Source organism: Schistocerca nitens, chromosome 1 (assembly GCF_023898315.1).
Source record: "Schistocerca nitens isolate TAMUIC-IGC-003100 chromosome 1, iqSchNite1.1, whole genome shotgun sequence".
NCBI classification, from domain to species: Eukaryota; Metazoa; Arthropoda; class Insecta; order Orthoptera; family Acrididae; genus Schistocerca; species Schistocerca nitens.
The window spans coordinates 103,076,353-103,148,441 of record NC_064614.1 but is presented as its reverse complement, the minus strand read 5'-3'; positions in this window follow the sequence as shown (position 1 = coordinate 103,148,441).

Genomic DNA, 72,089 nt, shown 5'->3' with positions numbered 1-72,089 from the left:
GTTATATGTGGTGACTTCAATATTAATTTTGTACAGGAAATCATATAAATTTCTTAGCAAATGCCTTTCCGAGATTGACGTCTGAAACACTCCTCTGTGATACAGACAATAGGGAGATTGAGTCAATAATTAAATCACCGAAGACTAAGGACTCTCATGGTTATGATGGAGTGTCTAGTAGAATATTAAAGTACTGTGCTGCACATGTTAGCCCTGTATTTAGCCATATTTGTAATTTTTCCTTTAGGAATGGTCAGTTTCCTGAGCGATTAAAGTACTCAGTAGTAAAGCCGCTTTATAAAAAGGGAGAAAGGGATAACATAGATAATTTGAGACCTATTTCTATGCCATCAGTGTTTGCAAAAGTTGTCGAAAAGGCTGTGTATGTAAGGTTAATTGATCATTTTATATCACACGATTTGCTATCAAATGTACAGTTCGGCTTTAGAAGTAGTTTGACAACTAAAAATGCTATATTCTCTTTTCTCTGTGAGGTACTGGATGGGTTAAACAAAAAGTTTCGAACGCTTGGAGTATTTTTTGATTTAACAAAGGCATTTGACTGTGTTGATCTCACAATATTGCTCCAGAAGTTGGATCATTGCGGAATAAGGGGAGTAGCTCACAATTGGTTCACCTCTTACTTTAGCAACAGGCAGCAAAAGGTCATTACTCACAATGTTGATAACGGCTGTCATGTGGGATCTGAGTGGGGTAATGTCAAGTGGGGGTTGCCCCAGGGATCAGTGTTGGGGCCGCTACTGTTCCTTATCTACACTCCTGGAAATGGAAAAAAGAACACATTGACACCGGTGTGTCAGACCCACCATACTTGCTCCGGACACTGCGAGAGGGCTGTACAAGCAATGATCACACGCACGGCACAGCGGACACACCAGGAACCGCGGTGTTGGCCGTCGAATGGCGCTAGCTGCGCAGCATTTGTGCACCGCCGCCGTCAGTGTCAGCCAGTTTGCCGTGGCATACGGAGCTCCATCGCAGTCTTTAACACTGGTAGCATGCCGCGACAGCGTGGACGTGAACCGTATGTGCAGTTGACGGACTTTGAGCGAGGGCGTATAGTGGGCATGCGGGAGGCCGGGTGGACGTACCGCCGAATTGCTCAACACGTGGGGCGTGAGGTCTCCACAGTACATCGATGTTGTCGCCAGTGGTCGGCGGAAGGTGCACGTGCCCGTCGACCTGGAACCGGACCGCAGCGACGCACGGATGCACGCCAAGACCGTAGGATCCTACGCAGTGCCGTAGGGGACCGCACCGCCACTTCCCAGCAAATTAGGGACACTGTTGCTCCTGGTGTATCGGCGAGGACCATTCGCAACCGTCTCCATGAAGCTGGGCTACGGTCCCGCACACCGTTAGGCCGTCTTCCGCTCACGCCCCAACATCGTGCAGCCCACCTCCAGTGGTGTCGCGACAGGCGTGAATGGAGGGACGAATGGAGACGTGTCGTCTTCAGCGATGAGAGTCGCTTCTGCCTTGGTGCCAATGATGGTCGTATGCGTGTTTGGCGCCGTGCAGGTGAGCGCCCCAATCAGGACTGCATACGACCGAGGCACACAGGGCCAACACCCGGCATCATGGTGTGGGGAGCGATCTCCTACACTGGCCGTACACCACTGGTGATCGTCGAGGGGACACTGAATAGTGCACGGTACATCCAAACCGTCATCGAACCCGTCATTCTACCATTCCTAGACCGGCAAGGGAACTTGCTGTTCCAACAGGACAATGCACGTCCGCATGTATCCCGTGCCACCCAACGTGCTCTAGAAGGTGTAAGTCAACTACCCTGGCCAGCAAGATCTCCGGATCTGTCCCCCATTGAGCATGTTTGGGACTGGATGAAGCGTCGTCTCACGCGGTCTGCACGTCCAGCACGAACGCTGGTCCAACTGAGGCGCCAGGTGGAAATGGCATGGCAAGCCGTTCCACAGGACTACATCCAGCATCTCTACGATCGTCTCCATGGGAGAATAGCAGCCTGCATTGCTGCGAAAGGTGGATATACACTGTACTAGTGCCGACATTGTGCATGCTCTGTTGCCTGTGTCTATGTGCCTGTGGTTCTGTCAGTGTGATCATGTGATGTATCTGGCCCCAGGAATGTGTCAATAAAGTTTCCCCTTCCTGGGACAATGAATTCACGGTGTTCTTATTTCAATTTCCAGGAGTGTATATAAATGATATGCCCTCTAGTATTATGGGTAACTCTAAAATATTTCTGTTTGCTGATGACACTAGCTTGGTAGTAAAGGATGTTGTGTGCAACATTGACTCGGTTTCAAGTAGTGCAGTACATGACCTCAGTTCATGGCTTGTAGAAAATAAACTGACGTTAAATCACAGTAAGACTCAGTTTTTACAGTTTCTAATACACAATTCAACAAAACCTGACGTTTTAATCTCACAGAACGGGTATATGATTAGTGAAACTGAACAGCTCAAATTCCAAGGTGTTCAGATAGATAGTAAGCTGTCGTGGAAAGCCCACGTTCAGTATATTGTTCAAAGACTTAATAATGCCATTTTCACTATTCGAACGGTATCGAAAGTGAGTGATACTTCGACACGTAAATTAGTCTACTTTGCTTATTTTCATTCACTTATGTCGTATGGTATTATGTTTTGGGGTAACTCTTCCCATTCTAGAAGGATATTTTTGGCTCATAAACGGGAGGTTCGGGCAATAAGTGGTGTGAGTTCACGAACCTCTTGTCGACCTCTGTTCACGAGTCTGGGTTCAAAGGGTTCAAATGGCTCTGAGCACTATGCGACTTAACTTCTGAGGTCATCAGTCGCCTAGAACGAATTAAACCTAACTAACCTAAGGACATCACACACATCCATGCCCGAGGCAGGATTCGAACCTGCGACCGTAGCGGTCGCTCGGTTACAGACTGTAGCGCCGAGTCTGGGTATTTTGACATTGGCCTCTCAATATGTATATTCCTTATTGTCGTTTCTTGTTGCCAATATTAGTTTATTTCCAACAATAAGCAGCTTTCACTCGGTTAATACTCGGCAGAAATCAAACCTCCATTTGGATCGGACTTCCTTAACTCTTGTGCAAAAAGGTGTGCAGTATACTGCTGCATCCATTTTCAATAAGCTGCCACTCAAATTCAAAAATCTTAGCAGTAATCTACGCGCTTTCAAATCGAAACTGAGGAGTTTCCTCATGGGTCACTCCTTCTATTCTGTCGAGGAGTTTCTTGAAAAATTAAGCTGATTCTCATTGTATTCCTGATAGCGTTTGCTTAAACTTATGGACTGATTTTCTTTCAGGTTCATGAATATTTATTTTTATCTGTTATTACTTTTATGTTGTAAGTTCATGTACTGACATGTTCCATGACCTTGGAGATTTGCTCCTCAATTTGGTCCTATGGAACTTGACATGTAAATAAAAAAAAAAAAAAATTGAATAACCAACGAAGGGATGTGATGTATCGAGGTTGTCTGGTGGATATTTTTAAATTTTGTTAGAGAGTTTTATGGTGAGTACAATTCTGTATATTTTTAAAATTTCTTACGTAACGTGAGGACTGTTAAGCCAAACTTAATCAGTCGTGCATTAACTTGTACCTTGGAACGAAAGGTCTTCTACAATGGAACGCGTGAAATTTCCGAATGAACTGAGTTTCTTTAATATATTAATAATGTTTCTTTGTCTTGAAAACGGAAATGTGTCTTATTTGCCGAGAGAACGTGTCTCTAAATTAACTTGTAACTTCTTTTTAATAATCCTTTTCCTTTATTTGATTTGACATGCACATTATTGGTGCGTAGCAGACTAATATTGTAACACACAGACTATGAAAAAGAGTACTGACAAGATTTTCTCAGTTGCAACATTTACAAATTCGAACGAAATATTTGTTTCTAGATACATGCCTCCGTTGCACCTTCGAACAGTTTTTCAATTTCGAAAAGTCTTATCTGTCCAGAGTAATTGGTTCAGTTTCAAGAAAGATTGAACAAGAGATAAAAGGAAAGCTGCCGTTTCAAAATGAAATAAGAAAATATATTAAATTTCTATTACAGTACTGGCCATAGGCGAAAGTGTGAAATACGCTACACTACTATCACCTTGTATTATGAATACCCTCAACTTTAATTTTAGTGACAATCGGTATTGCATTGTGCAGATCAACGAAATTAGAAGCAACTTTCAATTTATGATACGGTTCTATTTCAATTACAGAAAATATTTTAGTGCTGATTATCACTCCGGCCCAGTCTTTACTTTTACACAAGCCCCACCAATAATATTAAACGGGACAACTTTGGCGTCTCTTCTTTGCTCCGCAACACCAGTGACACAGAAAATGTCCCCTCCACTGTCTACGGTTTACCTATATAAATACTTTACAGTACTCCGTGCCCTATGCCCTCATTTGTAAGGAAATGCCGTTTTAAGTTGACAGCCAGTTTAGAATTAATGGCACGATCTGAACCGGCGAACTTTTCATAACGACACAGGTTCACTGCGAATCGTCGTGCTTAAATATGGCAACCCTTCAACACATGGTGGACGTTTCCCCAGAGCAAGTGAAAAATATTCTCCTACAAAAAAATTTCTCACTTTTACAAGCTTTTTCTTAGTGAGCTCTAATGATGGTTAGGCCGCCATCCGCTTGGGAGGAATAACCGCAACTTCCTTTGAAAAGAGCTATTCTTGCGGGAACAGTGTTGTCCCATATACGAGGGCAAACGTCATGTAAAAATACTTCTGTAACTAACGAATAATTTTATCTGATTTTCTTCACTCTTTTCACTCGCAATACACAAGAAACCACTGCGGTAACATTTAAACACAATAATTAATCTTACTTGCTAAATAAAATATCATATTTTAATTTAATTAGGTGTCCTGGAATTTTTATCATATAATTATATTCAATTCCTCATACCATTAGACGACACAATACATCTTCATTACTGCCCCTCCTGCCGGAGGTTCGAATCCTCCCTCGGGCATGGGTGTGTGTGTTGTTCTTAGCATAAGTTAGTTTAAGTAGTATATAAGTCTGTGGACCGATGACCTTAGCCGTCTGGTCCCTTAAAAATTCACACACACACATCTTCATTACGGTTTGGGGGATCCCGTTTACAGGTTGCAGTGTAGGAGAATCATTCTATCCGAAATGGGTCTTTGTGTAATTAAGCTATTTTGTGCTCTACCTTCTGTCACTAGACAGAAATGCCGTTTTCGCCAGACGCTGTCTCTAATAGTGTCTTCAACTTACAATCGACTGGTTAGTTAAGCAAAAGATTCAGAACTATAGGACGTTGGGGTCATAAGTGGCTAGACAAGGCAGTTTCTGTCACGTTCAGCTTGGAGACAGTTGATTTATTTCCTTATTTGAACATTTTACTATAGAAGAGGACCACTCATCCTCTTGAAGCCTGTTGAGGAGCTACTTGGCCGTGCAGCAGCAGCTCCAAGTCAAGAACACTGACAGTAGGATGGAGAGCAATGTGCTGACGTCATACCCCTCTGTACTGCACCCAGTGTTGCCTTTGGCAGACGACGACATGGCGGTCGGTCGGTGCCGATTGGTGCGTTAGTGCCAGTGGATGAAGTTTACGTTGCTACAGAAGAGTTGCGCCCGTTTGTGGTGAGCGCAGGTGTGGGCGCTGAACTGACAGTCATCAGTTCACGATGAATAGTTGTGTAGATGCCTGCAGACGCTATACAGAACACGGCACAGTGGTGTGACGACCTTGTAGTGCAACCATTCCTGTGCGGTGATGTGGGCTTGAGTCTAATGCTGGCATAGCAGTTTGGCCGAGTCAGGCAATTAGCAAGACGGGTTGGAGGTCTGCCACGGCGTACATTGGCAGTAGAGAAAGCCGGGAATGAACGCCAGCCTCACATTTGGCTGACGGCGTGTAGTGTGGGCAGTCTTCAATGGATCAGCAGCTAGGACCTCAGTTCGACCCTCCCTCTGTTGGTGCTGCATTTCCCAGCAGGCAGTCCTATAGGATGGTGAATGGAGTTGGCTGCTGCAGCAGATGGCAGGTGAGCGACGACGGCCCCAAGCCGGTAACCTGTTCTATATGTCACCAATTGGACGCTACAGGCCAGCTGGGCAGCCAGTATTTATATACCTTAGGATAGGGTTGTAGGTGAAGAGAAACTCCAGGTGTGACCTGTTCCGACTGCCGCAACGCCGCGAAAGCGTCCCGAGTTTCAGTGATACTGTTGGTCATTGCTGATTACGACAAGAAGCATGATAATGGCCATGAATACTTAGACAGGATTCTCTCACTATTGAATATCCACTACCAGCAATATCGACAGTGATGATTCTGTTGGTAACGTTTGCTCTATGCTTTGGATAACGGATCGCTTTCTTTGGGTACATAAGTTATGACACATTATAATCTCCGGTGAATATAGACGATTTTCGCGTTCTCATAAGTAGGAATCTTTTCCGGGACACAGTAGTAAGCAGACGTGTATATCATGGTTAACGTGTCGCAGCCACGAACCATGTTAGCGCAGTATCTTGAAAATCGTTCAACAGCCAAGATAACACAAAATATTTTTTTAAAATTTAAGACAACAGGTTTCAACAAGCTATGCAGTTATCTCCAGGTCTTAAAATCTTTTATTGTAGAACATGTTCATTTTACGCTGACTTCTCGCACAAGACGTCAAGTGGACAAAAATAGGACATCCTGTGAGTGACGTCAGCTCAAAATGAACGTGTTTTACAATAAAAAATTTTAAGACCTGGATGACAGCATAGTCTGTTCAAATCTGTTGTCTTAAAGAATATATATATATATATATATATATATATATATATATATATATATATATATATATATAGGGTGATTCAAAAAGAATACCACAACTTTAGGAATTTAAAACTCTGCAACGACAAAAGGCAGAGCTAAGCACTATCTGTCGGCGAATTAAGGGAGCTATAAAGTTTCATTTAGTTGTACATTTGTTCGCTTGAGGCGCTGTTGACTAGGCGTCAGCGTCAGTTGATGCTAAGATGGCGACCGATCAACAGAAAGCTTTTTGTGTTATTGAGTACGGCAGAAGTGAATCGACGACAGTTGTTCAGCGTGCATTTCGAACGAAGTATGGTGTTAAACCTCCTGATAGGTGGTGTATTAAACGTTGGTATAAACAGTTTACAGAGAATCGGTGTTTGTGCAAAGGGAAAAGTTCTGGCGGCCGAGAACGAGTGATGAAAATGTAGCACGCATCCAACAAGCATTTGTTCGCAGCCCAGGAAAATCGACTCGCAGAACTAGCAGAGAGCTGCAAATTCCACAATCAACTGTATGGAGAGTCCTACGAAAAAGGTTAGTTATGAAACCTTATCGTCTGAAATTGGTTCAAGCACTGTCTGCAGCTGATAAGATTAAAAGAATCGATTTCTGTGATTTTATCCTTGCTCAAATGGAAACAGATGAATCTTTCGTTTCAAAGATTGTGTTTAGTGGTGAAGCAACTTTCCACACTAACGGGAAAGTCAACCGTCACAATGTCTGTATATGGGGCACTGAGAATCCGCTGGAAACAACTCAGTATGAACGTGACTCGCCTAAGGTGAACGTTTTCTGTGCCATTTCAGCCAATAAAGTTTTTGGTCCCTTTTTCTTCGAAGGTGCTACTGTAACTGGACTACAGTATCTGGAGATGTTAGAGAATTGGCTGTTCCCTCAGCTCGAACAAGAAGCACAACAATTCATATTTCAGCAGGATGGAGCGCCACCACATTGGCACTTATCTGTCCGTAACTACCTGAACGTCAACTACCCGAGGCGATGGATCGGCCGCCAGGCAGCCCGTGACAGAGCACTTCATCACTGGCCTCCAAGAAGCCCTGATCTTACCTCTTGCGATTTTTTCTTATGGGGGTATGTTAAGGATATGGTGTTTCGGCCACCTCTCCCAGCCACCATTGATGATTTGAAACGAGAAATAACAGCAGCTATCCAAACTGTTACGCCTGATATGCTACAGAGAGTGTGGAACGAGTTGGAGTATCGGGTTGATATTGCTCGAGTGTCTGGAGGGGGCCATATTGAACATCTCTGAACTTGTTTTTGAGTGAAAAAAAAACCTTTTTAAATACTCTTTGTAATGATGTATAACAGAAAGTTATATTATGTTTCTTTCATTAAATACACATTTTTAAAGTTGTGGTATTCTTTTTGAATCACCCTATATATATATATATATATATATATATATATATATATATATATATATATATATATATATATATATAATGAGATTTTGGCTGTTGAATGGTTTTTGACAATTAAACAGATGGATCTTCAGTTCTCTCAAAATGTGAAAATAAAAAGCTCATTATCTGTCTTCATCCGTGCAATATTCGTGGTTGGTGACTGAGTAGTTAGATGCTTAATATGCACACACGAGGGTAGCTCAGAAACTTATGCACCGCATTTTTTTTCTTCAGCTATTCTTTATTGAACATAATGAGATTACACACAACAAAGAATCATGTTTTATCTACACACATGGCCTTCCTCCAGCCCGAAACACGGGCGTGTATGTGTTGTCGGTACCAATCCTTGTCCTGGTGGCGGAGCCAGTGTTCCACTGTGTGAATCGTTTCCTCGTCGCCCTCAAAATGGCTTCCACGAATGGCATCTTTTAATGGTCCAAACAAGTAGAAGTACGAGAGGGCTACGTTAGGGCTGTAGGGCGGATGGGGTAATACTGTGCAACCCCGTTTTGCGACGTGTTCAGCAGTCCTCAGACTTGTGTGGGACCGAGCGTTATCGTGTTACAGCAAAACATCACCTAGGTTGCTGTGGCGCCAAAGTCGGCTGAAGCGCGTCTTGAGTTTTGTTGATGTGTTGACATATGCTTCTGAATTAATGGCATCACATCAATCAGAATCACAACTTCACAGTCCCAGAACACGGTGATCATGATCTTACCGGCGGAAGCTGTTTCTTTGAATTTTTTCTTCTGTGGGGAGTGGTAATGGGGCGGTTCCATCGACTGTCGTTTCGTTTCGGGCTCAAAATGGTGAACGCAGGTTTCATCAAAATGTTCAAATGTATGTGAATTCCTAAGGGAACAAACTGCTGCTGAGGTCATCGGTCCCCAGACTTACACGCTACTTAAACTAACTTATGTTACGAACAACACACACACCCATGCTCGAGGGAGGACGCGAACCTCCAGTGGAAGTGGCCATGCAATGCGTGACATGGCGCGTCAAACCGCGCGGCCACTCCACTCGGCGCAGGTTTCGTCACCTGTCACAATTCTGGACAAGTAAGCCTCCCCCCTCCCCCCGCCCCCCAAGCTTCAAAACGTCGCAACAAATCAAGATAAAAGTTTTCCCTGTGCGATCGGTGATGCACCAATAGACACCACGAGATTCATCTTGCACACACCTTTGAATACCCATGAGTGTGGGTAATTGCATCCACACTCTCTTTGCTGATTGACAGATGCAGCACCAACTGCCGAGTCGCAATGCGTCTGTCCTCGCGAATGACATCAGCTCGCTGCAACATGTCAGGTATGACAGCCGTGGATGGTCTTCCCGACTTCTGTAAATCTTGAAGCCCAGTCTCCGTCTGATGACCTCACCCTCCAGTGCCCAGAGACTAGCTGTATTTCTGTCGACAGCAGATGCTCCATAGACTTTGCACAAGCGTTTGTGAATAAGCGCCACAGTTTCTTTCTCTGCAGTGAGACGTTCAAAGACGGCACGTTACTTGTAACGTAAAACACCTGCAGATGCCATTTTGAATCAGTTCTGCAGCTACCCTATCCGTCGGAAGTGACGGAAACTTGGCGTGCTCACTCAGTAGACGTCAAATAATAGATACGTAACGTTTCGCTTTCGTAGAATTGTTTTCGGATGTGAAAAAAAGTGCAAATTCATTTTACTTGGTGGTTACATGTTTATCAGAAGCCACAAGTGAGAGCATAGCGTCCTATAATCTGGTATAATTTGTCGTGTTTCCCGTCACTCATCCCCTCCTCCGTATCTCTCTCTCTGTTGAAATCTTTTATGCCCCTCAGTTCAATATGGAGCTGAGATGTGGCTTCGATCAAGAGAATTTAAGGAGAAAATTAGAACAGCGGAAGTGGACTACATGAGAACATGTCTGCAGTGGGCGATGCGGGATAGGATACGAAGTGAGAAGGTATGGAGACAAATGAAGAAAACGTGCTCCATAACAAAAATTAGTGAACAGAAGAAACAGAGAATGCCTGGCAACAGGTGGCCAAACATGATTTTAGACTGGGATCCTCCCAGAAGAAGGAGTTGAAAAGGAAATGGTTGATGGGAAAAATACGTGCAAGAAGCCATGGAAAATGGGAATATAGGGCAAGATGACTGGTAAGAAAGTGATCTGTGGAGGAGGAATATGGCTAACCTCTAGGAGAAAACGCCGAAAAAAAAAGAAAAATATGCCTCCAAAGTGCATTGTGGCATGGCTATGGCGATAGGATCAGGTGTGATTGTACGTCACACATTTGGATGTCCTCTCACAGGTGGAAATGTCCTGGTTACTGCGCCAGAATATATTTAAATGTATCTCTCAAAAGTTCGTGGCTTAGATTATTAGTTAGAGTAAGTCTTCAGATCCTTGTTGTTACTCTCAGACCCTTTATGCCAGTATCTGTGCTCAGGTATTTGGGGCCAAAGAGGCTCGTAATGTACAGTGCTCTTATGAAAATAATAGAAAAAACCACTCTAAATTCAGGCTATCATAGTTCCCTAGTTACTGATTCAGAAGAGTGTCTATGATCTCCATGTCCCTCCCCTCTGACTTACAGCTGTTATTACTCTCAGACCCTTTACGCCAGTATGTGTGCTCAGGTATTTGGGGCCAAAGAGGCTCTTATGAAAATAATAGAAAAAACCAATGTAAATTCAGGGTACCATAGTTCCGTAGTTACTGATTCAGAAGAGTGTCTATGATCTCCATGTCTCTCCCCTCTGACTTACAGCTTCATTGTTTCCCTCAGGTCGTACACAGTGTCATTAAATACAGGTAGGATATTTGACAGTATAGCAGTGTCACATGGACATATGAGCAGTAAAGAAAGTAATTTCTAAAGTGACTTTACCTGCTGAGCTGAGCTGGCTTATAATAGCTTATAACTACACGTCTCCCTTTCTGTGAGTATGTTAACGTACGAGATGAAGAAAAGTGACGTATTGTTTCCACATAATGTAACGGGGGTAGCTAGACAGTGATGTTGAGAAACAGCTGAAAAATTAAAATCGAACAAAGCTCCAGGCCCTGATGGAATCTCTATGAGTTCCCATACTGAAGCTGCGACTGGGTTAGCCCCTGTTCTCACTATACTCTACAGTAGATCCCTCAAACAAACAACCGTGCCCAGTTGTTGGAAAAAGACAGAGGTCACACCCGACTACAAGAACGGTAGTAGAAGTGATCCACAAAACTACCATCCAATATCCTTGACACCTTAGAACATATTCTGACCACAAGCATAATGAGGTATCTTGAACAGAATGGCCTCCTCTGTACCAGCCAGTATGGTTTTCATAATATCAATCATGTGAAACCCAACTCGCACTTTTCTCGCATGAGACGCAGAAAGCTTTGGATCAAGGCAACCAGGTAGATGCAGTGTTTCCTGATTACCGAAAAGCATTTCACTCAAAACTGCACCTGCACTTATTGTCAAAAGCACAGTAATGTGGAGTATCAAGTGAAATTTATGACTCTATTGAATACTTTTTTTAGGGAGGACACATCATGTTATCTTGGATAGAGAGTCATTGTCATATGTAGAAGCAACTCCGGGTGTGCCCCAGGGAAGTGTGTTGGGACCCTTTCTGTTCATGTAGTATATTAATCACCTTGCAGACAGTATTAACAATAAATCAGGCTTTTTGCAGACTTTGCAGTTATCTATAACAAAGTACTATCTGAGAGAACCTGCATAAACATTCAGTCAGATCTTGATAAGAATTCAACATGCCACAGAGACTGGCAACTAGCTCTAAATGTTCAGAAAGGTAAAATTTTGCACTACACAAAACAAAACAAAAACAGAGTACCCTATGATTATAATATCAATGAGTCATTATTGGAATCGGTCAGCTAATACAAATACCTGCGTGTAACACTTTGTAGCGATATGAAATGGAATGATGGCATAGGTTCAGTAGTGGGTAAAGCAGGTGGTAGACTTCGGCTTGTTGGTAGAGTACTGGTGAAGTGCAATCAGTCTACAAAAGAGATTGCTTACACATCACTCGTATGACAAGGTCCAGAATATTGCTCAAGTAAGTGGTACCCATACCAGGTGGGACTAACAGGGGATACTGAACGTATACAGAGAAGGGCAGCACGAATGGTTCAAAAATGGCTCTGAGCACTATGGGACTCAACTGCTGAGGTCATAAGTCCTCTAGAACTTAGAACTACTTAAACCTAACTAACCTAAGGACAACACACACATCCATGCCCGAGGCAGGATTCGAACCTGCGACCGTAGCGGTCGCGCGGTTCCAGACTGTAGCGCCAGAACCGCTCGGCCACCAGCCGCCAGCCAGCACGAATGGTCACAGGTTTGTTTAATCCGTGCGAGAGTGTCACAGAGATACTGAAGGAACTGAAAGGGCAGACTATTAAAAAGAGACGTAAACTATCCTGAGAAAATCTATTAACAAAAGTTCAAGAACCGGCACTAAGCGACTACTCTAGGAATATACCACAAGCCTCTACGACCCACCAGAGCAGCCGAGAGCGCTAACGCGCTGCTTCCTGGACTGTGGTAGGTGCGCCGACCTCAGATCGATTCCGCCCGGCGGCTTAACGACGAGGGCCGATGTGCCGGCCAGCCTGGATGTGGTTTTTAGGCGGTTTTCCACATCCTGCTAGGTGAATACCGGGCTGGTTCCCATGTTCCGCCTCAGTTACCCGGCTCACAGACATCTGAACACTTTCGCACTATTCCATGGATTACAGTCGACGCAGACAGTTGGGGTACACTGATTCCGTCCCAGGGGGTACGGGGTGGCGCCAGGAAGGGCATCCGGCCACCACTTAACCATTAACATGCCAAATCCGATTAACGATGGCTGACTCTACGTATCTGCGGGACAAGGCTCAAGCGATAGAAGACTACAAGCCTCTACGTAACGCTCACACGTAGATCGTGAGGATAAGATTAGGATAATTACTGCATGCACAGAGGCATTCAAACAATCACCCTTCCCACGTTCCAAACCTGAGTGGAACAGGAAGAAACCCTAATAACTCGGACGTACCCTCAGACATGCATCTCACGGTGGTTTGCAGAGTATAGATGTAGATGTAGAAAGGGAACGGACGTGCTGTCGTTTTACTTCTGTGTAAAAGACTCTTGCAACGATGTTCAAACATACGATGAAGCAAGAAGGGACACGGAAATCCAGAAAGTTTTGCGGTGTTTTCTACAGATGTGTTTGTCTTTCCGCAAGTGACTTTGTAGGTCCCCTGAATGTTTGAGTCCAGTAGGGTCTGCCTTCCTTAGTTCCCAACCACACATCGGTTACAACTTATATCCGAGAGTTCTTCTTGCGGTAGGAGATGCGTGACCGCCGGTGGATGTGGTGTTGTTATCTGGAGGAGGTGCAGCGGAGCGAACTGCCGACGGCACCGCATTGTGTGTGTGTGTGTGTGTGTGTGTGTGTGTGCAGAGGCAGCAGGGCCGGCTAACTGTGTTAAGGGCCGGAGGTTTGTTCTCGTCGCGGCGGAGCTGCCGTCCTTCTGCCTCCCCCCCCCCTCTCCCCTTGGGGCCTTTCCTTTCCCCCCCCCCCCACTCCTACCAGCCGGTTGCTTTCGTCGCATCGAAATACGAGAACTGCGGGGCCGCGCATCTCCGTCGCAGCGTGGCCGTACACTGGTTTCTTGGAGTCCAAAAGCGAGTGCTGAACAGGGAGACCCACTCAGAGGTGTCTGAGAGAGCGGAGCTTGAAACTGCGGAGTTTTCTCCCGAGATCTACAACGTGTGGCGTTACTATGTATTTAAGGAAACTGTGACTGGAAAAATTACCTGACTGCTGATTGGCCCAACATCCTATAAACAATGATATAATTCTTACTTAGGTGAAACGCACATCAGTAGGGACCGAAAACATAAAATTCTAGAAGATGCTCAAAGGGTAATTGACCTCGTTTGTGGTCCTACATGTGCACTTAAGGACGAAAGTAACTTCCCCATAATGTGCCACACCTTCAGCTTCCATCATTATCGTAGATAAAGATGGGACTTAAATGTCTCGCGGATAATTTAATTATAAGATCTATAAGATCTTCTGAAGTACAGGACTTCCCCATTACGTCCAACGCTAGGGTGCTATTCCAGTGCCGGAGAACCCTGGCAAAAGTGACAGTTTAGAGGGAAAATAAGCTGAAGATATGAGCTGAAGTTTGTGTTGGGGAGGGCACTAGACTTAATTAGTCCGTACAGCAATATTGACCATAGTAGTATGGTGGTGTAATGCTGAGCATTTCTGCCTAGTCAGCAAAGTGACTCGGGTTCGAGTCTCGGCTGCAGTACGAGTTTTAATTCACCATTTTCGTAGATAAAGATGAGATTTAAATGTCTCGCGGAAAATTAAAACTGTTATATAATATTGTAAAGAACGCAACTGAAAGAAATACGCAGTGAGAAAAGAAATGGCAATGAAATGGGTTAGCTAGAGGAGCTGGGGGCCGTAAGATGCTGGGAAGTAAAACTTGATATTTGCGTTGAAAAAGACATTTATTTGAAAACATCAGTGAAAATTAATTATCATAAATAATCAGCTATTCCAATTTGCCTTTTATTACAAATAGTTTGCTTAAGGCAGGAGGACGAATGACTCTTACAAATCAAGGAATTTTGAAAAAATTGAAAGATTGATAATGCTACTTAGAGAGTAATAATAACTTTGCAAAGCGACTTCCCTATTAAAACAATATTTGAGCAAATTAGCAACAATTTAAAACATTGAGATATCAGTACTACACTGCTAGCCACCGTAAATGCAACACCCTGAAGGAAGCATCCGAATCAAGTGAAATTTACACCATGGGTTTGCAGCGATGAGATATGCAACTCATTAGAATTTCAGCGCAGACGCACATCACGCGCGCCTGTGGCGCCACCTAATAGCGCCATTTAAGGCTTGGCGATTTCGACGAGTGTACGTTCGGCACGTGTGTTTACCTTGTGGTTGTTTCACAAGGCGATCAGTTATGTCTCGTAGACAACAGCGAACATCGTTTGATCAAGTATCCGAGTTCGACAGAGGAAGGATAGTGGCTTACCGAGATTGTGGATTATCATACAGAGAAATCGCTAGTCGTGTTGGACGAAACCAAACAACTGTAATGCGGAAGTGTGACCGTTGGATGCAGGAGGGTACGACGGACCGGCGTGGTCGATCGCATTCACCTCGGTGCACCACTGCACGTGCTGATAGGCAAATTGTGCGCATGGCAGTGACGGATCGCTCAGTGACATCCCGAACCATAGCACGCATCATCCAGTGTCTGCGCGTACCATTCGACGCCGTTTACAGCAGAGTGGTCTGTCCGCAAGGCGTCCATTGCTTCGTCTACCATTGACGCAGAACCACAGACGTCTCCGTCGCCAATGGTGTGATGACATACGGATGTGGACGGCAGAATGGAATGACGTTGTCTTTACTGACGAGGCACGCTTCTGTCTGCAGCACCACGATGGTCGGATTCGAGTGTGGAGACACCGTGGAGAGAGGATGCCGGACAGCTGCATTATGCACCGCCACACTAGTCTTGCACCGGGTATTATGGTATGGGCCGGTATTGGATATTACTCTCGCACGCCTCTAGCACGCATTGCCGGTACTTTAAATAGCCGGCGCTACATATCCGAGATGCTGGAGCCAGTTGTCCTTCCTTACCTTCAGGGCTCGGCCACAGCCATATTTCAACAGGATAATGCGCGACCGCACGTGGCACGCATTGTCCAAAGGTTCTTCGTCAATAACCAGATTGAATTGCTTCCCTGGCCGGCTCGCTCTCCGGATCTTTCGCCGATAGAAAACATGTGGTCCATGGTTGCTCAACGAGTGACCCAGATTACATCCCCAGCTGCCACACCAGATGATCTTTGGCAACGTGTGGAAGCTGCTTGGGCTGCTGTACCTCAGGAACACATCCAACGTCTCTTTGACTCAATGCCGAGACGTGTGGCAGCGGTGATCTCCAACAATGGCGGCTACTCTGGCTACTGATTCTGTCAGGAACCACATGTCACAGACGTCTGTAAACGTAATCATTTGATACTTGGTCAACATGTTATCTACAAAATAAATTTTGTTGTGCTACCTCTTGTCTTTCTTGGTGTTGCATTTACGGTGGCCAGCAGTGTATAATTAGAGGAGGTAAGTAAATGTGAAATTTAACATCAGACAAACAGTTCTAAAACAGTGAAAAAAATTACATTAGCCATGTTGATGAGAAGTATTCAAGAACGTTTAAGAATCAGCTCAGATCCACCAGTGAGCCGTCATAACCAAAGACTATACGAAAAAGTGGGCGCAGTACAGCTTACAAGTGTCTTTAAGTAACGGGACCCCAACTTCTGCACGAACAGGTATGATCAAAATACTGAACTTCAAACAAAGCTCCTACTCCACATTCAATCTTTCCTACAATGATAAACTTCAAGCAAATGCTCACGTTACAACTAAAAGGTAATAATTGAGCAAATAACATTTACACACATGATTTTTAAATTTCTCCACTTGTTAAACAAATGGACAACATATTTAAAAAAAAAGGCTGCCAATGACTTTGAACCTGAGGGACTCAACTGGCTCCTCCTTAATAAAACCATCTCATGCTGCACACAGCACACATAATAGGGCCGCTACCTGTACACCTCCCTTGGAAGTAGTAGACGCAACCAATGAGCACAAGAAAGACGCCAAACGAATTCATATACGCTCGCCGCTGCGCTCTGCCCAAGGACCAAGCAGCAAAGGCACACCAAGGCCGTGCTGGGATTCGAACCTCACGTTCGAGAGAAGTGAGCTTAGCAATCCAAGATCCACTCACAAGACAGCGTAACGCAGAGAAATTCTCGTCTGTTTTCAGCACCACGTAACGACCACTTGTGGCTGCCCATGAACTTCCCTCTCCAGCTATCGAAAAAACGGAATTTATCAAAAGCCAAAGCAGCTACGTGTGACGACACTGCCGCCAGTTGCGTGTGCCTCCTCTCACGAGACATCAGGTAGGATGTACGAGGGCACTTCAATAAGTAATGCAACACATTTTTTTTCTCGGCCAATTTTGGTTGAAAAACCGGAAATTTCTTGTGGAATATTTTCAAACATTCCCGCTTCGTCTCGTATAGTTTCATTGACTTCCGACAGGTGGCAGCGCTGTACAGAGCTGTTAAAATGGCGTCTGTAACGGATGTGCGTTGCAAACAACGGGCAGTGATCGAGTTTCTTTTGGCGGGAAACCAGGGCATCTCAGATATTCATAGGCGCTTGCAGAATGTCTACGGTGATCTGGCAGTGGACAAAAGCACGGTGAGTCGTTGGGCAAAGCGTGTGTCATCATCGCCGCAAGGTCAAGCAAGACTGTCTGATCTCCCGAGTGCGGGCCGGCCGTGCACAGCTGTGACTCCTGCAATGGCGGAGCGTGCGAACACACTCTTTCGATATGATCGACGGATCACCATCAAACAACTCAGTGCTCAACTTGACATCTCTGTTGGTAGTGCTGTCACAATTGTTCACCAGTTGGGATATTCAAACGTTTGTTCCCGCTGGGTCCCTCGTTGTCTAACCGAACACCATAAAGAGCAAAGGAGAACCATCTGTGCGGAATTGCTTGCTCGTCATGTGGCTGAGGGTGACAATTTCTTGTCAAAGATTGTTACAGGCGATGAAACATGGGTTCATCACTTCGAACCTGAAACAAAACGGCAATCAATGGAGTGGCGCCACACCCACTCCCCTACCAATAAAAAGTTTAAAGCCATACCCTCAGCCGGTAAAGTCATGGTTACAGTCTTCTGGGACGCTGAAGGGGTTATTCTGTTCGATGTCCTTCCCCATGGTCAAACGATCAACTCTGAAGTGTATTGTGCTACTCTTCAGAAACTGAAGAAACGTCTTCAGCGTGTTTGTAGGCACAAAAATCAGAACGAACTTCTCCTTCTTCATGACAACGCAAGACCTCACACAAGTCTTCGCACCCGAGAGGAGCTCACAAAACTTCAGTGGACTGTTCTTCCTCATGCACCCTACAGCCCCGATCTCGCACCGTCGGATTTCCATATGTTTGGCCCAATGAAGGACGCAATCCGTGGGACGGACTACGCGGATGATGAAGAAGTTATTGATGCAGTACGACGTTGGCTCCGACATCGACCAGTGGAATGGTACCGTGCAGGCATACAGGCCCTCATTTCAAGGTGGCGTAAGGCCGTAGCATTGAATGGAGATTACGTTGAAAAATAGTGTTGTGTAGCTAAAAGATTGGGGAATAACCTGGTGTATTTCAATGCTGAATAAAACAACCCCTGTTTCAGACAAAAAATGTATTGCATTACTTATTGAACTGCCCTCGTAGCTTAGCGACCACCAAACTTATAGCCTTGCACTATCGATGAGGAATACTTTTATTTAAAGGCAAATCACTATGGTCTCCTATATATGTCGTCGTGTGACTAGGGCCTCCCGTCGGGTAGACCGGTCGCCGGATGCAAGTCTTTCGATTTGACGCCATTTCGGCGACTTGCGCGTCGTTGGGGATGAAATGATGATCATTAGGACAATACAACACCCAGTCCCTGAGCGGAGAAAATCTCTGACCCAGCCGGGAGTCGATCCTGGGCTCCTAGGATTGACATTCTGTCGCGCTGACCACTCAGCTACCGGGGGCGGACAGGCTCCAAGATATTATAAAAGGGGAGGCGGGAGACATGAATCTTAATAGAGTGTATGATCACCATAATGGTACTAAGGTTGGCAAGTAGTTCTCGAGTACTTGTGGTAGGACGATAATGCGCAGTACGTTTGTCCTATGCATCCCGAAACACAGTTGCTGTGGAAATAACAGCTACAAATAAAATGGTATTCTATAAGTACCTAAGCAACTAGTACAGGAAACAATATAACGCCATTTTATACATTTTAGTACTTTTTATTATTGGCAAATGTAGCGGCTGAACGTTTCCACCTGAAATATTAAAAGGGAAAGGGTTACATGATCAAAAATGGATGACCTTTGGGTCACAGTTTCAAAATCCATTGAAATGCGAACCACGGGTCTTCTACCGTTCATTATTGTTGAAATGCACCAAATGCCTCATTCCAGATAGACCACACGTCAAATCCAAAATTTTCTTGTAAGTAAGCTTTTTCAGGATAGAAGCAAACTATCTTCCGGAATCAGCTAACCGTTTTTCTTCAACATCTCCGTGCCGCTCTTCCACAGGCGAACAAACTTCCATGTGGCCCTTCTTTGTATGCGTACAATATGCGCTCTAAGTTCTATCTGGTATGGATTCTACATTCTTGAGCAATACTGTAGATTGAGTAGCATGACTGTTGCGTTAGCAGCCTTCTGTGTAGACTCATTGCATACCGCAGTATTTTGTGAACTAAGCAGAGACACCTACTTTCCTACGGCTGAAACAATGTGATCATTCCGTTTCTTTTGTCATAGGCACTTTTATATACTAGATGGTCGATTACAGTTGGGACTTGTTGATACTGTAGCAACTCTTTCCTTCTGTGAAGGTGCACAAATGTTGCCAATCTTTGCACCTCCTTTAAATTTTATCAGAATATGACTGAACATGTATGCTGCTTTTCCCAGACAGTACGTCATTATTGATAACCGCATCATCTGCAAAAATTCTAAATATTGTCTCTAAGGTCATTAATATAGGCCATACAATACGTATAACAAGATTCCCAATAAACTTCCGTGGAGGATATTTGAATTTGCTTGTACATCTGTTGATAACTCAACAACTACCATGTACAACATATTGCATTCTCCCTACCAATTAATCAATGAATCTCGTTTGAAAGCGTATACGATCGTATTTTCGATAATATGCAAATGTGTGGAACTGAAAAAAGGACGAGTTTATTTCACATAATTGCTGTTTCCGGAATCCATGCTGGATGTCACAGAGGAGGTCTTTCTGTTAAAGATAACTCTTTACATTTGAGCCCAGAATATGTTCTAAAATTCTAGAATAAATGGATGTAAAGCGTAAAGCATATTGAACGGTAGTTTAGTGGATCACTTCTGCTGCCCTTCTTGTGGACAGTTCTGACCTGTGATTTTTGCCGCATGCCAGTTTTTAAATAAAAGTTATTCCATGGACCAGAAGGAGTTTTCCAGAAGAAATTAATTTAGGTTAGACTTGAGACTTCCTTTGCTACCTGTCAGATATTTTATATTATTGGGCAAATTATGACAAACATTTGTTGACGCATATTGAATATCTTTCTAAGTCACTGACAACTTTAATAATAGACAAGAGAAGTCGTTTAGCGTTGTAGGTCTGAAAAGAATTAGCAAAGTAACTTATGACGAAACAGATTTCACTAGCGACTCAACCTCCTTGGAGAGGTACATATCAGATAACAGCAGCTGAAGATCACATATCATTCTTATTGCTCATTTTCATGCTATCAGTACTTTCTTTCTACGTGACGAGTTACCCGAAAAAATTATTCCATAAATTGGTTGCATACCTACAGCAAAAACAGAAATTTTTCAACAATATTCAATGGAATAGAACAACATTCTGCACAGAACGGAAATGACATCCACTAAATGTCAGACATCACTTTGTTACAAATTTAATAATGACAGCTCAGAGCTCATTAGTAATTGTAACAGACGAAAATATCTTTTCCAAATGGGTAAAAAGAAAAAAAAAGAAACTGATCGGTAAGCAATAGTATATTTCACTTGACTGAAATACTGATTGGTACAAATAAAATAAAGAAAAAGTTGAAAAAGCAATATGTAGTTACCAAAACAAATCATGTTTGTTCGATAACACACTCCATCTGCAGCTTTATCATTCGTTGCCATGAGTTGTCTTTGATTAAAAGAAGAGCTGCACCGTGTGTACTGGAGCATGTTGAAGCTGGTCTCGAAGGCCACAGAAAGCTGAATATCTACAAAAAACCTAAATTAGCGTATCGTTCATGGGTTGACCAACACCTACACACAGCTATTGGGTGATTTCCTTACAGGTCACGAATGTTGGAGTCCTTATGTTGGTTATTTTCTTAGCACCTCCCTACTTATGATCTACAAATGTAATGCAGACTACGGGAGCCCACAATTCGGGGGAACAGAAGCTCGCAGAAAGCTGACACTGGCTTTCAGTTTCTTCAGAATAATGAGTCATTATTTCTCATCGGTATTTAGGACAGGGAAGTGGAGTTGATTTTTGGGACTCGAAGAAAATTTAATGTTGCAATCGCGCATCCCTTTGACATGCGTGTGCGACCAATTTTATTTTCGTAACTATCGATGTAAAATAATCCTTCTTTGCGATGGAAATGAGCGGTTGGCATCATTGGCCGGTAGGCCCTTACGGGGCAGGTCCGGCCGCCTTGGTGCAGGTCTTATTACATTCGACGCCACATTGGGCGACCTGCGCGCCGGATGAGGATGAAATGATGATGAAGACAACACAACACCCAGACCCTGAGCGGAGAAAATCCCCAACCCAGCCGGGAATTGAACCGGGCTCCTTACGATGGCAGTCCGTCATGCTGACCACTCAGCATTCGGGGTGGACTTCTTTGGGACATATGACATACAGAAAAAGAAAATGGTCATAACAAAAGTAAAGACGCAAAAAGTAAAGTTCAAGGACGCAGGATAGAAATTCTGAAGTAGTGCTACAAGAAGTAGCAGCGAAAGTTACACCTTGGAAAATACAAAATAGATGAAATTATGCTGAGTAATTTCTGTCTCACATGTTGTGTAGGAAAAGAGAGAAAACATGTGATATGGGTAAGAAATAAGTCGTTCAAAAAAAGAGGATAACAATATTCCTCCACTGTCTGTGCATGTTTGAAGCAAAGCTCTTGTTATAATCATCTTGTGGTGCGGTTCTTCTTGTTGTCTCCTTGCTTGCTAAGAAAATGGGATGAGGAGTTCCGCCTTATGCAAGACACCTTTTTTCTTTTGTTTCACCCATACATGTTTCAGCACTTTTGTGCTATCTTCAGTGGGTTCTATTTTTATTTTAACTGTAAATTTGTTGTTAACATATTAACATTTTCGTCGTTTACAACATTATGTAAAAGTTGCATTTATAACTTAATTGGCGAAAAGTAACATACCTTACATTATATTATTGTCCTCTTGTTTTAGTAGCTGTTATGCTACACAATATACAACATGTCATCTGCAAACAGCAAAACGTAATTTATTTTCTATTTGTTATGTATTTACGAACGGAAATAAGACTGTATCACGTTTTCTTTCTGTAACTTACAGTTTTGAAGTTGTGGTACGTTTTCCTGTTTTGTTGGCGAAGTAAATGGGCTTACTTCTTTGCCTGTGTTCGTGTGGTAATGCAGTTTTTTGATTACTCAAAACGTAGGCGGAGATTTCGTTGCCATTACGTGTTGTTGTGGCTGTGTGGCGTTAATTTGTTTCGTAGCATGTTCTGCTGACTGAGGCGCGCGAGTTTGAATTGTATTTGGTGTTAGTTGTGTGTGGTTTATGTGGGTTTGCCTGTGTGTGATGAGTACTGGGGCAGAGAGAGAGTGTATGTGTGTGTGTGTGTGTGTGAGAGAGAGAGAGAGAGAGAGAGAGAGAGAGAGAGACTGAAAGGAAAAATAAAGAAAGAAAGGAAAGAGAGAGGATTTGTGTGTGTGTGTGTGTGTGTGTGTGTGTTTTACTTGTATATTTCTTCTATTGTGGCGAAAAGAGTTTTGTTGCACAGTGATGTGTATTCATTGAGTACTTTCTTTCCTTGGGCTACTGATTTTTGGATATGGTAGTTTTCTTCTATAGTTAATTATTGGTATAGGCTGCTGCTGGTTTTTAGGATGTGAAGTTCTGTTTCAATGTTTGTTGGGTGGTGGTTGTGTGCTACCAGGTGGTCTGCAAATGTTGAGTGTGTGCTATTGCTTTTCAGTGCTCTGAGGTGTTCATTATATCTGGTTCTGAAAGTCCTGCATGTTTGGCCCTCATATACAGATTGACAGCAGTTGCAAGTAAGTTGGTAGATGCCAGACTGGCTGTATTTGTCATTGTTGGTGGTAATTCTTCCAAGTCTGCTCTGTATTGTGTTGTTGGTTCTGTATGCTATGTTGAGTCCTTGTTTCTTTAGTATATTACCCACCCTGTGTGTGACTTTGTTGTTGTAAGTCATTATGTGCCATTTGTTGCTTACAGTCTGCCGATTTGTTGTGTGATGAGTTGTGTTTGTATGTGTGTGTGTTTCATGGTTATGTGCTGTTTGTTTTTGTATTTTGTGGTTTATTTTGTCTACTCTCTTTGCATCATATCCATTCTCCTGTGCAATTTGTTTTATTGTGTTCAGTTCTTGTGTGTAGTCATGCTTATTCATGGGTATTTTGTTCAGCCTGTGAAGTAAATATCTGAAGCTGGCTTCTTTGTGGGTTATGGGGTGATTGGATTGGTTATGAATAATGGTGCTGGTGAGCGTGGGTTTTCTGTAGATTGTGAATTCATGTTTGTTGTTTCTCTTGTGTACAGTGAGATCTAAGAAATTAAGTTTTTCATCTGTTTGTGTTTCTATGGTGAATTGTATTTGTGGGTGGATGGAGTTTATGTTATCATGAAGTTCTTTTATGCGGGACAGTGGTTCATCTATTAAGCAAATTATGTCATCTACGTATCTGTACCAATATATTATTTTGTACTGTTTTGGTATTACTATTTTGTCAAATATTTGTTTTTCTATCTGGTTGAGGAAAATGTCAGCTAGGAGGCCACTGATTGGGGATCCCATGGGTAGTCCATCTTGTTGAGAGTAAAATCTGTTGTTGAATGTGAAGTAGTTCTGTTCTGTGATGAGCCTGAGTATGGCTAATATTTCTTGTATGTTTGTTGTGGGTATGTTTCCTTGCAGTTGGAGGTTTCTTTCTATTATGTTGATTGTTTCTTCTGTTGGGATGTGTGTGTACATTGAAATTATATCGAATGAAACCAATGTTGCTGTGTTTGGTATGTTTTCATTTTTTATTTTTTCTATTAAGTCACTTGAGTTCTTTAGACTTCTGTTGTCAGTGTATTTGTATATTGTCTGTAGCAGAGTGTGTGTGTGTTTGGCTAAGTGGTATGTTGGTGCTTTGGTGAAGTTAATTAATGGACGTATGGGTATTCCGGGTTTGTGAACTTTAGGCAATGATTTTAGGGTGGGGACCTTGGGATTTTTCTGTATCATTTTTTTAATCTGTGTTTCCGTGAAAATTGTATCTATGTTTCTCAGGGTTTTCTGTAACTTACTTTGGTATCGGTTTGTTGGGTCGCTTGTTAATTCTGTGATGTTGTTGCTTTGGATGAATTCTAATGTTTTGTGAATGTATTCCTGTTTGTTTATGTGTACTATTGAATTACCTTTGTCAGATTTTGTGATGATGGCATTTTCTTGTGTTAATTTATTTTGTAGTTTTATGTAGGTTTTTTCTTCAGGAGTCCTAGTGTTATCTTTTATGGTGGTTTTGTTCTCTTTGATTATATTTCTTATTTCCTCAGCAACTAGTTCTCTTGTTAGGTTTGCATTAAATTCAGGTGTGTGTGTTTCTTGTTGCTTTATGATGTTTTCAGTTTCTGTTATATTTTCTACTGTCCTATGTGACACCATTGTGTTAATGTTATGTTTGGGATCCTTTTCAAGTAGGCTGCTTTCAGGTGTGTTGGTTGTATTGGTGGTGGGATTGGTGGGTGTTTGTGTGATTTAACATTTTTGTGAGTTTCTTTTGTTGGATTGTCTGTTTTCTGCCTATTATGGTCTCAGTGTATGTTCTAACTCTGTATATTAGTTCGTCAAAAAATGGTGGGTATGTTATGTGATTAGCTAATTCTAAATGCAATCTGTATAATGCAATATTCAGAGTCTGTTTTTTGGAATACAAAGACCGGATTTCTTGCTTTATCCACATGATTTCTGCCTTACGTTTTGTCTGCCGCGCTGCTGGTGACATGTTGTTTACAGTTATTGTTACATAGTTAGGTACAATTTTATATGCCAAACATAGTTTATTGAACTTAATGTTGAGTATGGTTTTATGAAGTCTGATGGTTGTGTTCTGATATTTGTTGAAGAGCTGCGATGGGAATACCTGGCTTGGTGTAGAAATAATCATCTTGTGGTGCAGTTCTTCTTGTTGTCTCCGTGCTTGCTAAGAAAATGGGATGAGGAGTTCCGCCTTGGGTGGTGGTTGTGTGCCACCAGGTGGTCTGCAAATGTTGAGTGTGTGAGAGAGACATTTGCAGACCACCTGGTAGCACACAACCACCACCCAACAAACATTGAAACAGACCTTCACATCCTAAAAACCAACAGCAGCCTATACCAAAAATTAACTATAGAAGAAAACTACCATATCCAAAAATCAATAGCCCAAGGAAAGAAAGTACTCAATGAATACACATCACTGTGCAACAAAACTCTTTTCGCCACAATAGAAGAAATATACAAGTAAAACACACACACACACACACACACACACACACACACACACACAAATCCTCTCTCTTTTCTTTCTTTTTTATTTTTCCTTTCAGTCTCTCTCTCTCTCTCTCTCTCACTCTCTCTCTCTCTCTCTCCCCCCCCCCCCTCTCTCTCTCTCTCTCTCTCTCTCACACACACACACACACACACACATACACTCTCTCTCTGCCCCAGTACTCATCACACACAGGCAAACCCACATAAACCACACACAACTAACACCAAATACAATTCAAACTCGCGCGCCTCAGTCAGCAGAACATGCTACGAAACAAATTAACGCCACACAGCCACAACAACACGTAATGGCAACGAAATCTCCGCCTACGTTTTGAGTAATCAAAAAACTGCATTACCACACGAACACAGGCAAAGAAGTAAGCCCATTTACTTCGCCAAAAAAACAGGAAAACGTACCACAACTTCAAAACTGTAAGTTACAGAAAGAAAACGTGATACAGTCTTATTTCCGTTCGTAAATACATAACAAATAGAAAATAAATTACGTTTTGCTGTTTGCAGATGACATGTTGTATATTGTGTAGCATAACAGCTACTAAAACAAGAGGACAATAATATAATGTAAGGTATGTTACTTTTCGCCAATTAAGTTATAAATGCAACTTTTACATAATGTTGTAAACGACGAAAATGTTAATATGTTAACAACAAATTTACAGTTAAAATAAAAATAGAACCCACTGAAGATAGCACAAAAGTGCTGAAACATGTATGGGTGAAACAAAAGAAAAAAGGTGTCTTGCATAAGGCGGAACTCCTCATCCCATTCTCTTGTTATAAATGTGACATGTGTATATGATAGTGTAAAAATCACTACGTTCACGATAAAGTTTTACGCAATAAACGACGGATATATTTATGAATAGAAACAAAATAAACGTAAAAGGCGTTTGCAGTTAATGCATTCAATTGTGTCTATTTCTTCAGCGAATTTCGTAGGTATTTGCGTCAGTCTAGATTGCACTGTACTACTAACGTTCCCCACAGATTACGAAGGAAGATTTCCGCTTTTGCTGGGCCAAAAGCACTTGGAAAACTGAGGATTTGCGTAACATTATAAAATAAATTATGACTGCGTGCACTTTCATTATCAAACATAACATTTTTTTTCCGCTCTCGTGTTGGACTCTTTTGCAGGCATATAAAAATTCTAGCTGATTCCAACGAGGAATGTTGCCCCTAATGTTTTCATGTCTCTGATGTGTTGGCGTAACACCAACGTCGTTTAGATAAGCGAGGAACTTGCTTTTACGTCTACTGCTTAATTCAAAGTGAATCCCCCGACCGCTATTCATATAAAACGTCTGCTACGGCTGAGCTGTTAAAGGGGAAGAAGAGAAGGGAAAATGTTAAAAAAATAGAGGGAGTAACTTAGTTTACTGTGGACTTCTGTTCAATTTTCCGGATTTCACCAGTTCTTTGTGTGCGCCGTAGCTCATTATTACCGCGTGGAACGACCTGCAGTTGCGACAGAAAGAGTAGCTATTCTCTGATGTCTCTCCAATGGTCTGCCCTTGTCATTTTAAAATAGGGCGCCTCTAAAGCGTTACGTTGAGCACAGACAACTGCGTTCATGAAATGCATATGTACGTTGCATGTAGAGAATTTCATTCTTGGCTGCAGCAGTTGCGCGTAGTTTGTAACGACCCTCATTGCTTATAATTTGTGACATGCGCCGTTTGCCTATCATAGCTTTGATGTATATTAATGTTATTATTTAAATTCTCTCTGTGAATCACACAGCACCAACTTCATGGAGAAGGCCCATAATATCATTAACAACTAGAATCTGCAGTCTTGTGATTATCGAAGAACCAGCGCCTTACCCGCTGTATCTCAAGCCTTGGAATTTATTTTTCGATACCAAGTTACTGAGTTATTATGAAAATTCAAGTGGTTCAACAGGCTCTAAGAACTACGGGACTTAACATCTAAGGGCATCAGTCCCCTAGACTTCGAAACTACTTAAACCTAACCAACCTAAGGACACTACACACATCCATGCCCGAGGCAGGATTCGAACCTGCGACCGTGGCAGCAGCGCGGTTCCGGACTGAAGCGTCTAGAACCGCTCGGCGACAACGGCTGGCATGAAAATTCAACTTACATGACAAACATCAGTCCGACTTTCGTAAACAAGACCCTACCGATGGCCTGAAATACACTATGATTCAAATGGGTCTGAGCACTATGGGACTTGACATCTCAGGTCATCAGTCCCCTAGAACTTAGAACTACTTATACCTAACTAACCTAAGGACATCACACAAATCCATGCCCGAGGCAGGATTCGAACCTGCGACCGTAGCGGTCGCGCGGTTCCAGACTGTAGCGCCTAGAACCGCTCGGCCACCCCGACCGGCGAAATACACTATCGACAACAGTGAGACCACAGGTACTGATGCCAGTTGACTTCAGCGAAACATTTGATAGCGACAACTTTGGCATGCAGTTCAGAAAAAAAACTGGCTAATCTTCAGAGATGGCGCACAGGTTTGAAAGTTACTTGAAAAACAGACGGCAGCATTATACATCCAATGAAAAGCCGTCCCGGGAGATTTTTTTTTACATTACTGTGATTTCTAAATATTGTGTTCTATATTAGACGAAACGCATAACAAGCTTATAGTAAAGAAGTGGTTCAAATGGTTCAAATGGCTCTGAGCACTATGGGACTTAACTTCTAAGGTCATCAGTCCCCTAGAACTTAGAACTACTTAAACCTAACTAACCTAAGGACATCACACACATCCATGCCCGAGGCAGGATGCGAACCTGCGACCGTAGCGGCCGAAGAAGTGTTGAGTGCTATCGACAAGGGATTTCAAATTGATTCCATATTTATAGGTTACCAGAAAGCTTTTAAGATCGTACCTCAGAAGCGGCTTGTAATAAAATTGTGTGCTTGTGGAATATCGTGTCAGTTGTGCGACTGGATTCGTGATTTCCGGTCAGAGAGGTCACGGTTCATAGTAACTGACGGAAAATTATCGAGTAAAACAGAAGTGATTTCTGGCTTCTCCAAGGTACTGTTAGAGGCTCTCTACTGTTCCTTATCTATATAAGCTATGTAGGAGACAATTTGAGCAGCCGTTGTAGATTGTTGGCAGATGATGGTGTCGTTTATAGTCCAGTAAAGTCAAGAAAATCAAAATCAGTTGGAAAACGATTTACATAAGATATCAGTATGACGCGAAAATTTGCAGTTGACCCTAAATAATGAAAAGTGTGAGGTATCTCAGTTACGTAAATTACCTAGGTATTACAAATTGAACAACTTAAACTGGAAAGAACACACAGAAAATTTGAGGGGAAGGCGAACCAAAGACTGCTTTTTATTGGCAAAGCACTTAGAAGATGCAACAGATCTACTAAAGGGACTGCCTGCACTACGCTTGTCCGTCCTCTTTGGGAGTACTGTTGCGCGGTGTGGGATCCCTACCAGATAGGAGTAACGGAGTACATCAAGAAAGTTCACATTTTGTTTTATTGCGAAATAAGGGAAAAAGTGTCGCAGACATAATACAGGATTTGGCATGGACTTTATTAGAGGGAAGGCGTTTTTCGTTGTGGTGAGATCTTCTGACGAAATTTCAGTAACCAGCTTTCTCCTCCGAAAGCGAAAATATTATGCTGACGCCGACCTACATAGGGAAAAGCGATCATTATAATAAAATAAGAGAAATTAGAGCTCGCATGCAAAAACACACATGTTCGTTTTTTCCGCGCGCTGTTCGAGGGTGGAATAACCGAGAATTATTTTGAAGGTGTCCTATAAACTCTCTGCAAGGCACTTAAGTGTGATTTACAGAGTAGTCATGTAGATGTAAATGTAGTATACGTAGGGGAGAATGTTGTATGTTGAGACACTATTCCATTTGTAAATTATGGCGCTCACTTTTTATACGACGCAGTATCTGTCCGAAATCACAAGAATTTCCGTTGAAAATTTTGGTTTCTCAAGAATAAAAACATGTTACAAGATCGCATAGCTAGGTACAAAACAATCGAATGAAATTCAAAAGTGTCGCAATCGATATAATCTTGTCAGTAGTGTATTTCATTGTTTATCTGTTACAATGTTACTCTACTACACATCAATACTTCCGCTTGAGTTGATTTCCCTTACAATCAGTAAGGGAAATATATTGATTGTTAGGGAAATCAACATAAGCCGAAGTATTATTAATAATCAGTTGCAAGTCAAGTATACACACATCAAAAAAAGTTTTGCATCCCCTCGGTAGCGATGTCGTCATCCTCAAGGAAGTCATTCACAAGATGTGCACGACGGGGGCGCGAATTGTGTTCATGAAGACGAATGCCTCGCCAATATGCTGCCGATATGGTTGCACCATCGGTTTGAGGATGGCATTCACGTATCGTACAGCCGTTACGACGCCTTCCATGACCGCTAGCGGCGTACATCGGCCCCTCATAATGCCACCTTGCTACACTCACTGGACAGTGTGTCTAAGGCATTGAGCCTGACTGGGCTGCCTCCAAACACGGTCACTGCACGGCACAACGGGCTCAGTAGTAGTAGTTGGAGTTTGGCACTGGTTTGAACAACATCTTCTAGAGCGAGGAGGCTCTCCTGGAAGACATAGCTTCACTGAGCCTCGGGTATGCCGTTCCAACGCCCACACAACACGACAAAATACCATAGGCACTAAATGGAAAACTATTGCGACGCTAAGAAGAATTAAAGTGCCGATACGTCAAGAGCCATAGCTATGGTTGTATGTGTGCTCTGTGCCTCGCCATCTCGCCGGCCGCCAACCGCCGCATCGATACTAGCGGGGTGAAACTTTCAGTACTGTATTCGTATGGATCAAAGAGTGAACTGTGTTTGTTTGGTGCAATAATAACGTATATTTTACCAGAACGTTTCCATCATTTAATTATCCTCACAACTAACCTAGACAGGGTCCTATCCAAACGTTGTGCAGTCCTAGTGTCCCGAAATGAAAATTAAAAAATTGTGTTGATAATAATTATTTGCAGAACTGGCTATATTAGAATGGTGTTTAAAGAAATGTTTTGTTAATGAACGAGTAAATGAATAGCGAATGTCTAACGAAGTCGAAAGATAATTTTAGTACTGAGGTAGTAATGAAGTTTATTATTTCGAGACAGATTTAAAGTCATTTAAATGAGCAGTAATTAAGACGAAAAGAGTAGTAACTTATATACAGGAAATCTTGAATGAACAATGAAAGTAATCATTTTTTTTAGATACAGCGATCGCAACAGTTTCAGGGTCCCCCCTTCATTCATTTAAATTCTGAAGTTTGCTAGATTGGTTTGACCAGCAAAAGTTAAAGTTAATATAAAAGTCAACATTTATCAGTGTTTTATCTTTATCAAAATTGACATTTTGTGTGTGGCATGAAAGTGCAATTTCTAGGGTAACCTATGCCCGATTTTAACCAGATTAATAGACAGTATAAAGTTTTGTAGTAAACATTATAATGTAGTGTTATGTATTCATGATTTTCCATATCAGTACAGAACGTGAAACTATCAGTTCAATAGATTTTCTGGTTCTAAAATTCTACTATATTATGCACTGTTACAACTTGTTGTTTTGCATGAATATGTAGCAACTTGTACAGGGAAGAAACTCAGTTAATGCCTAATTAGGCTGGCGACCGTATTATTGTCACATTGGTAGCATCTTCGCGTTTGCATTTGGTCCATCCTGACGTGTGATTGCATTTCGAACTTACTTGACGGATCATTGTTATTAAAAAGTGGATGTAAGTCTGATTTGCCACCATTCAGGTACATGCGGTCGATATCTATGCGAAAATCCTTTCTCATAAGGCGAATCCCGCTCACTTACCATAGCACAGGCTTTAACGAGTACTGTGTCACGGGGGTTACAAGTTGAATTTTCTACATATCGTTCCGAATATGATCTTCCGACTACTTTTTCTCTTCCGATTTCTTCACTTTTTTTTCTACCGCCATTTCGCTTTGCCTTCCCAGAACGTACTAATGATTTTGATTCCTCCCGAGTAATGTAACCGAAAATAGTATTTTCCTGAAATAACGAGACCTGGCTGAAAGCTACGTATGCTGGCTGCCTTTTGTGCACTTGGTAGTGCCGAAGCTCTCTAATGCAGAGTGCTTTTAAAAGCTTTCCGTTATGGGATGAAACTTCTTAGCTCGCTAAGAGGATCATCCGCTGCCTCACCGCTTCGAGCAGAAGCCCTCTAGAGCACGATACGGCCTACAACGTGTAACAGCAGGTCCTAAACGTCGCCAAGAATAGTCGTGTTTCGATGTAAGTCAGTGTCTCAGCATAGTTACACTTACGACATTGCGATTTCTTATTAATGTTAATGCTTCACTACTGCAGGACATGCTCCATGTAAGTTAATGTTGCATCCATTGGATTTAATGTAATGTAGAATACTTCATGAGTGATTTCTGACATAACGATGTATGACCATACATTTCTGGATTTCTAGACCTCTTTTTTCATTATCTGTGATAGCCTTTGTATGTGCGTTGGGGCGTGGTCAAAGGCAAGCAGCCAAAATCATTAACGACTATGTTTCTTCGACATTCCTAATATTAAAACAGAAGAGTTACAGATAGCCTACGGATCCTTAATGAAAGTAAATATCAGAACATTTAAATTTCAGGAAGGAAAGGGTGCAACTCCATCAGGGGATCATTACAAGAATGTAAAATGTACGCTACACACGCTTACTGTTGGTGGAGACAAATAAACAAAGATTCAAAGTAGTGAATTGCTGCCAAAAGCAGGTATTTCCTGACGTCACGTCCATAAATATCACGTCTTCTTTTTTAACTATACCTTCGGCAGTCGGACATTGGACGTGGGGCGCTTAAAGCGAATGGAATTATTTCTGATTGGACTATGTCCGTCGAGAAGTGTTTTCAGTAAAATTCTTAACTTTCGAGAGATCAGGAGTGATGATGAAATAAGATCAGGATTGAACGACTGAGATTTCTGAGAAGAATTTTGAAAAGTGCTGTGCTGTTAAGGAGGCTACCTATAAAATGCAGGTATCACGCATTTTACAGTCTTCTTATGGGGTTTTGATCCTTTATGATGTTGACTAAAAGAAACAATTCCAGTTTTTGGCAAACGTACCAGTGCTTGTTGTTAGAGCCCGCAAGACAATTTATCCAGACTATGTAGGGAAATTACTGGGAATAATCAAAGTAAAGTAAAATTGTTTTCACGAACCAGTTTTGGATACATTCAGAGACCGAGTAATCGAGGCACGCTGAGCAACAGACCTAGTGCATCGATCGTACATTACACATAAAAATGACGAGAATAAGACATTTTAGGCCACGTTTGGAGCCTTCGAGTCAATGTTTGCAATATGATAATGACTGAAGCTGTTACAAATTACTATATCCATGCACTGTACAGTGGCTTATGGGCTGTGTATGTACAGTATTTGCAGGTGCCTGCTGAACTCCGCGATTTTCGTGCATTATATATTCTTTCCAGTTTTGTTTTTTTCTGTTATCGACGGGGTGACAACATATCGGGACAAGCGTTATACCTAACTTATTTACTTCCTTGGTGATACACTGTAGTCTGAACCTGACAGTGACAGTCCATTGTGATTATGGTAAAGATTTAATGGCTGTATTTGAAAGAGTCCAGAGAAGAACTTATCACCTGCTACAATAGGCCAGTCCGTCTCAGTCTTGTACGTTACTTCATATAATAATATCTATAGTTATTTTTTATCTTGCAGCAAACTGTAAAAATTTGAAAATTTGTGGTAAGATCTTATGGAACCAAACTGCTGAGGTCACTGGTCCCTAAGGTCACACACTACGTAATCTAACTTAAAGTAACCTACGCTAAGGAAAACACACACCCATGCCCGAGGGAGGAGTCGAACCTCCAACGGGGACAGCCACGCGAACCGTGACTAGACGCACCAGACCACGCGGCGCAAATTGGAGAGAGCGGATACGAATCACCATGATTTTATCAGACTGCACACTGAGATGACGAAAGTCATGGGATACCTCCTAATATCGTGTCGGACATGGTATGGACTCAACAAGTCGTTGGAAAACCCCCGCAGAAATATTGCTCTCTATAGCGGCCATAATTGCGAAAGTCTCGCAGGCGCAAGATTTTGCGCGCGGAATGGCCTCTTCAGTATGTCCCATAGATAATCGATGGCTTTCATGTCGAATGATGTGGGTGGCCAACCCATTCAGTCGAATTGTCCAGAATGTTTTTCAAACGAATCGCGAAGAACCGTGACCCAATGACATGGTCCATCGTTACCCATCAAAATTCCATCCTTGTCTGGGAATATGAAGTCAATGAATTGCAGCAAATGGTCTCCTAATAGCCGAACATAACCATTTCCGTTAAATGATCGGTTCAGTTGGACCAGAGGACCCAGTCCATTCCACGTAAATACAGCCCACACGATTATGGAGGCAGAGTGCCTTGTAGACAGTTTGACTCCATGGCTTCGTGGGATCTGCGCCATACTCGAACCCCACCATCGGCTCTTACCGACTGAAATTGGGACTTATTTAACCAGGCCGCAGTTTTTCAGTCGTTTAGGGTGCATCCGGCGGTCACGAGACCAGGAGAGGCGCTGCTGTCGATGTCGTGTTGTTAGCAAAGGCACTCGCATCCGTCCTCTGCTGCCGTAGCCCGTAAACGCCAAATTTCACCACTCTGTCCTAACGGATGCGTTCGTCGTAAGTCCCACATTGATTTCTGGGGGTATTTCATGTACTGTTGCTTGTCTGTTAGCACTGACAACTCTACGCAATCGCCGTTGCTCTCGGTGATTAACTGAAGGACGTCGGACACTGCGTTGTCCCTGGTGTAGGTAATGCTGAAAATTTAGTGTTCTCGGCACACTCTTGACACTGTATATCTGGGTTACTAGATTCCCTAACGATTTTCGGAACGCAGTCTAGCTTCAACTACTATTCCGCGTTGCAGTGGTTGGTTATGAAGATATGGGCGTCAAAGAAAGTCAATAGTGAACCTCGATCTCGACTGCTGAAGCGGCCGAGACCGGCCAGAAGTGTCTCCTAGAATGTTGAGGATGTTGTAGAAAGTTGTAGAATGTTCCCAGAAAGTTAGGGAATCTTGCCTGAAGTTCCAAGATGCTCTAGAATGTTCCAGAATTTTCGAGACTGCACGAGAATGCTCTAGAATGTTAAGAATGTTCTCGAGTGATGGCAAATGTTCGCAGAAGCAGAGGAAAATAAGACCATGTGAAGCGAGTCTTTCTGAAACATTTTTTGAGGGGACAGGCTGCAGCATGATTTTAGAAAATGTGTGTTAACTTTGCTATTTTGAATTTCGCACATTTATAAATGTGAAAATCAAATATCTGCGCCTCAAAACTGGTGCACATGTTTCAGGATACAGGTCTCTGTTTGTCAAACTTACCGATGTCCTCTATCTTAAAAGGATCAAGGATGAATACTATCTATTTCCACGCTAGATTCGGCTCATTTTTACAGAATCGTACCTTGCACATTGTCCAAAGCTGCACCGCGGGATTTGTAAAACGCAAACTGCTATCCCGTCGCGAAGAAAGCTGCCGGGGCACAGTCCAGCAGATGGCGACAGGAAATGGCGGACAAATCCCCAAACAGCCGAACGACGTAACCGCAGTATGCCATACAGCACCACCAGAAGCGCGCATGCGTAGTGCTTGCCCCGGCGGCTCGCTCTCTTCATGCAAATTGGGCCCTTCTTTGCCGTTACAGCCGCTGCCACAGGCGCCCCACTGCCGCTGCCGAAGCAGCAAAGCCTCGTTCCATTGCTGGGCGCTCATCTGCGTAGTCCAGTCGCCTCTGGAAGGAACTCTGCCACAGGACCCAATGTTAGCGGTGCCCCTTGGTCACAGTTCTGCAGATTAACTATTGGCTCACAAAGAATTAAATAAGAGATGGTACTCTTCCCCCATGGTACAGATCAGAACAGAGTTGCTGAAGCAGCTAAATAAGCATGCCAAACCTAAGAGAACGTAAAACCCTGAAGATTGGCAAAGTTTTACAGAAGCTCGAAATGTAGCGCGAACTGCAGTGTGAGACGTTTTTAATACTTTCCACAAATAAACTCTCGAAAACTCTCCAACACCGGCAGAAAATCAAAAGGGATTCCTGTCGTATGCAAAGCACACCAGTAGAAAGACGCAGCCAAAACCTTCACTGTGCAATAACAACGGTGATGTTACCGATGACAGTAAAGGAGAGTTACTACATGTAGTCTTCCGAAATATGTTCACCAAAAATACGTAGCAATTACTCCAGAATTCGAACCAAAAACACTGTCAACATGAGTAACTTGTAACTAAGTATACTCGGTGTGTTAAAGAGCAGCTTAAATCACTTAATAAAGGAAAGGCCTCACGTCCTGATTGTATACCAGTCAGCTTCTTTTCAGAGTATGCTTGTACAATAGCTCCATATTTAGCAATCATATATAAGTGATCGTTCGTTGAATGAAGCAGCCGCGCGGGATTAGCCGAGCGGTCTACGGGCGCTGCAGTCATGGACTGTGCGGCTTTTCCCGGCGGAGGTTCGAGTCCTCCCTCGGGCATGGGTGTAAGTGTTTGTCCTTAGGATAATTTAGGTCAAGTAGTGTGTAAGCTTTGGGACTGATGACCGTAGCAGTTAAGTGCCATAAGATTTCACACACATTTGAATTTTTGAATGAAGCATAAGTAAAGGCTGAAAAATATGAGTAATCCACTAAATTACAGAGTCGTATCGCTAACTTCGATCTGCAGTAGGATTTTGAAACGTAACCAGTGTTTGAACATTATCAGCTATCTCGAAGGAATCGATTTATTAACAAACAGACAACACGAATTCACAAAAAAACTTTGTTGTGAAAGACTACTATCTAAGTTCTTAAACGGCTCTGAGCACTATGGGACTTAACATCTGAGGTCATCAGTCCCCTAGAACTTAGAACTACTTAAACCTAACTAACCTAAGGACATCACACACATCCATGCCCGAGGCAGGATTCGAACCTGCAACCGTAGCGGTCGCGCGGTTCCAGACCGTACCTCACAAGCTATTTCTAACGAAATTGCCTGCCTATGAACTATAGTCTGAATTGTGCAACTGGATTCGTGATTTCCTGCCACAAAGGTCACAGTTCGTAGTAACTCACAGAAAGTCATCGAGTAAAACGGAAGTAACATCTGGTGTTCTCGAAGCAAATGTTACAGGCCCTCTGCTGTTCCTGATCTACACAAACGACTCACGAGGCAATCTCAGTAGCCCTCTTACATTGTTTGTAGATGTTGCTGCCATTTACCGTCCTATAAAGTCATCAGCAGATCAAAACATATCGTGAAACGATTTAGTCAAGATACTTGTATGGTGCGAAAAATTTCGGTTGACTCCAAATAAAATGAAAAGTGTGAAGTTATCCACATAAGTACTAGAAGGTATCCGCTAAATCGTAGTTATACGATAACTCACACAAATCTAGAGGCTGTAATTTCAACTAAATACTTAGGAATTACAATTACGAATAACTGACGTTGGAATGATCACAAGGACAACGCTGTGAATAAAGGAAAGCAATGACTATAATTTATTGGTAGAACACTGAGAAAATGCACCAGGTGTACTAAAGAGACTACCTACACTTAGCTTGTACGATCTCTTCTGCAGTATTGCTGTGCGGTGTGGGAGATGCATCAGATAGGATCGATGGAGGACATTGAAAAAGTTAAAAGAAGGGCAGCTCGTTTTGTACGGCAGTTCTTTTTGTATCATCGGGTGAGAGGGCGCCGCGGATATGATACGTGAACTGGGATGGCAATATTTAAACAAAGGCGGCAGGAGGAATGATCATCATAATAAAATAAGAGAAATTGAAGGTAGCACAGAATGATTTCAGTGTTCGTTTTCGCCGAGCAGTGTTCGAGAGTGGAACTGTAGAGAAGTAGGTCGAAGGTGGTTTGATGAACCCTCCGCCAGACACTTGACTATGAATTGCAGAGTAATCATGTAGATGTAGATGTGGAATGTAGTGCCAGCATGACTACGGAATCTGTATATTTAATTCCCAAGCGTATTACTACATTAATCTTGATCATCTTGATCTCTGTTGTTGATTCTTATTAATATTAGGAAGAAACAACCGCAGCTTATGGATACACATTTATTACGTCATGAGTAGTTTCCTGCGAGAGAACATCAGCTGAACAAAACAAAAATTGGTGTGAAAGCTATAGTAACTTACACGTATAAATCGTATCTAATCTCACTGCTAACTGTCTTCATTATGGATTCTCTTGGGATACCTTCAGGAGACTGTCGGCAGTGCGGCTGCCATGTCGTTTACAAGTGTTTAGTTGCTGTTATTATTATTATTATTGTTGCTTTTCATTCCTTACTCCTTGAAGGGTAGGCCGGCCGGGGTGACCGAGCGGTTCTAGGTGCTACAGTCTGGAACCGCGCGACCGCTACGGTCGCAGGTTCGAATCCTGCCTCAGGCATGGATGTGTGTGCTGCCCTTAGGTTAGTTAGGATTAAGTAGTTCTAAGTTCTAGGGGACTGATGACCTTAGAAGTTAAGTCACATAGTGCTCAGAGCCATTTGAACCATTTTGAGCACCATCCCGAAAATGTCCTGTTGAAGAATCATAGTTTTTCGGCCAAATAGCAGGGGCAAACTACTAGTGGGGCAGGGGGAAACCCAATTGGCAAGTTTTTACAGCTTTTATCCTAATTTCTTTTTTAGTTCAATTGTAGCTAATTTGACTGATGTGTCCGCTGAAGGCGGCGCAGGAAAAATACGTAATTGTGAATGAATATGAAGTTTATTGTAACACAATTAAGCAATCTTCACTGACAGGAGTAAGGTTTTTAACACAATTATCGAAAACAAGTCAGTTGTAAAATATTGAAAGTACGAGGGGCGTTCAGAAAGTAAGCTCCGATCGGTCGCGAAATGGAAACGACTATGAAAATCCGATAAAGCTTTGCACAGATGTGTTGGGTAGTGTCTCTAGTATAACCCCAGTTAGCATCACGTCGCTCTTCTCATTTCTGAGCTCGCAGTGAGTGCGTAAAGATGTCTAGAAAATAGTGTCTGCCGCCAAGTACGAGGGCCTGGTGAGAAATTTCGCCTGAAGCTATGCAGCTAACATTACATAACTGTCGTGCTGTTTCTTCTTCAAGACAATTCTCAGCCGGATTCTGCAGGGGCAATGAAGATGCTCCTGCATCGTTTTCAAATGGAAATGTGAGATTACCCACAATACAGTCCGCAATTGCCTCCCCATGAGTTTCATCTCTGGTCACATGAACCGCTGTCTTTGAAGACAACATTTTGACACAGACAACGAGGTGTAGGCCAGCGTGGAGAATTGGCGGAAAGCACTGGCGGCTGCCTTCTATGATGAGGCTATTGAAAAGTTGGTACAACGCTATGACAAAAGTCTAAGTCAGAACGGCGACTACGTAGAGAAGTAGCTGAAAGGTGTAGCTAATTGTTACAAGTAAAACATTTCTGATGTTCACTGTGGTTTCAATTTGGCAATCAATCGGAGCTTACTTTCTGAACAGGCCTCGTATAACAATAATATCTGAAGTCTGGAGGCCTTAAAATGTCATTGTAAAGTTCCTAAACACAATGTCCACACACTCTGCATGCCACAATCGAAGTCCAGCATGGACTTGAAATTGTAAAAGTCCCAAAAGGACGAGCAAACGTTAATGTCCCGAAACAACCCAAAAAAGTTTTAGTCCTGCGTATTGCCGGTGAAAAACTAAGACAAATACTACAAAGTCGAATGGACAAGGCGTTGGAGGCCACGTCTATTTGAAACAGGCCACAAACTGTGTAGGTGTGTAGTTGGTAGCTCCTGGAAGCGAAGGTCAGTGTGGATGTCAGCGTCGTCATAGCAGAAGCTCCAAAGTGAGCTCCTCACTGTGGGAATGCTTTCACAGTCGGTGCCTGACTCAGGAAACACATTTGGCGTGAACTGCTGGACTATAGCCGAGCGCTGGCCTAAATAACGCCAGGTCGCCGGGATGCTGAAGGCACTACTTTGTGCCGCTTGACCCGTGGAAAAGGAAGGCCCACAGGGCCAGGGACTGGCAGTGCCTAGGTTGCTGACCGCTGATAGGGCAGTGTGTGGCCATCTGTTGTCTGTTTTCCGAAGAGCAGTCCCCTGTGAGGTTCGTGCCCAAACAACCCGTCTGTGTTGTTGGCTGCTGGCAGAGTAGGCTAATGGTTCAAATGGCTCTGAGCACTATGGGACTTAACATCTATGGTCATCAGTCCCCTAGAACTTAGAAATACTTAAACCTAACTAACCTAAGGACAGCACACAACACCCAGTCATCACGAGGCAGAGAAAATCCCTGACCCCGCCGGGAATCGAACCCGGGAACCCGGGCGTGGGAAGCGAGAACGCTACCGCACGACCACAAGCTGCGGACTGCAGAGTAGGTACAAGGCCTCTACAGAGCGCTTGAAAACTCCCCTTGGAAAAATTAATGAATTACTGTGCTGATAAACCTCTACGTTATTTGATTTTCAAACAGCTGAGCAAAACTGAACGTACTCAGATATTACTCTCTTTACTAATTTTGATCAACACTAAACAGACACACAAAATTTTTAGCGCAACGCAATCTGACTTCCAAAAATCCGTACAAAAGAATGACTCTGAGTAACAATAACCAATATCTTCCATGAATCACTTACCTCACAAAAATCTTCGTTACTCGAACTACTGCAGTACAGCGAGCGTCAATACTGCCAGCTAAATAAAAGATTCTAACTACTGAAGGCACTAACTACTGATAGGCATAGTCGTCAAATGAAAGATTTTGATAGATAACAAACAATGTATTTACCTTAATAATGTTCAAAAGTCATAGTTCATGATATCCAGTATTACAAATTTACTCTTTCTGGCGGACACACGTCCAGATCGTCCGCTCTTAAAATTCTGCCATCTATCTCCTCCACATCCACCACTGCTGGCGGCTCACCTCCAAGTGTGCAACGCTACGCGCTGTTAACAGCCAACTGGCCAACACTACAATAGCAAATTCCAACAACGCAAACCAGCCACAGATTGCACACAGCACAGTCAGTGATTTTCATACAGAGCGCTAAGTGGCGTTACCAACATAAAAACCTAAACAGCCTACTTACACACTGACGATGTTCTTTCGAATAAAACTGCTCATGGCATACTAAATGTGAATCAACTGAGCTGTGGTCGTTTCTCAGCAATATTAGTATTACATTGTTTCCTCAAAGAGAGGTGCAAATCTTATAATATTGCTTAACTACATAACTGTAGGATACATATCCTCTATTAGTTATTCATTTTGCAGATAGCAAAATAACAAAAAATATAAATACTTTTGAAATTTTTTACAGATTTGTTTAGTAATGTAGCAAGTGTACAGTCAGAGATGTTATTAAATACCACAGTTTCATTACAACTGCATCCGGCAGACTTAAGAATGCAACAGTTTTTTCAGAAGTCTACATAACGTCATTCCACTCTGCGGGTAACTTTTTTAAAAATCGTTCACCAATAATGCCCTTTGCTGTACCAAAATCAATTCTGAGCTATGTACAGTACCCCCATTTCTCAAGAAATGCTTTGCATCTTAATGGTTCAAATGGCTCTGAGCACTATGGGACTTCACTTCTGAGGTACATCTTAATGCCTTGTAGTAGAATTTTCTTAGCACCTCCAACGCTATAGGTGGTATGATAAACTTGAATCAGCAGATCCTGTCCGATGAAAATACATCCAGCTACCCTGCCGCTCTCTAAATCTTGAGGTTGTATGGAAGATGAGAGAGAGGTTTTTGGTTACTCCATCATCGGTTCATTGCCTTTTGTTGTGTAAGATCTGTTGGTGATATATTACACTGAGGCCAGAAAAGTCATAAAAAATGGTTCAAATGGCTCTAAGCACTATGGGACTTAACAACTGAGGTGATCAGTCCCCTAGACTTAGAACTATTTAAACTAACCTAAGGACATCACACACATCCATGCCCGAGGCAGGATTCGAACCTGCGACCGTAGGAGCAGCGCGGTTCCGGACTAAAGGGCCTAGAACCGCTCGGCCACAGCGGCCGGCGAGAGAAGTCATCGGTTAGTGATATGCACATATACAGAAGACGGTAGTATTGCCAACACATGGTATGAAAGTGCAATGCATTGACAGAGCTGTCATTTGTGCTCAAGTAATTCATGTGGATTTCCTACGAGATTATAGCCGCACGTCGGGAGTTAACACACTTTGAATGCGGAATGGTACTTAGATCTAGACGTATGGGACATTCCGTTTCGGAAATCGTTAGAGAATTCAATATTCCAATCTCCACAGTGTCAAGGGCATGCCAGGAATACAAAATTTCAGGCAATACCTCTGCCCATGGACAACGCAGTCGTCAACAGCCTTCAAATAATGAACGAGAGCAACGACGTTTTTGTATGTCAGTGCTGACAGAGAAGCTGGAAATAACCGCAGAAATTAATGTGGGATGTACGACGAACATATCCCGACTCATACTCGGTGGCATTAATAGTGGAGGCATAGAACATCCAAATAAGAGTAGCGAACTTCATCTGTCGCTGTTTGAAGGTTCCAGGTTCTCATCAGAATTCAGCGGTGGAAACTGCAAGAGACGAGGCTTGGGGCATGGGGAGGTTTAGTGTTACAATTCTGGAGTATATGCGACACGAAAGACAAACATGTTTCGTCCTCCAACATTCGTCTCACGAAACTAACTGTGACAAGTTATCCACAGAAATTGGGGCTTATGCTGAGTACTGATGACTTCAGGTATAACTGTATTTTTGGGGCGAAGATATGGGCACAAGATGGCGAAAACCAGATAGCCAGCAGCAACCAGGCAGTTTACTGACGTCCGAGGCATCAGTTGCTAACAAATATCTTCAGAACACTTCCTAACACTTCAATTTATGTTCGATATTAATACATTTCTCTTCTTCAGAAAAAACTTATCTTGCTATTGCATGTCTGCATATTACTTCCTAGCTGTCTACTTCGGCCATCCTCAGTTAATATGCCGCATAGCACAAGTTATTGACTAATTTTAGTGTCTCACTTACCAACCAAATTCTTCAACATCACCTCGTTCGACTACATTTCGCCATCCCTGTTGTACCTTTCGTGATGTTCATCTTGTAACTTCTTTTCAATAATATATATTCATACGTTACGTCTAACTTCACTCTTTTCATCTTACAAATCATTTTATTATTCTTACAGATTCCTCGGTGCTCAAATGTTAAGAGAACAACCGTCCGTAATTCGTCCAGCTCTTGTTTCTCACTATGCCTTCGAACCATCGTCGTTCTGTCGCTACTTATTTAATAATTACACTGAGCTCGTACCAAGTTTCAGTATCGCTGTAGTCCAGCATCCAAGCCCAAAATATAAACTCTGCAGCTGGCAAAACCTCTATACTGTATTTCACGCTTGTAAGTCTTAAGTCTTAAGTCTGCAAATAGTGGGAGTTTAATTTTAAATCTTGTACATAATTTGACTGTTCTTAACTGAGGATCATTGAAATGAATAATTTACTTTAATTTTTGACAATACTTGGTTGTAATAGCCAAGTAACTAGCCACTGTATGAATGATGAATTTAATGAAAGCAGATGTAAGTATTAAACCTGTAAATATTAGAAATTTAATTTTAATTCATGTACATAATTTTACTGTTTATTGACTGAGGATCATAAAATTAATGAAACCCAAGTTTTTCTAATTACATTTTTGTAATGTGTTTACCTGATATGTTCCACACCCAGGAGGATTCCCTCTTTTGTGGGTCTACGGAATGAATAATTAATCTAATCTAATCTAATCTTATGAAAAAGAGCTTGATAACGAATTTCCGTCCACGTCCGTTTTAATAAGAATAGACGTTATTCACAACTTAGGGATTCTAACTACTAAAACACCAGATGAAACAATTCATTGTGACTAAGACTCCACAATTTCTTTCCGGCTACTGCGGATTTAGCTGAATTAGTATCACATTAAATTATTGTGAATTCATTTTTTTCTGTTAGGAATCATAGAACGATTAGCGCAAAACATTAAATGTAGACCGCAGACGCCACTACACAAACATAAAATAAAAACATTAAATGTAGACCGCAGACGCCACTACACAAACATAAAATAAATTACCTTCCCATGGCCGGCATTCACGGTCCTGTAGAATTTTTAAAAGGACACCTTATTCGTCGGTGACTATAGAAATTATTTATTTCACTATTGCGATTGCTACGTCTGGGCCATTTTCTAGTGGTTCTGGAAAAGCTAACTAAACAATAAAATGAAGCACAGAGTGTGGTTGCATATACAGAACTACACAAACATGTCATGTAAACAGTAGTACATTACAAAAATGGTGAAAATAATCCATGACTTACATTTTCCTTCAGCAGATGTCACACCTTAAAATCCTCCGACATGTGTACATGCCATCGTCAAAAGTAGGCCTTTTCGAGGTGGAAATACAGGAACATCAAGCGACTGTAAAGCTCTGTACGTCGTGAAATGAGGTAAATTTCGTGACATTTTAGCAATGTTATCATTATTCACTCAAATCGTTGCAAGTAGATGTTCTAGCGTCCTGTTTACATGTAAACCAAGGCCGCTGGTGCGATTATATATTCACACGTCAAGCCTGCCTGTGCACGTGGAAGAATAGTAATAACCTCAACCACGTTTTACTTTCATCTCTTTTCATTTTTTCTTAGAATCTTTTCAGTGATGTGTTTACTAGGTCTTCATAAATGTTGTGTAATAAGTTTTAACAGTGCTACCGATGTTTTCTATACTATTGAAAGTTTCATACGTGATAACGAGGGTGTATTAAGTGCACTCCCATACATTTTATTTTTGTAAATTAATTTCATCCTCCACATTTCATTTTATCCTGAGACTATGTCTTGTAGTATATAATCTACGAGCAGTACTTCAGCGGTGCATCATATTTATTGCATAATTACTTATTACACTTTTATCGGAAGCATTACAAGCACTTTGGAATTTAGTGTTTCATGTTTCTGTATATCTACAGTCCCCATATTAGGGCTTGGTAAGAAGGCATATCCTGTACTTACTATACAGCGTCTTCTTCTGATTCGTCCAAATTTGTTGTGCTACACTGTTGGCTGTATCACTGGCGCACATTTTGGGCCTTCTACGTTTTTTCATCAGTTGCAATGTATACGCAAACAGAGTAATGTGTAGGACTAATGTCACCATTTTCTGTATGAATGCCCAAGTCAAAATGAGACCTTTAGAGCAGCTAAAATATGTATTTTTACGCTATTCTGTTATAAATATAGTAATATTTCCTATCCTGTTACCTTGCGCCTTACGACCATATTATCACCTAAAAATCTGTATATTGTCAGCTGCTGTAAAAAGATGCTGCGATATGAAGCTCACAACTGTTATCGCTGGAATGTACTGTTTGTGATTAGTGCACAGGCAGCTTTGACTCATGAATGTTTTTGTGCGCCAACGGCCTTAGGTTACATTAAAAAGTGTGCTAGAACATCGATTTTTAACGATTTACGTGAATGATATTAACATTGATAACATGTCACGTAATTTACATCATTTCACGATGTACAGATCTTCACACTCGCCTCAAATTAGCCCTATTTTTGACGATGACATGTTTACATGTCGGAGGATTGTAATGTGTGACATGTGCTGAAGCAAAATGCAAATGATGTATTATTTTCACCATTTTTGTAATGCTGTGCTGTCTACATGAGATTTTTGTGGGGTTCTGTACATACGAGTACACTCCGTGCTTCATTTCTGAATTCTTTTAGCTTTTGCAGTACCGCTTGAAAATTGCTCAAATGCCGAAATTGCAATAACGAAATAAATAAGTTCTGCAGTCAATGACGGATATGATGTAATTTAAAAAATGTAAAATATTTTTTTCAATGATTTCAGAAGTCTGTAAGGATTAAAGAACTTACTGATGTCATTTGGTCGGCTGCACGTATCTGAGTATATATATCATACCCCCCCTTCCCCTGCCCCTCTCCCCCTCATCCCTCAGCAAACTGAATTATCGTCCAACCGCCCAGTGCAGCAACGTCCTCGCCTATCAGTTCTCCGTGATACACGTTGAGAATACCCCATCTGTCTTTTAGCTCAACAGCGCCATATCATACCGTTGGCAACTTCCTGAAAATTAAGTCCTTAATTTAATTTAACTGCATACCGTGAAGACTTACGGCTTCCAGCAAATACTTCGAAATTTATTTCTACAGCATGTAATACATTGGCGTAAGCATAAGTATGGAGATAGTGAGAGTCTTTGATTTGACAGCAGATTCACATCTAGAGTGATAACAGGTGTTGAAAAGATCTCTCTAGCAGAACTCCTTAGTGTTGTATTAGACGCATTGACAGTTTTATTTGTTTTCCAGAGATTCTGTCCCTGCAAATTAAAAATAATTTCATATAAACGCTATCGTTTGCAAACGTTGCTTCAAGTCCGTTGCTAACTCCAATTCATTCGGTAAATTCTCTTAACGAAGAATGTAACGCGTTCTGCTACAGTCACAGACTTTCAAATGAGCTTTGCATAGATCGCATAGATCGCTGATAACCACGCCATTGAACGCGCATCTGCTCCTAGGTCACCATGCGGACAGTAGGAGTGCATCGCGAAGAATATTTTTTTCCTTTTTAAGGTTTCCCGTTGTTCCTTACTTGCTTCTATATTTCGACTTAAGACATCTCTTCCACTGGTCACAGTGGCAATGGTCGCTGGAAGTGAGGTGTCAAGCAGAAAAGTTATTTTTTTATCTAAGTTCTACACCAGGACGGCACATAGAAAAACCTCCACTGAAAATGCTTCACAATAAAAAGAAGCGAACCACATATAGCATAACAAGAAGAACGTGTCATTTATTTCATTAGACAAACCAAGTCCAAAGAAAACTTTGGTTGGTGTGCATGTAAGAAGCATTTAAATCACAATATCTCGCACAATCTTGCACCCACTCTAATGATATGTGAGATGTCTAAATTATGTTGAAAAATTTGGAATTTTATTAATAAATCTTCTTAGTTTGCAAGCTTTATGTGAGTCATTATACCAAAACCAAAGACCTGAGCATACAGGTATTTCTTCGCCTCTGAGTATTAACGATGGACCAGTGACTAATGGTTCAAATGGCTCTAGGCATTATAGGACTTAACATCTGAGGTCAACAGTCCCCTAGACTTAGAACTACTTAAACCTAACTAACCTAAGGACATTACACACATCCATGCCCGAGACAGGATTCGAACCTGCGACCGTAGCAGTTGCATGGTTCCAGTCTCAAGCGCCTAGAACCGCTCGGCCACAGCTGCCGGCACCAGTAAATAATATCGGCAATTATGGCTTGTACTAGAATATCATCTACAGAGAAGTAACACGTAAAATTATAGTTTATCTGAAATACAGGCGGGTAAGACTGACGAAACTGAGTGCCGTACAAATCAGTTAAACTACTTCGTACCAATTGTCAACACACGTCCACAGCAATTTTTATTACATGGAGTTGTACTAAATATATCTTCTTGCACTGCTAAGTAGGTTACACAGTTTGCTATGCAGATTGCATTAACCACTTTCAGATGCCAGCAGCAGCTTAAAATAAATTACAATTACTTTTCAATTCATACCTGTACTTTAAACCTACGGATGCAATGAAGAAATTGCAGTATAAAGTACGGACACACTATCGTTTGACTGCAGCAAACACTCCCACGCGTGGGGCATTGAAGTAGACATGCCTGGCGTAAGCATGAGAGTTGAAAACGAATAAGTCGCTACCTAGGCAGTAAAATAAGCAAGGACGGAGCAAGGAGGACATCAAAAGCAGACTCGCTATGGCAAAAAAGGCATTTCTGGCCAAGAGAAGTCTACTAATATCAAATACCGGCCTTAATTTGAGGAAGAAATTTCTGAGGATGTACGTCTGGAGTACAGCATTGTATGGTAGTGAAACATGGACTGAGGGAAAACCGGAACAGAAGAGAATCGAAGCAGTTGAGATGTGGTGCTATAGACGAATGTTGAAAATTAGGTGGACTGATAAGGTAAGGAATGAGGAGGTTCTATGCAGAATCGGAGAGGAAAGGAATATGTGGAAAACACTGATAAGGAGAAGGGACAGGATGATAGGACATCTGCTAAGACATGAGGGAATGACTTCCATGGTACAAGAGGGAGCTGTAGAGGGCAAAAACTGTAGAGGAAGACAGAGATTGTAATACGTCAAGCAAATCATTGAGGACGTAGGTTGCAAGTGCTACTCTGATATGAAGAGGTTAGCACGGGAAAGGAATTCGTGGCGGGCCGCATCAAACCAGTCAGTAGACTGGTAGACTGATGAAAAAAGAATCCTAGTTCGCTTTTGTATAGAAGTACCCTTAGACATTAACCCCATTCTTAGCTTTCATTCATTACGAGTATCTCTCCCAGCGCAGAATTCCAAGCGACTGGAAAAAAGCGCAGGTGATCCCCGTATATAAGAAGGACAAAAGATCTACCAAATTACGGATCCACAATGTCAGTTTTCTACAAAAATGTTGACCATTTTCTAAGATTGAATATAATGAAAAGCATCTGTTCACACACGAAAATGGACTTAAAAAGTATCGTTCGTTCTAAACTTGTCTTGCTCTTTTCTCTTATCTTAAGATTTCCTGCGAACTATGGATCAAGGGCAACAGGCAGATTCTATATACCCAGACTTCTGGAAAGCGTTTGTCTCAGTGCCATATTGCAGACTGTAATCGAAGATCCGAGGCTGCTGAATAGGATCTCAAATACGCTGGTGGCTCCAAAACTTGTTATGTGATAGAATCGAGTATGTTGTTCTACTTGTAGAGAGAAAGGAATCGTCAATACGGCCCCAGGGGAGTGTGATGGAAGCGCTGGTGTTCTCTACATGCATAAAAAATTTAATAGATAGATCGAGCAGCATACTTCGGTTTTTCACTGATGCGCTGTAGTGTACATCTACATCTACATGGTTACTCTGTAATTCACACTTAAGTGTCTGGCCATCGAACCATTTTCATACTACTTCTCTACCATTCCACTCTCTACATCATCTACATCTACATTCATACTCCGCAAGCCACCCAACGGTGTGTGGCGGAGGGCACTTTACGTGCCACTGTCATTACCTCCCTTTCCTGTTCCAGTCGCGTATGGTTCGCGGGAAGAACGACTGTCTGAAAGCCTCCGTGCGCGCTCTAATCTCTCTAATTTTACATTCGTGATCTCCTCGGGAGGTATAAGTAGGGGAAGCAATATACTCGATACCTCATCCAGAAACGCACACTCTCGAAACCTGGCGAGCAAGCTACACCGCGATGCACAGCGCCTCTCCTGCAGAGTCTGCCACTTGAGTTTATTAAACATCTCCGTAACGCTATAACGGTTACCAAATAACCCTGTGACGAAACGCGCCGCTCTTCTTTGGATCTTCTCTATCTCCTCCGTCAACCCGATCTGGTACGGATCCCACACTGATGAGCAATACTCAAGTATAGGTCGAACGAGTGTTTTGTAAGCCACCTCCTTTGTTGCTGGACTACATTTTCTAAGCACTCTCCCAATGAATCAACCTGGTACCCGCCTCACCAACAATTAATTTTATATGATCATTCCACTTCAAATCGTTCCGCACGCATACTCCCAGATATCTTACAGAAGTAACTGCTACCAGTGTTTGTTCCGCTATCATATAATCATACAATAAAGGATCCTTCTTTCTATGTATTCGCAATACATTACATTTGTCTATGTTAAGGGACAGTTGCCACTCCCTGCACCAAGTGCCTATCCGCTGCAGATCTTCCTGCATTTCGCTACAATTTTCTAATGCTGCAACTTCTCTGTATACTACAGCATCATCCGCGAAAAGCCGCATGGAACTTCCGACACTATCTACTAGGTCATTTATATATATTGTGAAAAGCAATGGTCCCATAACACTCCCCTGTGGCACGCCAGAGGTTACCTTAACGTCTGTAGACGTCTCTCCATTGATAACAACATGCTGTGTTCTGTTTGCTAAAAAATCTTAAATCCAGCCACACAGCTGGTCTGATATTCCGTAGGCTCTTACTTCGTTTATCAGGCGACAGTGCGGAACTGTATCGAACGCCTTCCGGAAGTCAAGAAAAATAGCATCTACCTGGGAGCCTGTATCTAATATTTTCTGGGTCTCATGAACAAATAACGCGAGTTGGGTCTCACACGATCGCTGTTTCCGGAATCCATGTTGATTCCTACACAGTAGATTCTGGGTTTCCAAAAACGACATGATACTCGAGCAAAAAACATGTTCTAAAATTCTACAACAGATCGACGTCAGAGATATAGGTCTATAGTTTTGCGCATCTGCTCGACGACCCTTCTTGAAGACTGGGACTACCTGTGCTCTTTTCCAATCATTTGGAACCCTCCGTTCCTCTAGAGACTTGCGGTACACGGCTGTTAGAAGGGGGGCAAGTTCTTTCGCGTACTCTGTGTAGAATCGAATTGGTATCCCGTCAGGTCCAGTGGACTTTCCTCTGTTGAGTGATTCCAGTTGCTTTTCTATTCCTTGGACACTTATTTCGATGTCAGCCATTTTTTCGTTTGTGCGGTCTTCCTCTGTGAAACAGCTTTGGAAGAAGGTGTTTAGTATTTCAGCTTTACGCGTGTCATCCTCTGTTTCAATGCCATCATCATCCCGGAGTGTCTGGATATGCTGTTTCGAGCCACTTACTGATTTAACGTAAGACCAGAACTTCCTAGGATTTTCTGTCTCGAATGGCGCGTGGGAAAGAGGAACACCTAAATCTTTACGTTCGTGCTCCGATATCTCTTATTTTATTAAGATGATCATTTCTCCCTTCGTAGGTGGGTGTCCACAAAATATTTTCGCATTCGGAAGAGAAAGTTAGTGATTGAAATTTCGTAAATAGATCTCGCCGCAAAGAAATCCACCTTTGTATCAGTGACTGCCACCCGAACTCGCGTATCATATCAGTGACACTCTCACCCCCATTGCGGGATAACACGAAACGAGCTGCCCTTCTTTGCATTCTTTGCACTTTTTCTACGTCCTCCGTCAATCCTACCTAGTAAGGATCCCACACCGCACAGCAGTATTCCAGCAGAGGACAGACAAGTGTAATGTAGGCTGTCTCTTTAGTGGGTTTGTCGCATCTTCTAATTGTTCTGCTAGCAAAGCGCAGTATTTGTTTCGTCTTCCCCACAGTATTATCTATGTGGTCTTCCCAATTTAAGTTCCTCATAATTGTAATTCATAGGTATTTAGTCGAGCTGACAGCCCTTAGATTTGTGCGATTTATCGCATACCCAAAATTTATCAAATGTTCAAATGTGTGTGAAATCTTATGGGACTTAACTGCTAAGGTCACCAGTCCCTAAGCTTACACACTACTGAACCTAAATTATCCTAAGGACAAATACACACACCCAGACCAAGGGAGGACTCGAACCTCCGCCGGGACCAGCCGCACAGTCCATGACTGCAGCGCCTATGACCGCTCGGCTAATCCCGCGCGGCCCCAAAATTTATCCGATTTCTTTTAATACCCATATGAATGTCCTCGCACTTTTCTTTGTTCAGTGCCAATTGCCACTTTTGGCACCATACAGAAATTCTCTCTAGATCATTTTGTAATTGGAATTGATCGACTGATGATTTCAATAGACGCTAAATTACAGCGTAATCTGCAAATAATCTAAGGGGGCTGCTCAGATTATGACCTAGATTTATGTAAATCAGGAACAGCAGAGGGCCTATGACATTAACTCGCCGAACGTCAGATAACACTTCTGTTCTACACGATGATTTGCCGTCTATCACTACGAACTGCGACCTCTCTGAGAGGAAATCGCGAATCCAGTCACACAACTGGGACGATACTGCATATGAACGCAATTTGATTAATAGTCGCTTGTGAGGAACGATATCAAAAGCCTTCTGGAAATCTAGGAATATGGAATCTATCTGAGAAAGTGTCGTCATTTAGTGACTGCAGGAGCATACGGAATGACATAAATAGAATTTCTCCTCGGTGCGATCAGCGGCAGGCTGCTTCAGATGTGGAAAAATGTAAGTTAATGTAATTAAGTAGAATAAACAATCCTTTCATACTGGTATATGGTGTAGGTAATGTGGTCTAGGCGTAACGTTGCAAAGTGACGTGAAAGGGAACGGTCACGTGAGGTACACTGTAGGGAAGACGAACGATCGAATTCGGTTTATTGACAGTGTTCTAGAAATGTGTAGCTCATCTGTAAAGGACACTGTGTGCAGAAAACGTATGGGGCCCAAATTTGAATGCTGTTTGATTTTTTGAGATCCACACCAGCCCGAGTTAAAGGAAGACGTCGGAGCAAGTAAGACGCGAGCTGGCAGATCTGTTAACACGCGAGTATTAGGAAACGCCCCGTGAACTCAAATGGGACTCCAAGGTGGAGGGGGGGGGGAAGAAGAAGAAGACTTTCTCTTTGCGAAACACTGCTGAGAAAGTTTAGAGAACCGACATTTGCGAGAGACGGCAGAAAGATCCGAAGGCCACCGACCACGAATGCAAGGTAAGTGATACTAGGGAAGCATTCAGTCAGTTTCCCTCGTTCCATTTTCGACTGGAAAAGGAAAGAGATTGGTTACCAGTGGGACAACGTACCAACCACCATGAACCGTATGGTGCCTTGAGGAGCACGTACATAGATGTATATTTCATGAAATGACATAATACGTATTGAAGGGTCTCTGCATGAGCCTCTTCATGATTTTGCCATACCACATAGCTTCATCTGTTTGCCTCTGGCACCTGAATTGTTGTTGCAAATGGGCTATTACCCTAGATGTAAAGAAGAAAAGGGAAAAGACTGAGCAGCTGAGTGTGTTTGTAGTGGCCACAATGTATTATCCATATTTAGTTTTAACGTTTCATTAGGTTATTGGTACTTTTCTGGGCCCCCCACGCATATCTGACGGAAAAGAAAGACGAGAAGTTACACAAAACCACGAAATTAGAGAGGCATATCGCACCCAGGAGAGGTAAGATATATGACAATCAGTGGAGTTCTTTCCTGGATTTCAAGAGATCTAAATGGATATTTGAATTAAGAAAACGTACAACAAAAGTGTTGAAGAGTATCAACGAAGAACGTAATGCGTGGGAAGAAGGAAGGCCTTACACACCAGTCAGTGTTAAACGACTGTTGATGTTGGAGTTAATCTTGGCCGTCCGCTAGCGTTGTGGAAGAGCATTTATTCCCTGCTGGTAGAAGCTCTTGTCCTCTAGGCATAGTCACGTTTTCGCTGCACGACTGACACTCTCGTCATCTTCGAAGTGTGTTCGCCGTACAGAAGCTTTAAGCGGCCCACAGAGATCGAAGTCCGCGGGTGCCACGTCTGGACCGTAGGGTGGATGAGGCGATGATGTCCAACCCAATTTGGCGATGTGTTCCCTTGTTCTCATACTTGTATTTGGGCGTGCATTATCATTTTGGAGCAAGATTTCTCCTAGATTCTTGTCCGATCGAAACATTTCTTGAGTTTCTTCAGAGTCTTCACGTACGCCTCTGAAATGATGGTTGACCATCTTGGCATCACATCCACGAGAATGACACCACCGCAATTCCAGAAGACTGTCGCCATGACTTTTCCGGCAAAGGGGGCTTGTCTTGAATTTCTTCTTTTGTGGTGAATGAGGAAGACGACATGTACTGCCTTTTTGTTTCCGGCATAAAGTAGTGCATCCAGCTTTCGTTGCCCCTAACGATCCGTGACAGAAAGGCCTCGAAAATGAGCGAAATCAATGCTTGATCTACAATTCTAATAGCAGTAAATCTGCTGCTCTTCTGTACTTTACAACGATGTGTGAGGAGGTGCCAGGAGCGTTCATTCGGAATGAATGTGATACAAATTTGCTACCCATAATTACAGTAACAACAGGGTTACGGCAGATGGTGAAAATATTCTTGTACATTTATGCTGATTAGTAGCCCGCATCTCGTGGTCGTGCGGTAGCGTTCTCGCTTCCCACGCCCGGGTTCCCGGGTTCGATTCCCGGCGGGGTCAGGGATTTTCTCTGCCTCGTGATGGCTGGGTGTTGTGTGCTGTCCTTAGGTTAGTTAGGTTTAAGTAGTTCTAAGTTCTCGGGGACTGATGACCATAGATGTTAAGTCCCATAGTGCTCAGAGCCATTTGAACCATTTTTGCTGATTAGTAATTTTCCTTCAGTAATACTGACACGCATACTCAGATAATGCGTGATTTCTTGCCCAAATTGTTCTACATCATTTATTAACGAAAGTGTTATAGAATCATTACTTCTATTTTTTATGACGCATCTGCTTTCTTATTGGTTTGGTGCAAACCGTCAGGAATTCCTAAGTTGTGCTAACCTCCTTATCATAAAAGTATGGCTTATACCCTACGTCCAAAATTACTTATTCGATATATTCCAATATCTGTCTTCCCATAATCCCTATCTTTCCATACAGCTCCTTCTAGTGCCATTTAAGTTATTCCCATATAAGTTAAACATATTTCGTATCATCCTGTCCCTTCTTGTCAGTTTTCAATATGTTGCTGTTTTCGACGATTTTACAGAGAACCTCTTCCATCCTTACGGTATCGGTCCCCATAATTTTCAACATACCTCTTATCTCCACAACGCAAATTTTTTGTATTTTTTCTCATTTAGTTCTTCCACGGACCACAATTCATTTCCGTACAACTCTTCCTCAAATTGAGGCCTATGTTTGTTACTTGTAGACCCCTTCGGATCTGGAATGCTCTCATTGCCTTCGCTACTCTTCCCTTTATGTCCTCGTTGCTTCGTCCCCCATGTGTTGTTTTGCTTCCAAGGTAGTACAGTTTCTTAAATTTGTCAATTTCGTAGTCATTGATTTTCAAGTTAAGTTTACCGCTAGTCTTATATATGGTACTCCTCACTACTTTTGTCTTTGTTCGCTTTACTCTCAACCCATATTATCTATACATTAAACTATTAATTCCTTTCAAGAGGTCCCCTAATTGTTCATCACTTTCACTGTGGGTAGCAGCAATGAGATCAACAAATGTAATGACTGATATTCTTTAGCCCTGAACTTCAATCCAACACTTGAAACTTTCTTTTATTTCCGTTGTTGCTTCTTTTGGTCTATAGACTGAACGGAAGAGATTGAAGACTACATCTATGTCTTATGCCCTTTTCAATCCGAGTTCTTTGCTCTATGTCGACCGGAATAACAGGGTGTTTGGTTGGACGCCGATGCAGTTGACAGAAGTACTTTGGCCGGCCGCAGTGGCCGTGCGGTTAAAGGCGCTGCAGTCTGGAACCGCAAGACCGCTACGGTCGCAGGTTCGAATCCTGCCTCGGGCATGGTTGTTTGTGATGTCCTTAGGTTAGTTAGGTTTAATTAGTTCTAAGTTCTAGGGGACTAATGACCTCAGCAGTTGAGTCCCATAGTGCTCAGAGCCATTTGAACCATTTTTAGAAGTACTTTGGAAATAAAAACAGAAGCTAGGAGTAAAAGCAAACCACATGAAAGGGCGTTGACATGTGGTTGAAAAGGGGTAGGTGCCATATTGATGCCCACTAATAAGTTTTCGGATACATTCGATGAAACCGCGTGACCGCTACGGTCGCGGGTTCGAATCCTGCCTGGGGTGTGGATGTGTGTGATGTCCTTAGGTTAGTTAGGTTTAAGTAGTTCTAAATTCTAGGGGAATGATGACCACAGATGTTGAGTCCCATAGTGCTCAGAGTCATTTGAGCCATTTTTGATACTTTCGATTATATACCGTATAAGCAATTAACGCGAATCGTTAACGATGTGAGATGCAACAGTTTTGCTGAGATGAAGAGGATAACTAGCAAACAACAGGATTCTAAAACACTATGAAACCAAACTTGACACTGAAGACCAAATTAGATCCACCAATGATAGCCGAGAAAACAACTGACTGCATTGAACATACGTTATTATTACAGATGAACTTATGTATTAATTAATACTTTAACTATTAAACACTTAAAAAACAAGAGGCCGCAGAAGTATATCTACAAGGGTTTTAATGTGATTGATACCGATCTTTGAAGAATGCTTATTTATATTAACAATACCATTGAGGTTATTGAAACTGAAGTACACCTAATACATACTTCATGCAAAAAACACAGAAACTGGAGAATGACGATATTTTCAGAAGGAACTGATTCAAGGAACGCCCAGTAAACGCGAGGACCTTCGAACTACTCGAGAGAGACTTAACTAAGAACGGAAAGCACTTTACTGCAACATAAGTAGAAAATTTTGAATGGAACAAGCGAGTGACTAGAAGGCAGTATGATTCTTTTTTTCTCTACGTCTGTGTCAGCTGATTGTACAAGTATGTACGGGGTTATCTAATGAATGATTACGTTAACTGTTTATGCTTGCGACTTGATACAACAATTACTACTCTTCTGCAATTACTGCTACTTCTACAATAGTAATAATAATGTTATTACATGATAGGGTAAATATGTCAAAGAGTGCGCAGTCCCGGAGACCAGATTAGGTTACTGAAAGTTGACAAAACTGATCAGCTCGCCACTGACGTAGTCGTGTTCAGAGTGGTATCAGAAACACCTCGTACAAGTTGTATGAAGAAGTCCAGTGTTTCCGAAGTGAAACAGGTAAGAATCATTTTTCACCTTTGTCTTTCTTTATGTACGTCTGGTACTCCGTTGCATACGTTATACACAGAATGCACGAGCAATAACCTTTAAAACATGATTGCATTTTGAAAGACTGGCTTGCAGTCTGTCATACTGTATCCACATGTTTCGCAAATGTGACGTGTACTGCCATCTGTTGGCTTCGCTTGGAATCATTGTTTCTGTACGAAACAACGTCCCCAAAGAGTGCGTGCTTTCTCTTTAGGGTTGGTTGGTTGATTTGGGGGAAGGGACAAAACAGCGAGGTCATCGCTTCCATTGGTTTAGGGAAGTACGGGCAAGGAAGTCGGCCGTTCCCTTTCAAAGGAACCGTCCCGGAATTTGCCTGAAGGGATTTAGGGAAATCACGGAAAACCTAAATCAAGATGGCAGGACCCGGGTTTTAACCGTCGTCCTCCAGAATGCGAATCTAGTGTGCTACCCACTGCGTCAGCTCGAATGGTCTCTCTTTAGGTCAAAATTGCAAATTTGTACATTTTGAGTGCGTTGTGGAGTCAGAGAGTTGTTTCTGAACGACTTCAAATTAAGTACAAAAATCGGACAGGAATCTCATCTAAAGTGAAGAGCTGCACCGTGAGGCCAGACAACGAACTGAAAATGGACAAGCTAACAAAGGTTGCTGCTGCTCTTGGTACGAAGGAGTCTGCTTTAAGGAAAAGACTGAAAACTGTGAGTAGAGAGCACGGAGTTTGGCGTTTCTAGAGGACTTGATCCAGTGCATTAGGTGTGTGAGATGGTGACAGAAACAGTGCTCTTCATTTGAGAGTGACACTGCGTTCATTTGTGACATCTGCTAAATGCGTACTCTTTGGGCATGTTTTACACACTCTTAAGCGCAAGTGAACGGAAGAGTGCGCATTTCCCGCTTTACGTATTTTTGAAAAGTTCAATGAAACTATTATCTCTTTGCTGCTGTACTTTTCTGAGCATGTAGATTTGGCGTTAACAAATACAAGCCTAAAATGATTTTGTTTTCCTGTTGATAATAGCCCAGGTATTTATGGTTATTCCTTAACTGCGCACGCTTAGGTATAGTTCCCTTATATTACTTACAAATTGTTAATAACAGATTATAATTTTTACTATCACTATTTCTCGTAGTGAAGATAAGAAAAGAGGGGCAAGTTGAAAGCAATAATTTATGATCTGCCGGCGGAAGTGGCCGAGCGGTTCTAGGCGCTACAGTCTGGAACCACGCGACCGCTACGGTCGCAGGTTCGAATTCTGCCTCGGGAATGGATGTGTGTGATGTCCTTAGGTTAGTTAGGTTTAAGTACTTCTAAGTTCTAGGGGACTGATGATGTCAGAAGTTAAGTCCCATAGTGCTCAGCGCCATTTGAACCAATTTATGATCTGAAGCTGCATGGTCCGCGAAAGCCGTGGACATTATGGACATTGTTATCAATAGAGTACATTAGTGCAAAGCAAATGATATATCAATGACGGACCCCGTTGAGAAACATGCAAAGATTTTACGATAACGTAACCTGAAGAAAAAGAAGTTAATCTTCCAAGATGCTACTCCAGGCGGGTGTAAAATGAATGTCCGCAACGGAAATACTGAAGGCAAAAATGAAGATTTGGCCCTGTTTGGGTACCCCCTGAAGCAGATCTTAGGATCTCTTAATGGTGGTTATCCCCTTCTTGCTCTTTAACATATAAATTACAACATAAACATAAATGAATGATTAAAGGAACTATTAACTACCAAATGATAAATGCTGTTTCCGCTTATACCTTTATTGTAGATTAAAACCCCTTTATTACAAATGTCTATATATCAATGCCAAATGGACATAAAGAGATACAAATGAATTTCCTAACTAATACGATTGATCAGTTGCCCAAATCTGCCCCTTTTTATGGCTACGCTATCTAATATAAATAACGCGAGACGACTGACATCATCTACGTACCAAACACTAAAACACACTACTTTGAAGGATGATCTACAGTGGTGTGCAACCTCAGTGGAAATAAAATTTACGTGATCACAGCTGTTTAGCTTTATAGCCCTAATAAGCCGAAGCAATTAGCAATATCATTGTATGTACTGCGTCCAGTGCGTCGGAGTGATGGTTCTCAAACACGTCTGCGACGATGGAAGAATTGCAGCCACAAAATAAACTCTTTCAAATACTAGGACGGCAGAAAGCGGTCCTCTGACTAGTATACTCTAATATTGTCTTCTCCTCTCTGTGTTCTACCGACGAGAAACGCGAACTCCCAGCCACTAGGACGGAGTTCAGATAACGTCTCAACGTGAGTATAGGCAGAGGAAGTGCTCTCAATCACTGATTAGATTAGATTAATACTTGTTCCATAGATCATGAATACTACACTTCGTAATGATGTGGAACGTGTCGGTTAATAAAAGATGTCTGTACAAGATATTACATTACACAAAATATTGCATGACACTAATGTTTAAGTTTCTTTTTTTTTCCCCTTAATTTACATCTAAAAATTCAACCAATGAGTAGAAGGAGTTGTCATCTAGAAATTCTTTTAACTTATTTTTAAATGTTAGTTGGCTATCTGTCAGGCTTTTGATGCTGTTTGGTAGGTGACCAAAGACTTTTGTGGTAGCATAATTTACCCCTTTCTGTGCCAAAGTCAGATTTAACCCTGCATAGTGAAGATCATCCTTTCTCCTGGTGTTATAGCTATGCACACTGCTATTACTTTTGAACTGGGCTGGATTATTAACAACAAATTTCATAAGTGAATATATATATATACTGTGAGGTTACTATGAGGATCCCTAGATCCTTAAATAGATGTCTGCAGGATGACCGTGGGTTGGCTCCAGCAATTATTCTGATTACACGTTTTTGAGCAATGAATACTTTTCTACTCAACGATGAATTACTCCAGAATATGATGCCATACGAAAGCAGTGAATGAAAGTAGGCATAGTAAGCTAATTTACTGAGATTCTTATGATCAAAATTTGCAATAACCCTAATAGCATACGTAGCTGAACTCAGACGTTTCAGCAGACCGTCAATGTGTTGCTTCCAGTTTAACCTCTCATCAATGGACACACCTAAAAATTTGGAAAATTCTACGTTAGCTACAGACTTCTGTTCAAAGTCTATATTTATTACTGGAGTTGTGCCATTTACTGTACGGAACTGTATATACTGTGTTTTGTCAAAATTTAAAGAGAGTCCGTTTGCTGAGAACCACTGAATAATTTTGTGAAAAACATCATTTACAATTACATCACTTAGTTCTTGGTTTTTAGATGTTATTACTATAATTGTTTCATCAGCAAAAAGAACTAACTTTGCATCTTCATCAATGTGGAAGACTAAGTCATTAATGTATATCAAGAACAGTAAAGGACCTATGACCGAACCCTGTGGGACCCCGTACTTGATAGCCTCCCAGTTTGAGGAATCAGCTGTTGTTTTAACATTACATGAACCACTTATTTCAACTTTCTGCATTCTTCCAGTTAAGTATGAATTAAACCATTTGTGCACTGCCCCCCTCAAACCATAATGATTTAGCTTATCTAAAAGAATTCCATGATTTACACAATCAAAGGCCTGAACGCTGCATACTCAACGACGACTCAGTACCGGGAGGCGAAGTCCAGAATCACGTATGTTTGCAACAGTTCAGTGCCAAACCATTCTAACTGGTTTCCCAGCGAAGCTCGGCTCCCCTCCCTCGTAACTCAGAAGGCAAATAATATTCTCGAAACCACGAAATATTCTCACTCTCTACAGATTCTTCCGAACGCCGACCAACCATATTTTAGTCTTTGTCGTCCAGCGCGGAAATTTTGCGATGAAATACCTGTACTAATACAATGGTACGCTTCTCAGAGTAAAAACCCTCGAAAATAAACCAGCCTGCGATTTCCGAGGTTACCCTTCCTCGTTTCTCTCTGCTGCGTCCAAGATTTTCAGAGTTTCCAAAGTATTATCATGTTATCCTTCCTGCCCTGCTACAACACTGGCCAGCAGCCACTGTGTTGTGCTTCCATGCTCAGGTGCCCAGACCGTCCGTCTTGGCACTTCCTGTGTGAAGCAGGACCAACACACCTTTGCAGGCTTTTCCACCCAGAGCTTGAGTTACGCCTGCCGTTTCATTTCCTCTGGCGTTCCAACCTCTACTAGTATAGGCAGTAATCCATTAGTGCTCTCTTGATAATAAAGACACTCCGTCACCTCTCATGCAATAAGCGTTAACAACTGTTTCGAAGGTGTACGTGACAATGTAAGTCTTCTTTATATATTCATATACACGATATACAATCTGTCAAATGATACCTACCTAATTGTGGTTGTAAATCACAGTATGTAGATGAGTGCTTATAAGGTGCGAAATTATAGCCGCTTTACAATCTGAATATCAGGCAATATGGTCCTTGTTTGCCAATAAACGACATGGTATGTCAAACTACAGAGGAACGAGCACAAATAAGAATCACCAAAAAATCAGAGCAGATAATTTTGGTAAATAAATTAGGAACCCTACTCCACACAAAAATGAAAAGAAGTAGAGGAGGCAATGTCAAGTTAAGACTGTGAAGAGACAGCGCAATACAGCAAAAATTAAATTTGACAGAGAGGAGTAATTTCACGATTGCGGTTCAGCCACGATATCTGTTGCCACTTCTAATGCTGTTCTACAAAGAAAGAGGCAAAGCAAGTGCGAAACGATAACCATCAGATCAGCATCACGTAGAAACGACAATTGTTACCAAGTAAATCCTAAACGTAATCGCAGCTCATGCATCAGAAGATTAAAGTTACTCAAAAACTTTAGAGAAAGTCCTCCACTCCGAAATATTAAACAATTAGTAGGTCATATAAAGAGATCGTTCTGTCGCTTCTTCATACTTTTAAACGAAGAGTCAAAGACTACATTTTCTTTCTGGAGAATGAGCTATAGGAAGGCAAACACAGTAAAATACACACCTTCAGAGACAGTTCGACCTCCGGATAAACGGCACAGAATAGTGGAGAACTCCCTCAACAAACGAAGAGGCAAACATCAGAACTTCACCTTAACCATAAAGAACGATGGCTTTTCTTATGAAACGTTGGTAGAGAACATTGGGAATCCCATAACCATTTCGCGTTATTACTGGCGTTTTTCTGGCAAGAAGTTTCAGGTAAAGATAAGGGAAATTATTGGACAACCGAAGCCATAGAGATGGACCTAACAATGCTTTCTCATATGTACTGCGATTGTGTATGGTACCACACTGGAACATGTTTCCAGCTGCTTCCCTACACAGTTACAAGAACTGAGCATTTAGTTTATAGCATTGTTTGTTCCGCTGCATTATACAATCAGCAGGCTCAGTTGATAAAATTACTGACTATAACACGCTTTAATATATGATGGATGCAGTAAATTTGATGAACGGAATCAAGAACGAAGTAACATTCAATATTGGGACGTATCAACCGTTTCGCCTAAGTAATAACAATTATTTTCCAAGAGTATGTACGGTACTTGATACAGGATATTAAAAAAAAGGGCAAATATTTTGACAGATGTTAGTAGTCAACAAAAGAAGCAAAGAAGTCCAGTAAATATGACTCTGAAGTGCATATCTATAGAGCGATGACCATTTGTTTAGTAGGAGAAATGTGATTCACAGTATCGTAAATGAACAAGTGCTCATAGCTCCTAAGATATGCCATTTTGGAACCGATGTTTATTGAGCTTTTCTTCTTGCTTTGATGATTACTACTGTCTCTCAGAATATTCGACACTTTTTAACACCCTTACATTAAAGAAAGATAACGCTTATCACTCTCCCGCGTAATAATTTGAAAATACGGGGTTACAGCTATTGATTTATGCTCCACCAACCAATTGTATTTCTTATTTTATTCCATTAAACTTTTGTTTTAAATTTGTCATTATCAGCGTAATATATGTGGAACACTGACACACAACTACTTTCATGAAATCCCTTTCCGCCGTCAAAGCTGGAGGTCCTGTGATAATAGAATAACTTTTAAATTAATTAGCTATTTCACCCCATGACTCCTAGATATTTTTGTACTATTTGCCTCGTTGTGAAGAGGAACGAGTCAGCAGACAGGCTGGTTACAATAATGAGCCGAAACATTTTGTGCCCTGCTTAACAGCGACTTCGTTCACCTTTGAAACGCAGTACAACAGCATTGCGGCTTGGCACGGTGTCGGCAAATCTTTGATAGTTTTCTGCCATAAAAATAAAACAGCCAATCTCATTTGTCATCTTCTTCCCATGCTACCCCACTTTCTTGGAAATAGACCAATCAGAGAGCTTCTAATTGTATTACACATATTTAGCTCTCCCAATAATAGCGTAGTATTTGACAGACTTAAAAAAGGAACAGCGAAAGAATTTTCTCAACTCCTTTCTACGCTATTAACCTTTTAGCGATGTAGGCCAATCAGAGAGCCTCTAAGTGAATTGTGTTAGCAATGACAGTTTTGAATTTTTCTGGAATAAAAATGAAACCGCCTTTTAGAGAGCCTCTAACAGCAGGCGTGGTTTGAACTTACCAACATTCTTGTCCAGTGGTATTGCCAACTGCGTATAGTCCGAATGTGCATGAATGTTTTTCCAGGATATATTCGCCGTGAAGTTGGAACAGGCATATACTTCGTTTGCCTGTCTACCGAATCAAAATAGGCTGGGTACATAAAGGTCACAAGAAAAACACTCAGATACGTCGCTCACAATATACTATGGAATTGTTTGGTTGCAATTTCGTAACATTATTTGCAGCGTTTTTACACGTACACTCTAAGACAGAAAAAACGGAACACTACGAAGGATTTATTCGAATGCAACGGAAATCGTAAGATGCGATGTGCACGTACACATAAACAACTGCGTCATAGTCGTAGTTGTGACAAATTTTACATCGGTCAAACTGCCCGTTATTTTAAAATTAGATTCAGGGAGCATTTGCAGGCACATAACAAAACTGCATTGGGAATGCATTTGGCAGAAACCGGCCACAGGGTAGGCAATATCGAGAGTTCTATGTGTATCCTACACAGGGCGGAGAAGGGTCGCGCTCTCGACTTGTTGGAGGAGTTGGAGATTTACAAAGCCAAGAAGCATGAAACCACTAGGGTTCTCAATGGACAAAGCGATTTTGGGCCCAACACCTACTTTGCTTTATTTGATAACGTACTTCGACAACCAAACTTTTTTTTTTCTTTATTGAATTTCGATTCCCCCAAAGGGGGCGGGCTGGCAGCAGCTTAGTATGCCTCTCTTCAGCCTACAGACTTTGTTTTAAAAAGAGGAGGAGAATAAACAATAAAAACAGGCGATAAAATCGGAGACTTAAATAGTAATATGCCGAAAAAGCAGACAGGTAAAATAATAGACAGACAATTAAAAAACACGGCCACAGTCTGGTTTCTGTTCGCAAAAGACATAAAATTCACACCCAGCGACAGCATAGTTTCTGTTCGCAACTCTAGAAAGACGAACAACACTGAGCATTCACTGGAACACTGCACTAAAAGGTTGGCAAATGTGACACACCACAGCCAAGAGCAGGTGGGGGAAACTGGACAGATGATGTTGAAAGGGTACAGTACCGCCCGACATTGAAAATAGGTACAACATACTTCATTATTTTTGTCAGAACAACACATTTTTTTTGTAAAATAACTCAATTTCAATTAATACAGCGAAGCCGGATACCAGTGTGGGAAAGAATGAAAATTTATTTATTTAATTGATCACATGTGCACTCCCACAAAGTAAATCCCTACATCCAGTTTGGTGAGATCTGTGAAATGAATGAATGTATGGTCGTCTGCTAACCGCAGATAGTGAATGTGAATATACTGTATCATCATCTTTGAGACGATCCTTTGGCCACCTTTGGTGGGACCAAAGAGATCAAATTTACCTGAGCTTTGAGCGCCTGAAATGTGGCTGACCAATACGGTAGCAAGGTGCTCCCCCACTTCGACAGAGGTGTGAGAGGACCTGGAGAACGGCCATGTTTCAGCACTCTGCCGCTGGATCTTGTACTGTTAAGACCTGTTTTAGTTGTGCTCCGTAATGACAAAAGAGTGGAGACATGGTATGCATGTGGAATATTTAAGAGTAGTTTGAAATAATAATTTCTCTATTTCAGGAACTTTTGTGGGGAGAATTAAATGTCAGGCAGGTAATATTAATGGGATCGTAGTAATCTTCGGAAGTGACCAACGGTCACAATGAAATCACGTGTAGCAATAAGTTGAAATACTTCCGTGTGCTTAACTTAAGCTGAATTACTAGCGTGTGTACAATAAGTTGAAATATTTAAGAAATAGCGTGTGTACCATAAGTTGAAATATTCAAGAAATGGCGTGTGCAGGACTTGAAATTAGAGACGAGTACTTCCACGTGGTGAGTACTGTTTGAGTCTCAAACTGTGTATGAGACAAAAGATAAAGAGAAGTACTCGTCCATGGTATCTGTTGAGGACTCGCGTGTGTGATGAATACATTCTTAATATTACTTTGCGTGATATGATTCCGTGTGACGCTAGATTCAAACTCTGAGAGAGAAGCAAGGTGAGTCGGCCGTCTATCCAGCAACGCCACTTGGCTTGCATTGCACAGGAAGACGTGCATATATCTCCAGAGTTCATAGTAGGAAAGTAGAATTACGAAGTGGGGCAGTGTCGTGTGAAACTGGGATAAATATTAATTGAAGTGGGAAAGCTGAAAATGATAATGTTGTGACTAATCCCTGTGTAATATTTCATGTTGTAGTGTGGTGTATGTCATGTAATTTGGGTATGTGTGGTTAGCATGGGAGAGTAGCAAGGTAGTTGCAAAAGATTAGTGGGTTCTGCTTGTTCCTTCTGTACTGCTCGGTCTGGAGGATAGTTTCGTGATGATGATTGTGAGAGTCGAAGTGTGAGAAATAATAAAAGATCCACCATCCTATCCAGAAAGTGCACTGTAGCGTTAAATAATTACGAGATCATAATATAGAGATTCACCATTGTAAAGCCATGCCCACTGGGCGGAATTTCTCATGTGTTATTGCAGTAGGTTATAGAATTTGTGTGTTTAGCTTAGAGAATTTATCGGAATAAATAAGATAGTGAAAAGAAAAAGATTGGTGGACTTTTCCTTCGAATTGTATGTTGTCATAATGTCCCGAATTTATTATGTGTGCACCATTCATATTCAGTGCGGTGGCCACGTGTTGAGAAAAGCCTTTAAATAAAAAAAAGAAAGAAAATGTGGTATTGCCAGTGCGTAGTGTACAGTCAGAGTTCTGTAAATTACTGATAGTCAGATGCGTGTTTCTGTTGCGTATTAACCATATAGGAGGATAACTTGTAACTTAAGTGTGAGTACTAGACTTCATGTTACTCGTCAAATAAGAATGAATCCACTCGCTTGGCAGACCACTCATCTTGCAGGCCTGACTGCTTGATGCCACAGTATGAGCAAGGCATGTGGGTGCCTCTCATAATTTCGACCCTGCCAGGATATCTTGCCAGGATATTTTGCTGTTAGGGTTTGCTGTTAAGATTTTTTTTATTTTTTGATGGAATATGTTGTGATAGTGCTAAGGAGTAAAATTTTTTCTGTTTGCAATTTCTTTCTGGATTGGTGATGATCTTTTATTTTTTTTATGTAATTAATTGCTATATCGCCCAAGGCTGGAAGATCGTTGTATAATTTTTTTTGCGTAATGTCCGTAGTAACTAGGTTGCAGTCGAAAAGTGTAGTCACCATGGAGAATAGTGATTCTGGGGTGAACGTAGCAGTGCAGCAGGAAGTAGGTGTTGACCATGGGCTAATGAGCGGGAACGGCAAACACTCAGAAGGGGCTGAATTGTTCAGTGGACCGCTGCTAGGTGATCCTTTGAGCGGCGGGCTTTGTTCACAATCGGGGGCTTTTCCCGACGACGCACTCGAGCCGGGACTAGGTCAGGTATGCAGTGAAAGTGCAGCTACCCTTAGCGAAGCTACGGTTTCTCAGGCGAACGAGGTGAGCGCACCGAAAGTAGCAAATGACAGTGTTTTACTGCAGTTTTTACAGAGGATGGATAGAGATAATAAGGAAAGATTGGAAGCAAATAAGGAAAGATTGGAAGTGATGAATAAAGATAATAAGGAAAGATTAGAAGTGATGAGTAGAGATAATGAGAGAGATAGGGAGAATAAGGAAAGATTTGAAGCAAATAAGGAAAGATTGGAAGCAAATAAGGAAAGATTGGAAGCGATGGATAGAGATAATAAGGAGAGAGATAGGGAGACTAAGGAAAGATTGGAAGCAAATAAGGAAAGACTGGAGGCAATGGATAAGGGAAATAAAGAGGCAATGAGGAAGCTACACACAGTTATCGATGAGCGTCTGTCTGCAGTTAATAATCGGTTAGATGAGGGGGAGAAGAATCTGGGTGCGTTGAAGCAAGTATGTGATGCCCTGAAAGAAAAAGCCAATAATTTGGAGGTACAAATAAGTGCAATAGAGAGCGATATTACAGAGCGTAGGGACATGTTGCCGGTTGAGCGAATCAAAGAGATAGTGGTGGACTTACTTGCAGATAAACAAGGGGCATTAAACAGCGTGGAAGCTCAAGTCACCCGGCAAGAAGTGGCGCTAAATAAACACAGGGATGAAGTTGCGGTGATAGTGGTCAGAATGAATACGATTAGCGCAGATGTAGAAAAGATCAGTATGAGAGGCGAAACAGGCTCTGACAGTACGCAGCGAGAGGTTTATGCCGACCTGGAGGAGATAAAATCACTATTACGGTTTAAAGAGGCACAATTAGAAACAAATAGCAAACATAGGGAAGAACTTGCACAGTTGCAATTAGCGTGCAGAAGTGAAGGTGAAACACCACCAGGTAGACTGCAGAGGGAGAGTGAGATAAATTCAAAAAACGAAAATAGGCAGAAAGAGGAAGATGAACTCAGACAGTTACAAGAACGGTTGTGTCGGATAAAACAGGTGGCAAACCCAACTGGGTATAGTCCAAGGTTGGAAAACATAAATGCGGAAGAAGAATGTAGGAGGCACTTCGTGTCGGTACAAACATACACTTGTTTTCCGGATCCTGATAATTACCAACATCCATGACTGTGGCTGTCTCAATTTCAAGATTCATTACCTTCATCATGGGGACCGCTCCTCAAAATGAAGTTTGTGTGTAACTATTTGAGGGACTGTAGGGAAGCAGCCTACTCACGCTGTAGTAAATTCACATCAGTTTCCATTGTGTGCCAGCCAGTCTGCTGTAACTAGCTCTGACGTCATAAATGTTGCGCAATACTTTAAAAATCAAGCAAATAACCTAAAACTTTTCTAGCATGTCAGGAATAATGCTAAATTAATGTGTGTTAAATATCAGTTCGATAACTTAAGTCATTTCGGAAATTTGGACGTTTTTCTGTAAAAATCATTGGCGCAACAGAAAAGAGCTAGAGACTTCAAAATTTATATTTAGATTCATCTTTCATAATGATTTAATAAAAACAGTAGTTTGGATTTCACAAATTAAGATTTTAGTGGAAATTCATGATTTTGTGGTTTTCGTCTCAAAACTGAAGGAAGCGAGATAGATTAAGTATGCTATTAACTAAGGCTAGGATGTTTAGATTTAAATAGGTTGGAGGTCCGTTATGACTATGAAGATGTGAAAAGTTTCTTTCGAATACCTCTAAAATTATAGCGATAGCGGATCTCAGAAGGGACAGTTCAGAGCTCATCTGCTGCGTGCAGTGCAATTAAATTAATTCTCTCGCCCAAAATATTTAAGTTAGCCACGTCAAAATTTTATTATCAATACTTACCTGCATGCTGAATGCACATTTAAATTGAGGGCCTCATCGGCCATCACCAAAAGAAGCTATAATTTATTATGTAACTTCAAGTGGTGCGTTACTAGCCCAGCGGCTAGTCGGGAGAGCCGATTTGATCAGGCGTTCCCTTAGCCGTCCGCACCGTGGCTTTATATATAAGAACGTTGCGCGAGGAAGCAAGGCCCCAGTTCTCTCCAGACGCTGAGTAACACGCCATCTGTGTCGGCAGTCGCGTCGCATCGGTATCACTGCGACAAACAGCCTCGGGTGCCGTATAAAGTTACTAGAGATACGCGGAACCATGAAATCATTTCAAGTGAAGTGTTAATTCTGGGTTGACTTTCATTATCTAGCTTCAGTTTGCGTACTGTCGTATTTTCACGTGCCGTCGCGGGACAGACATTCTACAAATTATTTAGCGTGGCGTTTGATGAAATATTTTCATCAAATTATGGCGAGCATTCTTTTTAACATTTAATTCGGACATTTACAGTTGCATCAGCACATTAGACTCTGAACTGCTCTGTTAGTTAGGTTGTAGGGATGCTTGTGTGTTTTTTTGTTATTTGTGACTTTGAGAATATACTCAACTATTTTGGAAAATCGTTTTTGATTAGAAATCCCGGACAATCTCCTAATTCCTCAGAGCTATAAGCTGCAGCTATAATGGTACTCTCAGATGAAGTGGGCACTAGGAACTCTAATTACAGGCTTCACGTTTTGTTAAATCGCTTTCTGGGGGCTAAAAAGTAAATAGAGAGCCAGCGTTGAGAACGGCGAAAGACAGCATTAACAACATGCTAAAAGCCAGAAACTGATTCAACAAACAAACATTTATACAGCAATTATTTTTCAACAATTAACTCGCCGCCCCACATATGGTGTATCGGCCGGGAAATCAACTAAGTGAAAGTGATTTTAACTATTCGGATTCGCGAGTGAAGTGTGACACGCAGCTGAGTAATAGAACAGTGAAAGTGTTACGTGTGCATGTGGACGACACAATTGGATTAACAACGCATCTGGATTGACGGAGCTGGCACTGAGTCTAGCGGTGCTGCCGGCATCGCGAGAAGCCAGTTTCGCCGTACCGCAGTCGTCCGCTGGAGCAGCCGGAATCGCGCCTGCAATTGCGGGCCACGCAAACACACAACAGCCATTGGAGTGCCGTCTGCAGTTCAACGTGCCATGTCGCATCAGTAATCCTGGTACGCCGCGCCGACAACGTCGTGCAGAAAGAACTAAGTTAAGTGAAAAGATGTTAAAAATTTTACTAACCTGCACTAAAATACTGTCGGCGATGGAACCGCCAAAAGAAACCGAGTTTAAACTTAAATTAGAACCTATGTCTGTTGAGGGAACTGTAAATTCAGACAACGGTTCAAATGTAAATATGTATGGAAGTAGTAATGTTAAGGTGAAATATGAAATATTGTCTCCTGACAGTAGTGTGGGAAGGTTCAATGATTCAATAATAGAGACCCCTGTAGTAAAGCAGAAAGCAGAAATTGTAAATTTATTGGATGATAGTTTCTCTGATGAATTAATAATGAAACAGTCATCAGAGATGGTAGAGTTTAAGAAGGAGAAGTTAGATATAACTGATCAATCTGAAGTTTCATTTAGTTTTGATGATTGTGGTATTGGAGCTAGTTTTTCGTCACCTGGGTGTGATAAAAAGCCAGCTAGTAAGCAACCCAAAGATGCTGGGGCTATTGATTTAAATGTTATATTACAAGCAATCGCAGCCAGTAATGCTCAAATGACTGCTGATTTAAAATCTGATATAATTGAGGTAAATAACAGGATTGTGGCCAGCCAAACAAATTTTAATAAACGGTTTGAGGCAATGGACAATAAATTAGAATCAAATAATGCTGAATTAAAGTCTGAAATAACGGAGGTCAAAAGCAGTAATGCTGAATTAAAGTCTGAGATAAGTGAACAGGTCAAAAGCAGTAACGCTGAATTAAAATCTGAAATAAGTGAACAGGTCAAAAGCAGTAATGTTGAATTAAAATCTGATATAATTGAGGTAAATAACAGGATTGTGGCCAGTCAAACTAATTTTAATAAACGATTGGAGGTAATGGACGATACCTTCAAGGCTGGTTGCAAAAAGTTGAAAGAGGATCTAGACAGTTTGAATTGTAAAATTGATTACAATCATGAGGATATTAAGAAAAAGGTTGCTCAACAGTTTTCTGAAATGTATAAAACAGTTAAATCCGAAGTTGCTGAGGTTCGCAAAGACTTCCAAATGGAAGATGCGAAGCTGGAGCGCAAGTTAACAGAAAAGATCGAGGCGGAATCTGAACTGTGCTCAGATAGAATTAAAGATGTTGATGTAAAGGTAAACATATGTCAAGCAGACATAGATGCAATCAAAACTGATACTACTCATATTGTACAAAGAGTAGATAATGTTGAAATGAATGTAGAAAATATCAGTACTAACATTGCTAACCTTGAGAGTAAAGTAGCTTCAGTAACTTATGGTAATGGTAGTATACAACAAATTGTAGCTGCAAACGCCGCTTTTATCGGGTGTCGGCAGTTCTTGCGGTTCGATCCAGATAAAAATATCCACCCGCTAGATTTCTGGAACGATTTTGAAGATGTGATTCCACCAACTTGGTCTGAACGAGAGAAAATCTCATTTATTAAAAGCCATTTAGCAGGTGACGCCATGCGTTGGTCAGCTGATGTTATGTTAAAGTGTAAAACATTAGCGGAATTTAAAGCAGCTTTTATTAATGAGTATTGGTCTAGTAACAAGCAAAATGAAGTATTGAGAGAATTTTGGAGTGGAAGACGCTTCAATGCAGGCAAGGAATCAATTACAGAGTTTGCTAGGTCATGGATTTCACGTTTGTCACATTTGGCCGAAAAATTAAAACCTGAAATGATAATACTAGGTCTTGAAGCCAAACTGCCATGGTATTGGCAAACTAGAATTATATCTGCCCCTAGAGACAATCTGGATCGTTTCATTGAGTATCTGGAACGTTAGAACGTGTTGCTGCCAATGAGGAGCAAGCACGTAATAACAGAAATGCCAATAACAATAATAGTAATTTTAGGAACGAGCAAAATGGCAATGTAAACATGAGAACAGTAGGTGTTCGCCATCCTAAGAGAGGTAGGAATTGGGGAAATAATTATCAGAACCAACAATGGCATCCAAATGACAGTAATGTTGTGCCAAACAAAATTATGCAGGTAAACCACAGTACGGAAAGCAATGCTATGCCAGTTAACTATAATGAAAATAAAGGAAACAGTAGTAGGCCGAGGCAGGAAAACTAGTTCCCGTCTATGACACTGGCGCTCACCAGGCGGTTACTTTTCCTAAGCCAGTAGTTAAGGGAATTGGTAAGACAGATCAGAATATTCAAACTGAACATGTGGATGAAGAGTCAGTAGCACCTAAGAATACAGCAGAAATATTAGATCACTCACAGTATTTGATAGATACCGTGTTAGAGACGCTTTCTAAGTGGGAAGAGAAAGAGAAGGCGCAGCTGTGTAACGATAGGGAAGAGCTACAAAATATTGAATTTTCAGGTGAAGAAGCAGAAGAAATTCATGCTTATATTTACGATGAAGATGATGTGCTCTTATCTAAAGTGCCTGTGCAGGATGTTGA